This window comes from Prunus persica, chromosome G6 (genome assembly GCF_000346465.2).
Source record: "Prunus persica cultivar Lovell chromosome G6, Prunus_persica_NCBIv2, whole genome shotgun sequence".
NCBI lineage: Eukaryota > Viridiplantae > Streptophyta > Magnoliopsida > Rosales > Rosaceae > Prunus > Prunus persica.
In genome coordinates, this window is record NC_034014.1 from 857,741 (window position 1) to 925,482 (window position 67,742).

Consider the following 67,742-nt stretch of genomic DNA (forward strand, 5'->3'; position numbering starts at 1 on the left):
GGAAACTATTGCCTGGGCTCGGGCCCTGTCTTGCCAGGGCTAGGGGCTATGGTTGGACTTGCTCTTATAATTCTTTACTTATTGAATTTGCCAACTAGACAAAAAGCTCTCTTAGTAAGTATTTTCTAACCCTCCTTGACAAAATTCCATGCTTCATCATGCCAGGTTTGAGCAATATTAGAAGCAAGAGTATGAAATTTCTCCTACATGGCAAGTTCATATCCATGAGTTATTATTGCATTCCCAATTGTGCATTCGGCAAAAATGGAAATATAATTTCTTACCTATGAGTTAGTATGCCATCGGGCGGGGCCAGGCCTAAACGGGCCCTACTTCATTTTAAAAAAATCATAAACTTAATCATAAGGGCATTTTAGTCCGAATTTGAGATTAAACTCACTTAATTCCAATATTTTCACATCAAACCAAATTCATAAAACACCCAATAAAGTCACATAAATTATAAGATTTTCCACAAAAATAATAAATTCAAGTATTATTTTTGAGGTTATTACATAATTAGATTGTAATACATTTTAAGAAATAATTTTAAAAAATAATAAGTATCAAAAAAATATTTTTTTAAAAGATGGTATGAATAAATATGCAAATATTTGGTGATGTGTTCAAGAAAAGCATGATTATATTTGGTGGTACAATTATATTTCGTGATATAATTATATTTGGTGATGTGATATGTTGTTCATCTTATTTATATATATATATATATAATTGTTCAATTAATAATTGACACAAATTAATGTGCTAATCATCCAATTATAAACTAGGAATGAGTAAAGAAAAGTACATGAAATGAAACAAATTATATATGTGATCTAAATGATATAATCCTATACCTATACTCTTCTTTATACATAATTATATATGTATGCGGGCCTAACGGGCCGGGCTTTTGTGGGCGGGCCAGGCCAGGCTTTTTTGGGCTTAATTGGGCCGGGTAGAACTTTAGACACCCAAGTTCAAGCCTAGCTCGGCCCAAGGCGGGCCGGGCCATCTCAAAGTCCATAACGGGCCGAGCCGAACTTTTTTCGATGGGCCGTGCGGGCTGATTGGGCCGGGCCATCTCAAAGTCCATAATGGGCCGAGCCGGACTTTTTTCGATGGGTCGGGTGGGCCTCTATCGGCCCATGAGCCCACGGGCCAAATGATGAGGCCTAACTATGGGGGGAGGGAAGAGGGCTCAAATTACATCATGGGGATTCGATCTGGTGCCATATGGTTTGGGGAGGTGGGGGTGAGGGGGGAAGGGGAAGTCCCCTTACGGGGTGGAACCCATTTTGGCAGCCTTAAGGATATATTCTTTAGACACCCATGTTCTGAATTCTAGTCCAAACAACGTTTTCCATTCTTGATTTTCTTTAAAAAGAAACCCTACCCCTCTATTCTCACAAGTATAAAGCCCAACACGAACACTCACTAACAACAATATAGCATTGAAAATTAACTAGTTAACAGCATCAAGGGGAGCATTCAAAATATATGGAGACCTCTAAAGGCTTAGTGATCGCAAACTCTTTATCAATTAGTTATTCAAGAACTTTTGTAAGTTTACCATTGATTGAGAGCTCTCCCACTGTGTATATATATAACATACATTAAAAAGCCTGCAAAATTAAACAAAACTAAGATGTGACTGCGAGTAAGTCATAAAAAAGTTTGCAAAAGTTATATATAAAAAAATAATAATAATAATAAAAAACCCCAATTGCCAGGCTAGCTCTATAACAACACTCTTCAAAGCAAACATATAGCATGCCCATAAAATAGCGACGGAATTTAAATTTAGAGGTCAAATTATGAATGATATTTGAAGATCAAAACTATAGTTGAATGAGGTGGGATTTGTGTCATAGTGAGTAATGGTGGAGCCAAGAATCCTATGAAGGAAGCTAACCTAATAGCTAGGGTCAGAGACTCAACTAATTGCTAATTCGATTGGAAGCCACAAGAAAACTTAAGAATGTATTTTCATGTGCTGTTGTGGTAGAAAAACGACAAGTTTTAGAGCCAAGAAGGTTAATGGAAAGATAAAATCAAGTAAAAAACACAAAAATCAGGTAAATTCAAATTATGATGAGGAGATGAGGATGGTTAATTCTGTAATATAGAGATCAAATATGATGAGAAGCTGAGAACGGTCAGTTGACGATCGCCAGCAGCATGCCATGAATTCCTCAAATCTTGGACCAAAAAATAAAAATATAACTCCTCAAATCAAACAAGAAGGGGAAAGGAAGGAAGGAGGAGAAAGTCTTACTAAACCTCTTGATTGATATATCAACAAGTTTCTTCTTGTTGTATGCATCATATATGTCATGTATATCGTGCACGCATTCAATACTTTGTCATTTGTGCCACGCGAATTGCATTGAGCACATGAAATTTTTCGCAATATTTTTTTTTTTAGGACCTTTTCTATTGAAAGGGGTGATAGCATATTAAACTCACGCACACAACACGGATGCTAGAACTCGAACCCATGACCTTGCTTGAGAGAGTAAATACTCCAAACCATTACACTAGTGAGTCCTTTGCTCCATACTTCTTTTTAAGGTCGAAGCAATTTTCAATAATTCAATAACTGTCAATCATTTGAATTATTGAGAATGTAATATTCTAAATTACTCTAATATATGAAAAAAGGGATTAAATTCGGGTGTTAAGGATACAACTTTAACTGAGTGTAAAATAGGTAGCATATTCGCTCTAACAAACTTGACTAAGCTCATATATGCAAATATCTTCCAACTTTTAAGTAGAGAAGTTAGGATTAAATAGCTTCATTGGCAAAGGGAAATTAAGGTTTAATCTGCCAATAATTTACTTTTTTCCTTCTTTTTCTAGACATTTGGTGAGTTCACCAATTTGACGATTGTCCATTTTGTCCTACCACACGGTCCACGCCAAAAACGAAACCCTCCTTTCTCATTTGGTTTTCTCTGTTTTCCCGCATCATCATACAGTTGGACTCGGCGCCTCTGCCTCTCTCTCTCTCTTGCCCTCTCTACCAAACCCTAACCCCCAAATGTCAACCTCTGCAATCAAACCGTAATTATCTCCAATCGAACCTCAACCCGACCCAATTCACCTCCGATTTCCTCTAATTCCACTCTTCCCCGACCGATTTATTCAAATTTCAGCCATGCCCAAGACTCTCAAAGCTTCGCGGGATTAATATAATGATCGAATCGTTGAAGCACCGTACGAATTCATTTTATGGGTTTGAGCAATGCCGGAGCTTCGCAGAGGAGTCCGCCGAGGCCGCGCTAGGGTAGCTCACAAGCCGTCGGACCTACCGCCGCCCTCGCGGAGGACCCGTGCCACGGTCGCCCGAGAAGCCGCTGAGGCCGTGGTGAGGCCGAGGACAAGGTTGGCAGTGAGAAAATTGAAAGAAGAGGAGAAGCAGGAGCAGGAGCCGGAGCCGGAGCCGGAGCAGGAAGACCGTGTGATTGTGATATCGGAGAAGGACTCCGATTCCGAGGGCAAAAAGGGAAAAGAAATAGTCGAAGAAGATAAAAAAGCTGTGATGGCTGACGATAGTGGTGGCTTGAGTGCTAATAAGGCTGCTGGGCAAGAAGAAGAGGGCAGTACTGCTCCTTTTCCCGAAAAGGTACGGGTAGTTTCTCACTATTTTGATGCTTTTGGTGGCGTTATATTGCGTATTGTTATTTTATTTCAGCTGGGAACTTGGGGTGGTGTTGCTGCTGATGAAATGTGTTTACTTTTTTTCACTGTTCTTTAATTGTTCAGGTAGTAGGCTATATTTAATTATGTTGGAAGTATTTCTTGTGTTTCCATGTAAGAATGATATCCTAATCAGTAAGTTTCCTTTAAGGGATCCAGTAAAGTGGTCATTTTTTATTTTATAGATGTTTTCTATGTTGGGTGCATGCATTTCTGTGTTTATATATTCCCAATTTTTATCTTGTTCTTCAACTAAGCGGGTCACTTTAACTGAAAGAATGCACTGGAGTGGATTAACTTAACGATGGCAGTCTTTAAATGAATGCTTTGGGTTGGTGTAACTTAAATGATGAATTTTGTTGTAACAATTTTAAATTTCATAATAAAAAGAAAGAGATTCTGTTTCAACTTTGGTATGTTTATTTTAATGGTGATATATGTTCTGGAAAATTTCCAATTCTAAGGTTCAAGTAGGAGGGTCGCCACTCTATAAGGTAGAGAGGAAGCTGGGCAAAGGTGGCTTTGGCCAGGTGTTTGTTGGTCGTCGTGTTACTGGTGGAGTTGATCGTACAAGCGGTCCTGGTGCTATTGAGGTAAGTTCATATTTTCTCATGTTGAAAGAAGGCTGTACTATTCAGAAATTATCTTGTTTTCTTTATCAGTAATTGTCCTTATGAATTTCTTTGCGATTTATGTATTTATCAGGTAGCACTTAAATTTGAGCACAGAAACAGCAAAGGCTGTACTTATGGTCCTCCATATGAGTGGCAAGTTTACAAGTGAGTCTTTTTCTTTCTATTAGATTTTTAGTTTTTCAATTGTTTTCTTCCCTGGGTGATTGCTTAGGTTCATTTGTCAGTATCTATACATGCACACTTGCTAATTCGTTTATAAATCGGTCATTTTTTGTTTTTGAACAGTACTCTTGGTGGTAGTCATGGAGTGCCTAAAGTGCACTATAAAGGAAAGCAAGGAGACTATTATGTCATGGTATGAACTGTCCTATCTCTTGTATCAGTAACGGGTTGAAATTTCTTGTTTCCTTGTGCCAAATACATTTGTTATTTCCATATATGCAGGTTATGGACATGCTAGGGCCTAGTTTATGGGATGTATGGAATACTTCAGGGCAAGCGTGAGTATTTAAGATTATTTTGCTTTTCATCCAAACATTATCCGTTTGTTTTGCTGTTATCTCGAGATCCGAAACCTGGATATGCCATTTAGCATTCAGCTGAAAAATTCCAGTTTTAAATGTGTTGCTGCTTATTCTGAGGGGTCTGAATAGAGGCACAGCCGAAGCAACCTATTTTCAGTCACGATTTTAAGGATTAAATCTTCTAAACTCATACTTAAGATGCTAGAGAGCACTGAAATAAAGTTTGAGTTATTGGATAGTTGTGGCTTTGGATTCAGTCTGTGGGTATCTGTTCACAACTGTTTTTGAAGTGGAAGAGCACGCATATGTTCTTCTATTCTTGGACTTCAATTTTCTGAAAGATTTTTACTAATCCAATGAACACAGGATGTCTGCAGAAATGGTAGCTTGTATAGCTGTCGAGTCTTTATCAATTCTAGAGAAGATGCACTCAAGAGGGTATGTCAACGCAGCCTCAGATAATTTTATTCACTTTTTGGTGTTGGTTGTCCCAATCTTGTGGATATTATATGAATACTAAAATTTCTTCAATCCTATTGCCTTTTGTTTCTTTCAAAAATAATTTTTTATTATCTTTCTAACTTATTTCAAATCATGACTTGTTGACATTAGCTATGTGCATGGAGATGTAAAGCCAGAAAACTTTTTACTTGGTCAGCCATCTACGGCTCAAGAGAAGAAATTGTTTCTTGTTGACCTTGGACTAGGTAAGTTAATTTATTTTCATCTGTAGGGCTTCTCTCCAGTTATTTCATTTACTTTCATTTCTTATGTCTTCTTCATTACCTGATTGTGCAGCGACAAAGTGGAAAGACACTAATGGGGGTCATGTTGATTATGATCAACGTCCTGATATGTTTAGGTGAAGTAATATCTGCATTTTTTGGGGTATGGTATTCAGTCTAATTCTTCTATATTTAGCCCTAAAATCTTTTCTGTTTCACCTCCAGAGGAACTGTTCGATATGCTAGTGTTCATGCTCACTTGGGAAGAACTGCTAGTAGAAGAGATGATCTTGAATCTCTTGCTTATACACTCATTTTTCTCCACCGAGGAAGGTTACCATGGCAGGGCTATCAGGTACATAAGAGGGATTAATTTTAGAGTCTGATTTACTCTCCTTTATTGGGATTTATTATGAAATTGATCTGCACTGTACTTGGTCCTGTTTCAGGGTGATAACAAATCTTTCCTAGTTTGCAAAAAAAAGATGGCAACATCTCCTGAAATGCTGTGCTGCTTCTGCCCCCCACCTCTTAGGCAATTTCTTGAGGTTGTGGTGAACATGAAATTTGATGAAGAGCCTAACTATTCGAAGCTAATATCATTGTTTGAGAGTTTGATAGGATCAAATCCTGCTGTAAGGCCAATCAAAATTGATGGCGCTCAGAAGGTATTTTAGTGATATTGTAATATATAAAGCTTTCTTTTGTATGTTCATTGGGCTTATAAATTAATTTATTGCAAACTGTTTTAGATTATTAGCCAGGTTGGCCAGAAACGGGGTAGATTGAATATTGAGGAAGATGATGATGGCCAGCCAAGGAAGAAAGTTAGGCTAGGAGTACCTGCCACACAATGGATTTCAGTTTACAATGCTCGGATGCCGATGAAACAGAGGTAGAAATTCATTTTGCAACATTGTACTTTTTTTTCCATCAATATATAGTGCAGTTTCATTCTTTCCTTGCATATCAAAGGGAAAAGTGATTTGAATAAGAATCCCTGACTGTAATTTCCTAATGGCTTGATCATCTTTTATTACTAGGTATCATTACAATGTCGCTGATGCAAGGTTGGCACAACATGTGGAGAGAGGGATTCAAGACGGTCTGCTTATAAGTTGTGTGTCATCTTGTTCTAATCTCTGGGCACTTATTATGGATGCCGGAACCGGTTTTACAAACCAAGTTTATGAGCTTTCACCATTCTTCTTGCACAAGGTGGATCCCTGTGCTTGTCTATATTCATATAAGATGTTTACTTCTCAAAAAATTGATAGACTGTTTGTTCTGAATGCACAGGAATGGATAATGGAACAATGGGAGAAGAACTATTACATTAGTTCTATTGCTGGCGCTAATAATGGAAGTTCCCTTGTGGTGATGTCAAAAGGTACACTGCTGTAGTGATTAGTTGTGGCATTAATATACTAACTTTAATGGTGTTAATGAATAAAGTTGCATGACCTATGCGGACCTTTTTTTTGTCATGCGAGATTGCATTTTCATATCAGTAAGGTATGCTTTAGCAATATGCTCCAAAGTTTCATGCCATATATGATGCTGAGGAAAAAAATTGGCTTGGAAAGAATGAATGAATCTATTCTTTGTAATGTGTTCTTTTAATGCTATGTTGGTGTAACTTTAATCTGGCCATGCAGTAATCTTTCTTTTCTTTTTCTGGATTGCTGTATGGTGTTTGGGTTGGTTCTTCTTAGTTGTTGAGGTCTAGGTTCGCTCTTCCTAAAGTTCCCAGAAAGATCCACTGGCTGTGGGACATACATGCTGTGGTTATTATCAAGATAACCACGATTCTTTTTGCTTACCTCTTAGGGTTCTCCACATTGGTGACTGATGTGTTTGTGTTGGACATTAATGTTTTGAGTCTTTTGACCAAAGGTTGTTGTTTGTTATATATTGATAAGGATTGCATAGGTTTTTTTTATGAAGTGGATCTTGTCATTTTGTAAACAGAGTAAGATACAGTGGACTTTTGTACCCAAAAAAAGGGAAAAAAGATTTGGATATTACTAGACAGAATGTGTGTGCAAATCCACATCAGTTCAGTTCGTTTACAATCAGTAGATTATGAACTGTGGCCGTAATTCTGCAGGAACTCAGTATACGCAACAGTCATACAAAGTAAGTGATTCTTTCCCCTTCAAGTGGATAAATAAGAAGTGGAGAGAAGGATTTCATGTGACCTCAATGGCAACTGCTGGGAGCCGGTGGGGTGTTGTTATGTCTCGCAATGCTGGCTTCAGTGATCAGGTAAGCTGTGCCTATCTTATTATTCTCTTCAGGAATGTTAGTGTGTTAATTTGATATTTCCATGCTAGCAGGTTGCAGAGAAATAGCTGCCTTCTCTTCATCGGCAGTTCAATTTCTCATATGATCATGCTCTTTCTCAACTTTATTCTCATTGCATGATAATATGATATTGTGGATTTTACAAATCACTATAGGCCCCTTCGCAATGTGTTTCTACTTTTGTGTGAAACCACTGCTCTTTCTCCGAGGGGCACAAATAACTTTTGTTGTTGTCTTGAAACTCTTTTCAAAAGCTTCATTTAAAACTTGAGTCAGTAGTATTTGAATCTACGTTGGACGGGGAATAAGAAGAGGGAAAATTGAATCTTTTCAAGGTGTCAACTGATCTAGTGAGGGCCATTTTAATAAAACTGATATTTTAGGATATGACTAAAGGCAAGCTAACCAGACATATTTACTGTTATTCCGGGTTGAATTTGACTAGAAATAGTGACAAATGGGTTGTGTTAGGCCATTTTATGGTGCATCCAACCAGATATTATGGCAACGAGATCTGCCAACTTTTTATATATTTAAAACGTGATCAGTAGCATTTCATGATAGCCAAGGCATGTTGATTTTGCAGTCATTTTATGGTCCACCCTCTCATTTTCCATTGGCTTTTCACAGGTTGTGGAGCTGGATTTTCTCTATCCAAGTGAAGGCATCCACAGACGTTGGGATAATGGTTTCCGGATAACGTCAACAGCTGCAACTTGGGATCAAGCAGCCCTCATCTTGAGTGTCCCCAAGCGCAAACCTGGTGATGAAACCCAGGAGACTTTGCGTACATCTCAATTTCCTAGCACACATGTGAAGGTATGAAGTTTTTCTTTAAAGTGAATGACCTTGACACTCTTTTAACCTTTTTTTTTTGGAAGACACAATAATATAAGACTATTGATATCCTCACTCTAAATTCTGGTATACTTTTGCACAGGAAAAATGGGCAAAGAATCTGTATCTTGCTTGTTTGTGCTATGGGCGAACCGTATCTTGATTCCTGTGTTATCGGCAGGAATTTGTAAGTCGATATTTTTAGATTTGGTTATTTTGTTTTTCTCCCTCTCTGGGTTGATAATGATTTGTAAGAAAATATGTTGAACGAGAGGAGTTAGCTGCAGCAGCACAGATTATGTTGTACGATAAATGTTTTATGAGCCGTATAGTTGGCTTTTATTTTGAGATCCCGCCAGTAATTTAAAGTTAAATTATGCAGTGCTCTGTTCCTCATTTGTTTTCTCTCACGTTTGCACAATGCAAAAATGCCCATTGCTAATGCCCCTCTTATCATCGTCATCCGATTCCTTCCCTTGAAGTTTTAATTAGATTTGTTTAGAAATTGGACAAGTTTTCGAGTCCATGATATGAAAATGTAACAAAAATCAGAATAAAAAAGTGCTTGAGCGAATTTTTTTTGGTCGAATCATTTGACTCGAATGTACTTAGCGATAAAGTGAATCAAAGCCAATCCATTTTGATTTGCTAATCACTGTTTTGATTGCCTCAAACTAGTACTGTAACTGAATCTAACCAATCCCGTTTTGTGACCTGCTTGCTAATGGTAACTTCTCATCGTAAAAGATTATATATTGTCTTGCATATATCGAAGGAGGGAAAGTGTATACCGTTAAAATAGTTGGGAAAACTTTTATTGTTGAAGATGAAGAAATTGAGGGCGAGATTAAGTTAAATTCGAATGAGTTAGGGATTTTAATTTTTTATATTAAATAATCAGTATCATCGTGTGGCATGAAACATGATAGTAAATGGTAACAACTAATGAAAATGACAAGTATAAAAAAATTTAAAAACATGTAATTTAGTTCGAATTAAGCGATTTTCAAACTGGCCAAAGCAGAGCTAAACCATCGATGACGGTATGTACCGTATATATTTGATATAACCAACCCCTATACATTTGATATAAAAATTATAATTTAGAATTTGTAAGCGCATCTTTCATTTTATAAATTTTTATGGTGCATATTTTATAGTAAACAATCTTGTTAAACCTTAAAGATAAAGAGAAATAATATCTAGGGAGGCACCAAAATAGAAATAATATGTGAGTTCCTTTTTTTATTTTTTGGGTTGGAAAAAATAACATGTGAGTTCGTATGTGTAGAGCAAAGAAGATGATAAATAAGAGTGCCCCGCTAAGACACATGGACAGACAGACAGAGAGATAGAGAGGATGTCATCTTCTTCTTCTTCTTCTCATCTCTCAGCCATACCACAACGCCTGTCAAAATCCTCACTATGCCACTGTGAGCTCTCTCTCTCTCTCTCTCTCTCTCTCTCTCTCTAAAAGTTAGTACCCATTAACGAACTTAATGAGACCTGCCAATTTCTCGTCATTTCCATGCACAGTCCTTAATTTCAAGTAGCTGTATTTTGCCTTATCTCATTCTTCATCACATGTGTGCATGAGGTCTCGGTTTCTTGTTGCCCACTATATATGCATATATATTTTGTATAGCTCTCAACCAGCACTAAACTCATGGTTTGTGGATAAGAAGTTTACGGGCAAGTTTGCTTTTGGCCCTCCGTTCACCAAATTGTTAACTACTTGGTTTTGCTTTGTCTATATTGCTATGTTTTTATTTTTGGTTTACTTTTGGGGTACCCAAGTTTCATTAGGGGAAAAAAATTAAAAGATAAGGGAGACCAATTTACCTAATGTTCGTCCAGATTTCATGAATAATGGGTCTTTTCTGGTCTGCTTTTATGGTTTTGTTTTGTTCTCAATTCAAATTTGGGGGCTTTGCTTTTCTTTTGGGCACAAAGATTTCAGAGACTAATATTATTTGTAGAATTGAATCAAGGTAATATCATGAAATCTTAAGCCTTAACATCTACTCAGACCATTAACTGCTTGATGATAATATGTACCATTGGATCAGAAAAAGAAAGATGATGAATTTCAACATTCAAATGTGCCCTTTCAGTTGTAGCCAGTGAACATTTTGCTTTTAGCTCTATCTGTCATGCAGCACATGACTGTTGCAAAAACCAGATTCATGTCTTTGATCAATGATTGGTGGAAGGGCGATGGTTCTAACTATCATTTGTATGTAAACAATTTGGCAGTCAACACAAAGTCGGTTGGGTTTCATGTAAGATCCAATCTTGAGAATGACAGCTGCAGTCCGGGGGATTCAGACCACTCTTCTAAACCATCAAAGGTATTGATTTATTTGATTCTGAAGGTATGCCTGATTGCAAGAAAATGTGGCATTAGATAGAGAAAGGAGATAAGTGGTGGCCATTGTTTATGGCTTTCATGTCATTCGCGCATATCATTAGGATGAATTTTGTTTGATGATTCTCAACTCAAAGTGCTGCTGAACTTCGTTCATGCTCTTAATGATACCACTTGCTTTTGCCTTCTATTTATGGTAAAAAATGGGCTATTTTGTTCACAAGAGATGATTCTCCATGTGAAATTGATGGCTTTAGTTTTTTGTTCAAGACAAGATAAAGCCTTTTGCATTAGTTCTTCTGATGCAAAGGGGCCTCAACTTTGTTTGAGGCATTTCTTTTGATGTATTCTCAGTGTCAGTAACAGAGAATTTTTTAGTGGATACAAAATACGTCTTTTATGTGTATGTTCTGTTTTCTTAGAACTTTTTGTTTTCCAAGAATTCAACTTTTGTAGATTGGTGTGATACATTGGAACTTCTGAAATAACTTATTTGTTTAATCATATTTTTTTATAAGGTATGGTAAAATTCAATAGCAATGGCTTTTTACTTTCAACAAGATATAGTTATAAAGGTTCAGTGACCACAGGAATCTCAGGCCTCAATCTCTCGACGACAGTGTCTCACATGCCTATGTTCAACCGTTGCATTGATAAGCAATTCTGCAATCTCTACTTCCGTTCCAAAGGCATTTGCACTGGATGGAAAAGAGAGACCAGCTGGTTGCCGGAATTGTGGGGGAAGTGGCGCTGTGCTTTGTAAGTATAATTTCTGTAGTTATAAACCAGAAGTGGAAATGATGATGACATTTTGTTCAGTACTGGCATGATTGTGATACTATCTTGGTAAAAACTGAAATCCTCTGGGGTATTCTATTTCTGCCCCCAAAATTCATTTGTGCATATAAATTGTGCATTAACTATATCGGTCTAAAGGTTCAGCTAGAAAACCAACTTTAATTGTTCAAGTTTGTTTTTTGAAATTATCATATTGATTTTCTTTGTTGATATGCAAGTTCCTATATTCTTTTTGGTAACTGCGAGTTCCTATTTTCTTTGGTCGTTTTCTTTGTAAAAAGAGTAGTTGGTCTGATTGATATGTAGTTAAAGTCAAAGATTCGGAATTCTTTTGCTCATGCCTTGAGGTTGATGCTTTGGCTTGTGAGAGGGGGAACAGATGTGCTTCTTCCTTTCATGTGTTAGCTGTTTTATGTTAGGAAGTTTTAGATGTTGATATGTTGCTTGGAGCGTAATGATATTTTGTTCTTATTCTTGAAGCTATTGATCTCCTATACATATATACGGATGTAAGAAAGGATAGTGTGCCTTAGAAAAAACAAAATAGAAACGTATGTTAGTTGGGTTTCATTTTCCATAAATTTAGATTTTATGTTACTATGGTCTTCCCTTCGTCCATGAGATGTTAATTTGCTTTTCATTTAGGTGATATGTGTGGTGGTACAGGAAAATGGAAAGCTCTCAATAGAAAACGGGCTAAAGATGTGTATGAGTTTACAGAATGTCCAAACTGTTACGGTATGTAGTTCTCATCCATACTCATATTTCTGTTTCATCAAATGGTTAGTACCATAGGAACATGTTTGCTTGAGGGAGAAAATTCCATTTGGCTTCTATGACATTTGCACTCTGTCACAACTTATTCTCAGAAAATGAGTTGAGTAGAAAATTAAGAGCCATTGCAAATTATAGTTTACAGTTGTAAATGAAGAGCATTGCTTCTTCATCCCATACCAACATTGTATCCTGTTTTATTACAACTGGCACACAACTTTTTTCTTGCATCTCTTTTTTTATTGTTTTTTTTTTCTTCATACTGGTATGGATATGTATTTTATTTGATGAGTAATTTCCCATTGTTGTCGACAGGTCGGGGGAAACTCGTATGTCCGGTTTGTTTAGGGACTGGTGTACCAAACAACAAAGGTCTGCTTCGAAGGCCTGATGCAAAGCAGTTACTTGATAAGATGTACAATGGTCGGCTATTGCCAAACTCATAACAAGGTCGTCCTACATCAACGTGAGCTGCCCACAAAAGAGTTGATTTTTGGCCGTGTGCCATTCATTTTAATCATACAATACAGTGTATCATTTTAGAAGGGTTAAGAAGCCAAAGATGTATAATGTAGACTATATAGATAGCCGTCCTTCCACTACGATTGTGTTGTCATAACAGGGCTCCTCTCTGCACATTATATTAGCTTAATGGATGTGAATTTTGTTGCACTTTAATATATTCTCTACGTCTTAACAGAGCATGCATTTAGGAACTTTTATTCTGCAAAATTGAAGAAGTTCGATATATGGAAGAGGCAGCAACAGAACAAGATTTTTGCCCTTATCTTTTAACGAAGATGCCGCAAAACAAATCATGGACATATGAAGCATTGTATAACATCCACCACTGGAGAAGAAAGAAATCTGACTTGCATTTGTTTGTGTATATGAATGTGACAGGCAATTAGATGCATTCAAAGTGATCAAGAGAGGGCATTTGGAATGTGTCCAAGTCATGGAAAAAGAACAGAGAGAAAAACAGAGCCATTCACTTGATTTGCTTTCCTAATATGTAAGAGCCAAAATTTAAAGGGCACGCAGTCTCAGTTCCTTCTATGTTCTTACTTGTATGAAAAGTAAATAGATTATTGCAGATTTTGAAACCTTTCATCCTCCCAACCAATATACTCGTTCACTTTGAAGTGCCCTTTGCAGAAGACAGTTAAAAGATTTTCCACAAGGCCGTTTACTGAGATACTGTCAAATCAGGGCTGTGTGTTTGGAAGCTTGACGAGTACAGAATGTTCTGGTTTGTGCTCGCATTCAAAGTCAAGATGAACAAATGCTCGCTCAATTTCGGGAAGTTTTTCAATCTTTATCTGGAGGGTTTCTCCAATTGCATGTGCTTCTTTTAAGGGCATCTCCTCTGGGAGTTCAATGTCAACCTGTTCAATAACATAATAGTTTTCAAGCTATTTTCTTGTTATAGAATGCAGTATGCATAACAACGCGTGACAAGTTTTCCATCATGATAATTTAAGATCGAAATTGTGTTTAATATGACTAACCTCCACAAAATAAAGAACACCAAATGTGTAAGCACGAACTGTGTCAATACGCTTCACTTCAGGGTGCATTATGACAAGATATGTCAGTTTTTGTAGGAATTCAGGAGGGGCCGATTGTCCCACAAGGGAAACTGCATGTTTCGGTTCACATGTTAAATAGTTGAAGTACAAACTTTATCAAATGCGTACTGTCAAGCATCATTAAGAACATATTTTCAACTCATCCAATAAGATACAATAATCTGCACACTCAAGAAAACAAGAAGATTTTCCAATTCACAACTGGTCTCCTTGTTGATATAAACTAGCAACCCTGCAAAGCTAGCATGACCATTGGTTATGCAGAAGCAACTTGAATAGTAAGGAAAAAGGAAGAATAGAGAGAACTCCCCCATCTTAATAAGTCATGCAAGATTTTTGGAAGATTAAATGGCAGTGATGAAAAGCTGGAAAAATACCTGCATTTTCCATAACAGTTCCGGACCAATTTACAATCGTGTATACAGCAAGGAGAATAGCACCAGCAGGATCAAGCCACCAGTAGAACCTATTAGCAAGAACAGCAGCAACTAATCCTACTACATTCGTCACCACATCAAAATAGTGATCCTGGTAATCAACATTCAATGAAGTAAGGTAACTTGGAAAAGTAGAAGACCTTAAATCCATTCAGAGAAAACTAACAAAAAAAAAGAAGCTAAGTAAACCTTCGCATAGGCACGAACGATCTTGTTTCCTGAGCTCCTGCAATAAAACCAGAGTGCAAGTTTTACCACAGTAGCAAATATCATAATTACATACAGCCACACCAATTGACTTGAGGACATCTTTTCAGTGGGATCATCTGTAACTAGTTGTTCGACAGCCTGGATCAACACTTGAAACCCTGTGAGGAATTGCATGGGTATAAAAGTTAAGCTGGTCTGAAGTTTAAGTATGCAACATAGTCTGGCTTAATTATATCTGGAAGTTAACCCCGGGAATTATAGAAGAAATGAAAAAGAACAAGAAAAAGGAAGGGCATAAGTTTCCTGCAAGCCTAATTGCATACCTTTATCATTCCGGTGTGACTCTAAAGTTCGTTCTTTTGAGTATACACATCATGTACACTGTTATAACTATGAAGAAATTTTCTAGGACTCATATTATTCACCTCAAAATTAATATATTTTCCTGCATAGTAAAGTGTGATTGATCACATGAAGGGAATGTTTCTTTGCATTACACTCTGACAGTAAGACATATAACACATAAACCTCTATTGCTCCAGTTCTTGTAGAAAAGTGTCAATTAGATGTTAAAGAATTCAATGACTTGATCCTTGTTTATGTTGTTTAGGTTGTAAACTAACATCAATTCAGGATTATCTTAAAATGTTTTTGAAAGAGGAACATATGATCAAATTCTCAAAATATTTCAGGTCTGTGTTAGATTGGACATTACTCATGATCTTTGATACTGCCAATTGATTTGGACCAAAATCTGAAATAAGGCAGAAATTTGGTCTCCTTCACCTTAAATTTACTTGAACAAACAAAGTGTGTGTGTGTGTGTGTGAGAGAGAGAGAGAGAGCAACAGATACTAAGGGCAAGAAACTAAAGTTAGAATGACACACCAAGTGTAGCCATGATAGCAGCAAAGATGATTATGCCAACAGGCTGAACCCTCAATTTTCCAATAGGATATTTATAGATATTGATGTTTTTCATGGCCAGGTGAGTAAACCAAAGTATGCCACCAGCCAAGAGATCTAGTAAAGAATCTAGTGTTGATGCAGCAATGGCTATGGACCCACTCTTTATAGTAGCATAGATCTACACATTCCAAAATCATTATCTTATCAGTGCAAATGCCAACAAGAAATCACAGCTAAACTGTTATGTTTCTTATATATATGATACTCACAACTGCGTCCATTCAAACCCAAAAAGTCTTCTTTTTTTTTTTTTAAAAAAAAAAAAAAAAACTAGAATTTGGCTAATTGCAGTGACAAATTAAGTACCTTAAGTCCCAAGAGAAGTATATTAGCATAGTTGGAAATCTTCATTGCTCTTTCATGTTGTGCTCGTTCCTCGAGATCGTCCTCGTCGATACAGTCTGCTTGCACTATAGAGTCAACCTCCTCAAAGGATTGAAGTGTTGCAAATTGGGTTTCATAATATTCCTTCTCCCCTACAATTTAAAGCACTAACAGGATCAATTCAATTGTTCTTAACAAACCAAATAAACACACTTCAAGAACTACTTGTGCTCTGTTTGTTTGGTTGCAGAGAAAACGAAGGAAAACAAATTAAACATAATAATCTTGAATTCAAAAGAACAAAAAAGAAAAGTGAAAAACACTTGTTGCCCAAGCATTAAAACTTTTACAGAACCACAAACATTTTCCTACATTTTCTGAGTTACCAAACAGAGTTTTGGGGAGAGAGATACCTCGGTTTAAGCCTGTGGTTCGAGAGTAGTCGATGCCTTCAGGCGACTCGGGATCGATGCCAGCTCGAACATTGTCAGGGAGCCTGGAAACGAAGTCGTTTCTGAGTGAGTTATATGAGTTCCTTCGACTCAGTCGCCGACTGCGTCCACCGCTCGCCAACAGCGGCGATTTCACACCACCACCCGTATCCAATTTTCCCTCCATTAGGACCCCCACGACCCGTGTTACTTAACCCGCTCCAAAAAAATCTCTGTCTTTCTCTGTCTTTCTTTCTCTCTCGCTCTGAAGAAGAAGAAGAAGAAGAAGAAGAAGTAGCAGATCTTAAAAGAAACAGGAGGTGAGAGCTAACTGTAAATTGAATTTCGCACCAAATATAACCAATTATCTTTATATTTTTCAAAAAATAGAAGAAAAAAAAACAAGACAGCGACACGTAATAATTATGTTCTTTAATATTACAATTTTGAAAAGAAAATGGTTCAATAATCATCAATGCAATGCGGACAAAGATTAGCTCGTTCGTTTGGTCCCACGTCCCCAACTGCAACTCCCACGGTGGCATGCCGCATGTGAGAAAACTTTTCGGTACTTGGTGATGTGGTGTTAGCGTTACCAAGGGGGAAATAGAAAGTGATATTTTTTTTAATCTATATATATAAAGCAAAAGACAGAGAATGGTGAAACATTCAAAATACCAGAAAATGCCCTTGGTTAATGCAAACATTAAGAATTGAAATTATTAATTAAATGAGGATAATATGGTAAATTCATAATTTTTCGTATTAAAAAAATTAAAATTAAAAGAAAATTCATATAATAGATCCTATTTTTATGGAACACAAATATCCATTATCTTTTTTAATTCTAAAATAAATTTAAATTTTTTTTAAAAAAAACCTCTCGCATGCGCGGAAGCGCGTGCAGAGAGGCTAGTAATAATTATAAATGTTATTTTATTATTATTTGACTTTATATTTTGGTTTTAAAAAAGTTAATTATGCTTATAATAATAGACATGTGTCAAGTTTTGGATTAAAGTGGTGAGCAAAAATGCTCCTTGCTTTAAAGGGTATTTTAGGAATAATGGTAGGTGGAAAGATTGCAGGGGTGGAGTTAGAATTGTAAAGTTGGGGGGCCGAAGTAGAAAGTACAAGTATATAAAGCACCTAAGTATTTAATAGTTACATGTTTAGAGTTAAATATTTCTAATTTAGTCATGTCTAATTTGTTTTAGAGGGAATTTTAACTTAAATTATAAGTTAGAAGAGAGATCAAAATTTGTGGGGGCCATGGTCACTCTAGGCCTAGGAATAAAGAAATAGTTCAGTGAATGGAAATAGTAACACTGTTATAGAATAGACATTATATTCACTTATATTATAACAAATGATTGATTAAGAATTGAACAAGAGCGCAACACTTCGATACTTGAAATTGCTATGTTTGTGGACTCTCTGGTTGCATTGGCAGCAAGAGAAAGAATCTCAAGACGATGAAGCGGAGAAGCAATAGGAGCAGAGCTTTAAGAACTTTTATGTATATTTCAGGTACATTAATTGGCCAATACACATGGAACATATAGAAATATTCTCCAATACACATAAGATATAAAAATAAAATATTTTCACATGTCTCATGTATATTAAATGATATATCAATCAGTATACTCGGAACATACAAAAATTTATCCTAAACTAAAAAAGCATTTGTCGCAAAGAAGAACGATGCACTCACGCAATACGTGCATTCAAACTGACAGAACATATTGCGTGTTTCTTTTCCATTTTTTTGGAAGGGTATGTCTCCTGCTGTTTAAGAGGCAACAAGTGATGAGTTTAATATTACATGTTCTAGTGTCTTTTGGAGTAGTTAATTAATTTAATGAATTATAAATAAGATGAAGAAAAAGTATTAATTCATATTGTAGTTCAATTATAGGCTAATAATGTCAATAGCTCAAGGACCAAACGACAAACATAAATCATAGAACAAAAGGTCAAATGATGCTGCCAACTGCCCATTTTCTGACCGTAGATGCATGTAGGCACACTGCGTGACTCACATGTATGGACAATTAGAAAAGCTTGTATGTGGGCCCACAAGCGACTGACTTTCGCAATCGTGATATATAATATCAGATGAATGCCCAACTGCTCTAAAACTAAAATGATTAGTTTCATTTTCATAATCAGATTACTCACTCACTCACTGTCTCTTCACATTGAAATGAAGTTTTCCTTTCTGAATTTAATATATTATTAGAACAAGGCCTCATGCGCATGTAGTGGCTACTAAAACAACACAAAACGTAAGCAGAGTAGGTTGTGAATATTATTCTAGGTGTAGCAGACTCTCTGCTTATAGCTAGGTTGGATTATAATATACATCGTGGCAGGGAATACTACTTGGTTTATATACGTGTTCTTCACATCTTGTATCATTGTTTTGTCGGTTTATTTACTTATTTTGGATTTTTGGTTAGCAAGTTCAAGTCCAGATATGACCTAAATCTAAAGCATTTTATTATTCAATGATATTACTTGCTTCCTTACCGATAAGGAAATACTCAAAGCGAAAATAGATTGGTCATATAGTGCCAGGCATTATAGGGCATTCAGATGCATGTAGATTCCAAATCAAACTCGGTCATAAACGGGAGCCATCTAATAATATTAGATATGGGTTTGGTGGGTTCCATGATCCTTGCCTCAACTATCAAACAAGAAGACAATGACTCTCTTGCATGTTCATCCCTTTGGAAGACTACTCAATTTCAGTGCATTTTTTTACGTATCATTTTAAAATGGTCCAAATGCAAACTACACCACACCAGACAGTGAGTGATGGTTGTCACGTGGAGAAAGTTGGATCACCAACGTAAACTGTATCTGCAAAGCAAACGATATGCATATCTTCTGTTTTTGGCTGCCTACCAAAGTAAGAATAAGACTGATCTAGTCATTTTTGGCTCCCTTGCCATAGCTATTTGATCTTTGAGAAAATTTGAAATAATTGCACAAACAGAGACTGCAAGTCTGCAACAATTAAGCATCGTGTGGCTTGCCTTTTTCAATTGATGCTTCTTCATTTTACCATTCAACAACAGTCATTATATTTTGGCCCTTTTGCCATCCAAGTAAAAACAGTGAAAAAGCATTAACTTCATACCAAAACAGCTCTAAACTGAGACTCAACTTTTCACACTTACAATTTACAGAGAGAAGAATAATAAATAAGAAATTCTAAGATAGGCCCATCAAATGAGCATGAGACAGTTAGCTCATATGCTTTCACTCGAAATACGGCATGTTCATCCCTTTGCAAGCCGTCTTTTACTTTAGTGGTAAGTGCAGTAGAAAACAAAGCCTTCGAGCTGTTCTTGATATAGTTGCTGGAGAAAGATCATTTCCAATTTGGAACATCCACCCCACTTATAGTCAGAGAAAGCATCAACCATTTCATCTGTGGCTCAAATAGGATGCCTAGCTTTGTCATTCTAATAAAAGGTTGATGTTGTTTACTCGACATTTCTCACCTGCAGCATTATCAGCCATAAATTGTTACAACACTTTCACCTGTTTTGATAAGAACTGCCACATATCCTTTACCAGCTTCAATTGTTAATATGATGAATCAACAAGCAACAGATTCCTTTCGGTCACTTTGTTTCCTCTTCTTCTCACTTCGGTGGTGTGGCTTATTTGAAGCTTGGTCAGCCTTGGAGACAATTTTAGAGACTGTAAAACCGGCAACTTCAAAAATGTATGATCTATTAGGAAGCAATGCATTGCGTAGAACAACGTCGATACCATCATACGTCCAAACACTCAAAACTGCCTCTCCTTTAAGTCCAATAGCAAACCAACCAAGACCTGCAGCAGCGATATCCACCGAACTTGAATCCCAACTGTTTCCACTGATGTGAAATTCCTTTCTCACCCACTTCCCAAGCTCCTTGACTCTAGTCTCTCCGATTGGTGGCTGAAACAGTTCATTTTGGCATCAGAATTACATATGCATACAACAATATCATGCATTTTCCTAAAATTTAAACGATAAGCATATCTTTGATTTTAGTCTCATGCCTACAGGACGGAAGCATCATAACTAGGCCCAATATTTTAAGCAGTTAGGAATTCTCGACAAATTTGAGTTAAGGCAGATGCCTATGCATACCTCTTAATCTTGAGTAAACTTTTCATCAGAAGAAAAAAAATCAAAAAAGTAATAGGGAATTTGGAAAAGTTCAAAACATAAAAAATCACTAAACAACCTGGTATTGTACTAATAGAGAGTTGGACCTTAAGAAGCCACAAGTATTATATATGGAGAGCTTATCAGTATTTGCGAGTTGAAAAAAATCTCCCATGGTAACTTGTTAAAAATGAACAAGACTAATGATTATTAGACTAGAAAACCAAGGATTTGGAGAACCATCACTCCTCAACTAGTGCTAATACCTGTAATTGACGACCAAAATGTTCCTCTACCATTGTGCATGCATTTTCTGTTTTTCCCATGTGTAATGGAAGATAAGGAGATGCCCATGCTGTAACATAAACAGTATCAACTGACGATTCTTCTATATCCAGCCTCATAAGCCCAGCGATATGAACTGAATAACCATCCTGAACCAAAGGACAATAAATGAGCTATGAAAAATGAAACGAATATTTATAATTTACATGGAACCTAAATTAGCAACAAAAGAGATCCTGGAATGGATGATGGTATATGCATCTGAACAGATTCCAAAAATTAACAAAAGACAACTACTTTATTTTTTATGAGAAGCAAAAGATAATACTTTATTCAAAATTAAATGAACTTCCAATTCCATAAAGTAATCAGCTTTCTAGTGAGATACAAACTCAGTAAATATGCTTCTGAACATCAACAGAAAATCCCTTCATTCTTTGATCACTGGATTTTCCATGCAAAATGACATTGGAACTTGTATCATATTGTTCAAATGGTTCCAAATGTTGTGAACTTGAGATGATTCATGTGCACAAAGTACAAACTAAACTTGGGATTGTATAGTGTTAAGAACCAAGATCACACTTAGACAACTGAAGCAATGGGTGCTTATTAACTACAAAACTACCAAAATTAGTGCTTTCTAATTCTATCTGTAAAATATGATTTGCGTTTTATTACCTTATTCACATTAGGAGAAACAGAACTATAAGTTAACAGAGAGACATACAACACAATCCAATTCAAAGTTCAAAAACTTAAATAACCAAATACACAAGAAATAACTGCACTAAAATTGCCCACAACTTTAGACCATTTATTCAGTTATACAAAAAATCAACAAGACTTTCCCACTTCACCTTTGTAGGTGTTGATCGAGCAATCTATTAAAGAAAATCAACAAATCACTAAGTACGGATAAAAATAGTCCACGCAGCAATACAGCCCCGTAAGGGGTAGTTATGGTCAAGTATGCTTACCTTGATCCTGTATGTCCTTGGTTTCAATTCCTTGCTAATGTTTACAAGACTCTGTTCTTCCCTTGTCAACCTGGTTGTAATCTGATGAGGATTCAAAAGCCCCGGCGTATCAAACAACTTGGTATGACCAGGAAGTACACCTTCCACTCTAACAATTCCCAATGTTGTTCCGGGCACAGGCGCTTCTGTCAGATGCGTAATCTTCCCTTCAACATGCTTCCCAATTGCATTTATCAACGTACTCTTCCCTGCATTCTGTGCGCCTATTGCCCACACATTCCCTCTTGGTCCTGCCAAGCTAACAACATCATCAACAAGATTTTTCAACCCCCAATCCCTAACAGCACTCACCAAATGCACACTCGTTAACTTATTGGCTCCGCCCTCCCTTGCTCTTGTCCTAACCCAATGCTCTAACCTTGTTGGCGACAATGAACTTGGCAAAAGATCAATCTTTGTTACCACAAGCACCACTCTGGGCACATTCCCTGACTTACCCTGTTTCCAAGCTGCTGAATGCTCCTCGATTGTATCCGAAACCAACTTGGCAACCTTTTTGGGAAACGATCCATCAAAGTCTGCAGCGTCCACCACCATTAGCACCACTGATCGGGTCCCAGAGGCTAATGCCAACTTCCTCCCAACCGTATGATCAAAATCAAAATCGGGAAGCAAGTTCTCCACCGTTGGATCCTTCACTTTACCGTAATGCCTCAGAGAGTGGCACCGTGCACATACCACCGGTTTCTCCTGCTTTAGTTCGACCAAATTGGATTCAGAGCTCAACTTTTCGGGGTCGATAATGAGACCCCTTTTGAGGGAATCGTTAAATTCTGGCTCGTGCGCAACATGCTCGAGATGGGCACCCAATCGATAAGTCCTTGGATCCTTTTTCGAGGGTTTGAGGAAGAAGCCAGGGTTTTTAGGGTCGGAGTCCTGCATGTGAACGCCACAGCCAGGGCAGACGAGGTGAGCTTGGGTGGTGGCTTCATCGTAATTCCCTTCACGGTTCAAGGGCAACGATTTAGATGAGGAGAAGGGTTTGAAGAAGATGGTTGAGAATGGTAAAGGTTGAAAATTTGTGGGGTTTTGGAAATGGGGTTTTGGGATTGAAGTGAAATGAGAATATGGGGTTTGGGTTGTGAAAGAATGGGAAATCAGAGAGAGAGAAAGGAGGGGTTTTAGCTTTGAGAGAGAGTGGTTTCGAGCTAACAATAGCATTTCTTCGTTTTTGGGATTCAAAGGCAGAGAGATGGTTGAGGGTTTAGGGTTCCGGGTTTTAGCAGGGGAGGTAAACCCCGTATTTTGTGTACCGGTGGTTGGATTTTGGGCTTTGGGCTTTGGTCTATCAAGAGTAAGCCCGACCGTTTGGAAATCAAGAATAGAAAACTATTACAACCTTAATCCAATTCCAACGTGAGGTTTTCTTGTACTACTTTTTTATTTATTTCCTCTGTAGGTAGAGGACAATACGTTTTTCAATTTTTATTGGGGCTTTTGGTTTGCCAAGGACACTCTCTAGGTCATCAAATTGTCTTATATATACATCAACGATTGACGTTTATCGAATTGTCTTATATTTATCAACAGTTGATAAATGTTCATCAAAGTGTGACATATCAAAACAACATTATTTTGTAATGACCCATGGGACTAGTGATATGGAAATATACTTTAGACCAGGACTCAAGTAAGCTTCTTTCCAAAAGTTATCAAGATTGAATAGTGTGTGGAAATTCAAATATACCTTGAACCATGACTCAGTTAAAACTTGCACGCAGTCCCTGCCTTTTTTGTTACTTACAGAAGATCCATAGTCAAAACACTGTCCTAGATAAACTAATCAACCAAAGCATCTTAATTTTATCAAGCAACATAAATCCAGCCTTCTTACATAGTTAAGCCCTCAATTCCTTCCAACCTTTTATTTTTCACAGCAAAGGGTTACAAATATCTTTGAACAAGTTTCTAGTTTTATATCTCAGTGTTCTTTCCATATACGACCAGCGACTTTCAGCTTCAGTTCCTGCCTATTACCACCGGAGAAGAAGAGTGCTAAGTTCCTCGGAATGATTAGTCCATCTTGACTGTCACGAACTTTTCTGTGGCTATCTCGGATGCTCCTAGGAATTCCTTGCCATATAAGCTTTCTGCCACTGCCGCTAACTTCGAGACTATAAGTGAATTGCTTTGCCTCATCATCATCACCCATGAACCGAAGGAAGGCCATGTAAACAGGTGCAGTTCCAATGTGGAAAGCCTCAAAATGCAAGCAAAACTGGCGCCCAAAACAGTTAAAAATCTGCACTACATTCAAATATCACAAATGGGTATGAATACATTGGTAGAGGTTGAACTGAATCAAATAAGAGAAGCTAAGCAACCGCAAAAAACACATTTGAATTTTTCTTAATAGTGAAACATGTCTTAAAAACTTCAAGGAACATACTTTTACAAAATAACAGGCTGACGTTCATATAGACTGAATTGAAATACTATCGTCTTAGTGGATAACACCTCCCATTGAAAAGATAGAATGCATAACCAATTACTCAGGAAAAGGAAACAAGTAGGATGTACAGTTTGCTGGTCAGGGGGAAAGGGAAACAAGTCTGAGTATAGCTCAGACAAGCATTCCAAAAAGGTATTTATAAGACTGCAAAGTTTGTACCCCTTTTTCTACTTTCTTCTCAGCAATTAAAGAAATCATAGCCAAAGATTAAACACGAATGTCAGCAATTTTTCCTTTCAGGATTAAGAAAGAGGAGAACTACAAATTAAGCTATCTCAGTAGGGTTTTATTGATGCAGACAGTGATTGGACTCATGGATTTCCCACAAAAGAGTGGCCTTCACACTAAACAGTAGAAATTTGAAAAAAAATGTCATCCTGAAATCAATGAAGGTACTTTTACTGGTAACACAAAAAATATTGTATTAAGTTTTTACTTGGTACTTAAAAGATGCAATATTTCTGACAAGATTGTTTATAGAAACGCAATTTGTGCGTGTTATATACATAAAAAAAGTGAGTTAGTGCGAAAAACTTACGGTCAACATCCATGTAGCATTGTCAACTTCTTGGGGATTGGATTTAACATATCTATGGTTGAAAGTACATCCGTCATGCATGTCAACCTTGTGATCATTTTTAAGATGCATCATAAGGAGTTGGATATCTCCTGTGACAGAACAATCAGCTCCAGCATAAGGGCAGTTGTATGGACGATATTTACAGATTTTCTCATGCTTTAGCTTGCTGTAGTATGGGAATATATCTTGGCAACCATAAATTTGGTATCTACAAGGAAGATCCAGCGACTCTGCTACTTTCTCCAGTGCCAAGCACCTTATATTTCCAAGTTCATTGCGACACGTGGGGCAACAGTTGTGCACTCTAACCTTACAGCTCGAGCAGAGAGTGTGGCCATTTGGACACTACAATATAAGCTTCAATAAGTTCTCACTTTGATAAAACCATATCCTAGGACATGCATATTAGTACCTATGTGCATGTAATGCAACCTGAAGATCAAATAATGCTAATGCATATAATGGGAAAATGCAATTGATGCCCTCCCGGTAGCAAGCAGAGGCATGGATTTTGTTAGGAGTTTATGAGACAGAGAGCTAACATACTTGGAGTATATAATTATATATAAGATAGGATGGTGTACATTTTAATCATCATGTTAGATGATATGTGACGGTATTTCTCAATTAATGCTTCACATTCGACATGTAGACAGTTTTAAAGAAATCCAGTTCTGGAGCACATGCTTTTGAGATATTCAAATTTGTGAATATTTTCTGAGTTGTATATATTTTATGCAATATAAATGAGTTTCAAATTTTGAGTAACTTTATATTAGATAATGTAATTTTGTACAACTACCAGATACTTCAAAGCCTATTAGCATCAATTGCAGGAAAAAAAAATTGGTTCTATGATTTTTCTTAATTTGAAGTTTTGATAATTTAATATTAATAAAAAGGAGAATGAGATCCTCCATGACCATTAAATTTTGAACAAATACTAGAACATACCTGGTGAATTGGAGGACACATTAAATTCATGCAAACAGGACACTCGAGTAGGTCATGCACATTGTGGTTTGATGGCATTCCAGGAATTCCAAGCAAACCAGGGGCAGCTTTTCTGAAAGGGGAAGTCCTTACATCACCAGTGGAAGTTGCAACATCAGAATCTGCAAATGCCATACGAGACTCAGCCACATCCTCACAGAAGCGACCTCCAGGAGACATGTTTCTTCCTCAAATGTCAATGCCGGTACTCTCAAATTGGGATCAATATCATAGTCTATTCCCCAATTGTGTAACTTTTCTCAAGTGTCAATTTAATTACCCTGTCACCCACCATTAGAAGTTTAGTGGTATGCAGAACTTCTCTTTTAACCAAATGTATGTAGTTGATTTTATGGAAAGCAAGGTATTTATCAGAAAAAGGCAGAAAATAAAGATGCCATTCTACATTTTCAAGAAAGCCATCTAATTGCATTGAAGTCAACTTTAGACAAGTGAAAAACTTTCTCTCTTGTGCATTTGGATGAGAGAGTTTGAGGTGGGATTTCGGGTGAGAAAGGGCTAGGGTATGATCTTGGGAAAAATTCGGAATGGATTTGTGAATTGTCAGACATACTTTAAAATGGGATTTTAGAGCCCAAAATTCCATCTAAAAACACCACCTAAAGTGGCAAACGAAACAAGGAGATACTGTGCTTAGTGACTATTTTCTTGTTTAGTTGAACACCTCTTGATTTCTTACCACTCCGCCCCTAAACCTTCACAGAGTCTCTTAACTTCTCTAGGAGAGGGTGATAGAAAATGCAGGTGGTTCCACAGTTAGCATGGTTAACAAGATCTTTGTCGAATGGAAGCTGTGAGCAATAATTCCATTGCCTACAATGGTAATTCCTGTTCACAACAAAACCTATCAGAACTGTTAACATAAGTGATTGAAGAAAAAGTAGTTTCACTTGTGTAATGAGTCTCAAAAGAAGACAAAAAAAAAAGACTAATTTGAGTGTGTGAAGAAAACTGGAAGAACAATTCTCTTGGGCCTCTCGGAAATTATGAAAATTTGTGTAAAAGTAAAAGTAGTTGCCTTATTTTCTCACTGTGAAGCTTACAAAAGCATGAAACAATCTTGTCCTTCACATGATTTATCAGAAGTTAGCATATTCAGATTAAACAACTTCCAAATGATTATACCCAAGAAATTCCAAATAAGAAAAATGACAAAAACAATGAGTTGCCGTGCTATGGGAATCTTTAACAACTACAATGCACAGTGAAGATCCCTGCAAAAAGAGAGGAATTAAAAAGGGGGGAAAGAAGACAAGCTGGCGATGAATATTTCCAAGTAAGATGTAACAAAAGTGGAAAACTCAGAAGCAAGGACAATCTAGCATATGCAAAATTACATCTCAAGAGATGCTTTCACTTTTCATGACAAACTCCAGCACACATTTCACATTTCAAAGCAATTTCAGAAAATGGAAGCTGAATAGTACAAATTAACTGCATACTCCAAACAAGCATAATTCCAGACCAGTAAAAGTAAGCAAAACCCAATTCAAGCATCCCACCAAAATTGCAGTCTGAATCAAACTACCCAAAATAAACAACACACAAACAAATTAACAGAGAAGAAATAGAAAATCTTACCAAGAACTGTAAATACCCCAAATGAGATTTTGGGCCAAAACCAATGGCACAAAAAAGAGAATTGCCAAATTCCCAGATGAGATTCTGAGCTCAAGTGCTTGAATATTCAACTTTAATCCACCCCAGCTTCCAATAATTGAACCAATTTTTTTTCCTCCAAAAAAAAAAAGGAAAAAAAAGAAAGATAAACACAAGAAGGAGGATGTTGAGGTGGAGAAGAATCCGTGAAAGCTGGCCCGGATTATATGCGTGTCTTAGATTGATTTGGGCATGACAAAGTTTCCAACTTCCAAGAGTCAAAAGTCTCAAAGATAATAGATTTTTGGATTTTGGCTTGCTTGCATTTGTGAGCGTGTGTCTCTGTTGCCTCTTAACACCTAAGCACACTTGGGACAATATTTTATACTTTTTCATTGCAATTAATGGGTCTGTGTCTTTTAGCACCTCCTCCTTTCTTTGCCATTGCCCCCATTTGCCCCATTGGTATTGGCAAGCTGACATTTCCCGCACGCAACGTTTTGAATATTTCAAACCAAAACCAACCTCCTGGCCATCGGACCGTTTAAAGTTGAAAAAGTGACCTCAAACAGAGTGGGGGTGGGAGAGGTGGTCAGGTGAAGTCAAGTCCATGCTACTTTGGCTGCAGTTGCATTGCTCGTTGGCTATTGGTTCTGGTTCTGGAAAGTCAAAGTGACCCAAGTCACTGGATCCAAACGTGGCAAAGGCGATGGCTCCTCTGAAAGAGACAGTCAGTTGGTGCGAGTTTGAGTTTATGTGATTATTTATGGGTCGCCTGAAAAGGCCATGTGGTCATGAATGCACGAATCCAAGGAAGATTTTGGCTCCCTGTTTTCGTTATGTCTCTTCAACTTAAGGCAACCAAAGTAGAGATTTATGAGCAAATTTCACTTGTTAGCTGTTAGATAAAGGAAGAGATTCTTGTGTCCGGCGTTACAGGTTCATTTAGATGAATTAATTCTACATTCGTTTTTATTAGAGTCTGACACAATGTACTGATCGTAACTAAAAAATGATTAAGCGATGGCATCCACCACTCCATGTTAATAACATAATCAATTATGAAGAAATTCCTCCTTATTATAAGGTAATCTGTATCTTTGGGGAAAGGTAATTGAACAATGTTGTTACACCGGCAAACGATAGACAACAACATTTGAACAAGTCAAGGTACTTGAACCACTTTATATACCTGTTTCTTTGTGCAGATAGGAAGATATATTAATATAATAATATAGTATGTCTCACATTGGGGGCTCCTAACCCACTCTTAGAGGACCAGATGGCAGTTTTGATTGGAAGCCTAGATTGCTAGATATCATTGTAGCCTTTTGTGGATAAATTATTTACAAATGATAAGTACATAGAACATAAATTCTTGAAGAGAAATCAATGTTTAATGACCCGTCATTAGAAGACATTTAACTTAATAATTGAGAGAGAGAGAGAGAGAGAGAGAGAGAGAGAGAGAGAGGTCGGAGTTGGACTTCTGGTTTCAACGGCAAAATATTTGTCTATCAATGACAAAAAAGTTTTAATCTTGCCTTTCTCTTTCCTTGAACAGAGAAAAATTATGGACAGACAGATACCATTGCTCTTCTTGAATTCAACATGTCATTCCTTCCTTTGAAAGTCTTTTTTTTTTTGGTTGCTTCATAATAAAACCTTTTTATTTTTCTGGGATGAGGTTTTAAACAAGAAAGCTTATAGATACAAGATAACTCACTTAAACATGTAACACAAGATTCAGACTGAAAATCAAGCAAAATTAACACTCTAAAAAAAAGAGACCTTACCAATATGTTTCTGTGATGAACTCAGTGTATTAATGGAACAATAAAAACAGAATCTAATTTTGATTAGAGGGGAAGAAGAGTTTTAATTGGAGTTTGTGTAGACTAATTGATGTTCTAATTTTGACTGATATGATATGCCAAAGGCGGGCTTCTCAGTCAGAGTCACCTTGCGCGTAGTCAAACAAGCCATATATGATCCTGTAAATTTTCCCAGGAGTTTTCTGTTTGTTTCCCATCAAAGTCAGAACCATCTCTAATTAATTTATAGAAATAAGTATTACTTCAGAGATCATGACCCTTTTTGGGGTTGTTTCTGAGGCTTTCGTTCATTATCTCATTGCCTTTCCTGCAGTCAATATCTTCTGCATGATTTTGGAAAAAAGAATGAGCCCTGAGATGTTCTTTTTGTTCACAGTGATCTACTTTGTGCTTGCTGAGGCTCTTCTTTATTGTCTCATTTCCTCTCCAACCAATACCATCTCCAAAAACAACTTGTCCAAATGGCCTTTTATGCTATTCTTAGCGCTCACATGAGTTCCGGATTTGATTATTAATGTTCCTCCAGCTTTAAAAGTTGGATTAGAACATCGTATGCAGGGGAATTTCTGCAGCATATGCAAGAAATAGGTCCTGATGTGTCCTTTATGCATATGGCGGTCTGCTTTGTGCTTTCTCAGGTTTTGGTTATTATGTGATGTCCTCTCCATCCAGTATCATCTCCAGGAATAGATTGCCCAAAAGGCCTTTTATGCTACTCTTAAACTTATTCTGGATCCCAGCTCTGGTAAACTATGTACGATGAAATATGAATGGCTTTTGTAGCCCAAAAAAGCTACATAATCATGTACACTGTGATTAATGTTGTTTAAGATTATTTGGTTTAATACCTGTTAATTAAAGATCTCAACTAGCTTAGCTAGTTGTTAATGTTTTGGTGTTGTTTCTAAGGAAGTGGGATTAGCTAGGGTGACCCAAGCATTAGGCAAGGGAGGCAATTTTCATAAAACACGCCAACGTTATCTTTGTTATGGACTTTTGGCTTGTATTGCTGAGCTTTCAATCATTGTCTCTGATCTGGATCTGGTGTCTATGTCCTGTGATGTTACAACAATTTTTACTATTGAAGTGAATTGTTTGTATTTTCTAAAACATAGAAGGGGATGAAGAACTACTTTAATTACTTTAATTTTTTTTATGAAGAAGGTTAAGAAAATATCCCAATCAAGATTTGACTTTGAAATTACAGTTCACTTTTGTCCTCCTTTTCAAGCATTCATCAATTTATTCTTTGCAGGGTCTCTTATCATTCAAATTTCTCCACTTCCCTTTGGAAACCTTAGTTAATTTTCTGCACTGATGGATTTCCATGAAAACCTATGTACATGTCATATAGACTCGTAGTGTTGATATGTTATAGGGAGTGCTCTACAAATTGATGACTGCTCTCCCAATTGAAGTATGCACTGCTTAACATATAACAATACTTAATTAAACAACAAAAAGAAGACATATTTTACAGAGTTACATGTGCCAAATATTACAGCTTATACGTAAAGAATGAAGTGTTTATCATCATCAATAGTATAAAAGAGAATTATATATAGGACATGAATCATCTATATTTAGCAGGATTAGGGCTGCAGGATGGTGATGCCGGATCATCAGCAGCACCAGTTGGTAAGTCAGAGATGGCATCCAGAAGACGGTTAATGCTAGCAGAACGAACCGGCCTAAAGCTGTTGAATGACCTCAATTTGTTCTTGGAGAAGAGATTGGATGAACTTGAAAGGATGAGATAAACCAAAGCTTGAACTACCACAAACATAGCCACCTTCATCAATGTGTTATCCACCAACACCAAGGAAGTCTCCTCCACCATTTTGTTGTTGTTGTTGTTGTTGTTAATTTCCTTTTTCTAAGAGAAGTGGTTGCAGCAAGAGTTGTGTATTTGCCTAAGCTAGAGTTGGGGAAACCCTTGTTATATATATAGGAGGAGAAAAGGAAGAGCAGCCTAGTGGTTATTACTTTGACCACACATGCTTAATTAAATATGTAATTATAATTAATTAGTCTGTGGCGTAGACTTGACTGCACAGGACTTCAAATTAAGGGTTCTGCTTTTTTCTGGATGAAGAGTTTCTTTCTGTTTTATCATAATTATTTCCACTAGGTTTTGGAAGTTAATGCAAATGATGCAGTTGGTGGCTTAGCTACTTTTAGTTAATGGTAATGTGTTGATCACCAAAAGTTTAGAATAGTTGTCATCACAACCATGAGAAGAATGTGACCACCCAAAATTCAAAATGTTGAACTGTGCTTGGCTGACCTGGGCCTGACTCTACATGATCTTTAACGTCTGTACATACTTTTAGTTTTAGATAAGAGAGAGAGAGAGAGAGAGAGAGAGAGAGAGAGAGAGGAAGAAAGAGAGAAAAAGAATATTTATGTGTTTGCTTTGGAAAGAATCTATGGTGGGAAAAATCCAACGAGACTCTTGTGGCCTATACCGAAAGAAATACATTAATCCCGTGTAAGAGATATGAATACAAACAATTCAAGAAAGACATTCAATTGAAAAGCAAAAGATTACAAATAATCCAATGTTTAATTGTGTGTAAAAGAAGGTTAATTAATTTATAATCATGGTGAATGTTTAGATTTTTGCGAGTGATTAGAAGATAACCAACCTTAGCATTTGCGCTAATGGGCTGCAAGAGAGCACATGAAAGTTTGTTATACTTTTTTTGTGAAAAGCACATTTCCACGCAAAGGAGTTATGCAGCTTGGTTTGGATACAACGAAAAAATTTACTTTACATCGTACAGGAAAGGTTAAAGATGTTAAAAATATAAAGAGTTTGTAACTCAATTTGTGACGCAGCACAAGCAACAAAGGTTTCAAGCGAAACCGTGAGTAACAATAAAACTGGATTCCACCAGAAAATTAAGAGAAGCTCTCTTGGAATAATATGATTAAAAGTTGAGTTCCAGATACATTAGACAAACCTGTCTAAATACACATTTCTCAACAACCCTCAACCCTTCAACTACTAGGGGAGTTATTACATAAAACTGAAAAAACAGGATTAATTTGGAGTCTTAATAACGTAACTCCTAAACTGTCCAAAACAGAATTTATTGGAAAATTAACTACCAAACTTTAACTGCAGTTTTGGAAGGCCAAACGACCTCAGAATGCCAAAATCCACCTTATGTCACGGCAAAGCCGTGAGTTATACTCGTGGCTTCGTTCCATTTCCGAAAAGGTATTTTGCGTCCTAATCGGAGCTTGGACGACAAAACTGCATATTCCCGCTACGTCCTTTTTCTAGCTCAACCGCGATAAAATCTGCCATCTGTTCTACATCAATTTGTTAAGAACAGTCACCAACCCATCCGAGATTCAATCTTCAAAATCTCCATCCCGATATAACTTGTATAAGAAAAAAAAGGGTAAAAAACAACAGTAACACTACATTATTCAAGCAATTACAAGGATACAATCATACAATACTAGCATGATAGATAGAGTGCAGGCATCAATTTCAGTAAAAAATCGTATGTCTGAAGCGAAACCAACACCTGGCAACGTGGTGTAGGCTTAGTCATATTAGTCATCGATGTCTTATGAGAGCAAGGCAGGTGTCATCTATGTGTCCACATTCAGGACACATGTCAATCACCTAGCCCACTTCAAGTCGTATTTATAGCAAGCACTGCTACTCTCTCCCAGCATCACAAACTTGAAGAGTAACCTTTTACGGTTTACAACTCAAAAACATTCAGAAGTTCCTGCATATCAATCACTCTGTTGAAAGAGAAATGGCATCTCATAGGCAGAGCTACAGGGCTGGTGAAGCCAAGGGCCAAACTCAGGTAACTCTTTCACAATGCATGCATTGACATGTTAGTTTAGCTACATTTCTTTTTATACAAGTTATATATTGAAGAAGGGGCATTTGAACTCAGAACTACCGGTGCACGGGACAACTATTGTGGACCACTTAAGCTTCCAGCATTCGTTTAGCTACATTTCAACAAGTATTTATATATGCTAGTTTTTTGTTTTCTCAGGAAAAGACAAGCCAGATGATGGGCTCACTAGACGAGAAAGCCCAGGCAGTGAAGGACAAGACCTACGAGACGGCCCAGGCAGCCAAAGAGAGAACAAGGGGTGCAGCGCAATCAACCAAAGACAAGATCCAAGGGAAGGAAGAAGTTGCCAAGGATAAAGCAGATGTTGCAAAGGGTAAGGTCTGGCAGAGCAAGGAGGTGACCAAGCAGAAGGCCTCGGAAGAGGCCGGAAAAGCCCAAGATACGGCGGAGGCCGGGAAGGACAAGTCTGGGGGGTTCCTCCAGCAGACTGGAGAGAGTGTGAAGAACATGGCACAGAGTGCTGCTGATGCTGTCAAAAGTACCTTTGGCATGGCCAAGGATGAAGATGAAGACACTCCTTATTATAGGAAGGACAGGGACTAGTTTGAAGTGATATATATTGTTACTTTCTGCACTTTCAGCTGTTGTATTTTAAGTTGCTTATGTTGTCGTTGCCGGGCAAAGTTTTAGAAGTCCTGTGCTTTCCCTCTCTGTGAGATAGATGGGAATGTGCCTTTGGTTTTTAAGTGTCATAGGAGTGGAATTGTAATTTTCAGTCATATATGAAATGCAATCCGCTGAACTACATTTCATGGGTCTTTCTTTGCAGTGTAGCCGCCGGCTCTACGTTCGAAAAATTCTATTTACAAAGTCTCGCCGCGCGGCTATACTTTAGGAAATTTCTATTTATAGGGTACAGCCGCACGGCTATACTTGTAAATTCTATTTATAGTATACTGTTAAGAAATAGTATAGCCGCGCGGCTATACTATTTTTAAAAAACGAATATAGCCGTGCGGCTAAACCCGGTTTTACCTATTTATTGACGGCTATACGTGTTTCGACAGGCGGGTTCTCTCCTCCAATCGCCTGTGTCAATTGTGGGTTCTCTACCACCTTATCAAGCCTAAAGCAACCAAACACACACCTTCAAACAAAACGACAAAACTTGAATTGCTAAACCAGATGCCCAACTTTTAAATAAATTTGAAAACAAAAAATCAACCCAGAAATCAGTATCTCTTGGACTTAGTTGGGTTATCAACCAACGACTTGAGCACCTAGTGAGGTGCGTGTGTTGAGGTTACTGGACTCGAGTGACTGGAGTTGCAGAACAGAGTGAGAAACTTGCTGCCAGGAAAGTTTCCCTGTTTCTCCGGTTGCAGGTGATTAGTGCCACGTGTCAAAAATAGTATAGCCGCTAGGCTATACCATTTTTTTGAAAACATAAAACCCGAGTATCGCCGCGTGGCTACACGATTTATAAAAAACAATTAGAAAAAGAGTATAGCCGGGCGGCTATACTAAAAAGAGTATCGCCGCGCGGCTATACTGCTTATTTTAGTAACACAAGTGACCCGCCTAGCGCCCCCAGGCTCCAGCCATTGGAAGCTCCAGCCATTGGAAGCCCACGTGTCAAAAATAGTATAGCCGCGCGGCTATACTATTTATTTACCATTTATTTAAAAAAAAAAGATCACCGCCTAGCGCCTCGTAGCTACGAAAAGCTAAAAAATCGTATAGCCGAGCGGCTATACTATTTTGTAAAACATTAAAAACCCGAGTATGGCCGCGCGGCTATACTATTGTTAAAATAAAAAAAAACTTTTTATTTTTATAAAGAATATAACCGTACGTTTTCCATATATTTGAATATTTAAATGGTATATCCGCACAGCTCTATCCTTTAAATATATATGAGTATTTAAAGAGTATATTCGATGAAGTACCTGGACAGGTTCGCTTGGCTCTTTGTTATCATCTTGTCGAAATCTTGGTTGGCTTGTGTCAAAAGGGGGGGGGAAATTATAATTTTTATCGTTTAGTTGTTTTGTTGAAGCTCATTCGTGCTGGTTAGGTATTTTTCATGTGAATACAGTGAATTTGATGTAAATATTGTCTGATTTGTGACATTCAAATACTCAGAGTCCCTTCTAATACATTATCAACCGAAAACCTCGGAAACTTCTAGTGATGGTGGAGAAAGTAAAACTGATCACACGTGACTCACCATTCTCTCTCCCTCCTCTCCATATGCCTAATAAATTTCTTCATCTCCATCACAAGTTTCCAAGGTTTTTCGACTTGAAGGATAGACAAGCATGCAACAAAATTTCTTTCATATTGAATGCTCATGTGATTGGTACAATTACTAATAAATTAGGAACATTATCAGCCCCATCTGAATACAATCAGAAGGAATCTCAAATTTTGCATCAATCACTTATGTTCTCAATTCCTTCAAAATCACTAACACCATCAAGTGCTGCATCTGATTCCTCTTCATCTTCATCGTCTTGATCGGTGTCCATGGCATCCTCAGATTCCTCTTCATCACTCTCATCATTGTCCTCATAAACAACAGGAATTGTGGTGCCTGTCTCATCCACATCATCAAGTACCTGTTCAAAAAGCTTGCATTAACTAAGTTTTCGAGAGTATCTCACTTGCAATGAATTTCACTAACACAAGCACCCTTACCCCTGTATAAAGTAAGTCTAAGACACTTGATAGTTGAAGAGATGACTGAAAAGTGGAAACTCTGGACTCAATGAGCTGCATATATAATGATAAATTCCATTAGAAAAAACAAAAACTAGAAGGCTTTCCTATGACATGATATTAAGCATTTCATTATTCACTTGCAACTTTCTCTAAGAAAAGAAGAAAGAGGAAATGAAAGAAAAACGAAAATGAACTAGTGATATACGTTGAGCATGAGCATGCCACTTCCTAAGGTTTAATTTTACATTTCAACCAAGTAATTTCGATTTCGAAACAAAGTCCAGTTGGCTCTTTCTTAAACAATAACTTTTCTTTGGGAGGGGATATATCTATATTAAAAGTTGCTGACCTGATACAAGGAGTTCAAAGCACTTAAAGAAGATTCTTGGGACACTATACCACTTGCATGTTGAAGAAGTAGACTTCTCAACCATGGAAGTGCACATGCCAAAATTGCACCCCTGGAGTAAAAAAATACAGCATAAAAATGAATCAATTAGGTAAACCAAAAAATAATCCAGCATATACAGTGTACTACTAGCTACCTTACCTCGACTGAATAATAGAAATGAGAGATTGTAAGAGCTTCAAAACACCAGATGGATTCAATAGTGAGATAGACTTTGCAATGACCTAAAACAATAGATTATATCATCCACATTAACACTTATCTTAAAACATCAGTTTTAAATAATTAATATGAACTATGGGAGCTAATACCTTCTCATCTTGGGTGTATAAGCAATCTAATAGAAGGGCACGGTCTTCGGCATGTAGTGCTTGTTTAAGTAAAATATGAACAGAGTCTGCACTTGGAGGCTTTGCATTGAGAGAAGAGTCTTCTTTATCTTGGCTCTTTGGTCCATCATTATCTAATAAATTTAAACTTTCAAGTTTTTCTCCCATGGTTAGTTCATTCAAATCATCCTCAACAAGGACTCCGTCTGCAGCCTCTCCATTACCTACATGGGTAAAGGATACACATATCAACAAACCAAATGCTCAAGATTTGTATATTGTGCATGAACAGTTGTCCTCCTAATCTACAATTAGGAAGTTAGAATAAAATATCTAATAGTCATGATTCACGTTATACTTCATCATAATAACATTAATTTTGATAGTACACACGCAGTAGTGCACTTTATCTAATCCTTTCCTTTTCCCCCCTCTTGAATGGGGAGGGGTTTGGAATAGAACCAGTATTATTCAAAAATGTCAAACGGTGCTCCTAGTTTCGTGTCAAGTATAAGAACCCTTACCAAGTTCAACGATGTCTTTAACAGTTGGAAGATCTGGATCCGGTGCTGCTGCACGCTTCTTACTTCCCTTTTTACTCTTCATTGGCGGAGTTGCTGTCAGTGAAAAGGCATATGAAGTTTCTGTTAGAATTTCTACAGCAGGACAATTCAAGAAGTGCTTTCATAGTAATGATTATCAAATAAAAGAATATCAACCTTTTTTTTTAATAGAAACGAAATTTATTGAAAGAAAAAGAAGAGGAACACACAGGTGGATAAGAAATCCACAAGCCAAACGAGCAACAACAGAAAAACAGACTAAAAAAACAAAGACACCAGCCAAACTACACAAAGACTGCTACACCAGAAAGACCCAAAGAAACCAAGTCGCAAACAAACACTTCACATCACAGCAGCAGCGATATGATATGCTCCATCGATACGGTCCCGAAACGTCAAGGCGTAATTTTGACGGCAACCAAAAGAGAAGAAGAAGAACAAGAAGAAGGAGGAGGAAGAAGGAAGAATGAAAAAGAAAAGAACTTACTTGCGCTTGCAGCTGCTGCTAATCTTCAGTTGCAGACAGTTGCTATGCGAAGAAGAGGCGGCTAACTAGTGAAGAAGATGATGTTAGGTGCCCTAATTACAATACGCACCGTTTTAGTTGCATGTTAGGTGGCCTATGTTAAAAAAATTGTTCTATACCTTTTTAAGTCTAATGCATTCATTTGGGCCCAGCTCAAGAACTGAAAGAAATCATATATGGCCTAGAAAAACACAAGGAACCAGGAAAAAAGCCCCAAAATCTGAAGTGACACACCAACACCCACTCCCTCATCCTCATAAAAAATCCTCTTCTTGCGCTCCATCCAAATGTTTCAAAATAGAGACTGTACCAAGCAACCCCATAAGGTTGAAGCACGCTTCCCCCTGCCCCAAATGACACAATGGGAACAGAGAAGATCATAGCAACCTTTTGGAATAACCCAAACAGTCTTAACCTCCGTCTCCGTCAACAAGGTCTACCATAGACTTAGCGAAAAGAGGCACTGTATAAAAAGGTGATCCACGCAAATATGTGATGGTATAATACTGAGTAAAGTAACAAGAAATATGAACAAATAATTTGAGTTTAACTCGACCAATCTATATAATAATAAGCTGAAAATGATTTCGAAGAGGTAAAGGCAACCCAACACAACACAGAGCAACAAACCCATCTAAAAACAAGCTGCAAAACAAAATTGAAAGCCTCAAAGCAAAATCCATCTCTCGAAAGCACCATAACCAAATAGGATGAAGACTTGTGTAGTCATAATGTAAAAAGAAAAAGAAAAAGAAAAAAACAAAGCTTGAACTTTAAAAGAGTTTAAGAATGAGTTACCTTACCTTGAGAGATTTTTTTGGAAGCTTGGGCAACAATCTTCAATGGAGTTTAAAGGGGAGTGACGAGAAGGGACGAGAGATTGAGAGGCGGCGGCTGTAAGGACTGAGGAGTATAAGAGGCGAAGAAAGAGAGGGAGGGAACGAAAGAAGAGGACGACTTGTAGGCCTTGTAAGTGGCAACTGGTTTGTTAGCTTCTTGGGCCTTTGGGCCTTGCTTTTCTTCTTCGAAAAGTAACCTCTCCTTCCTTCGGTTCGGCCTAGATCAACCAGAAAATAAATCTCCTAAATTTACACCATCTTACTTATTATTATTATTTTTTTAGTACGACCGATATTGAGAGGGAATCAAATCTAGAAACTTGATTGCACGTGCAAGGACAAATATTGAGGTACAAACCACTTGCCCATCATTAATTGTTAAATTGCTTAAACATAAGGTAATTTAAGATTGTCAATTACAATCAATCACAATCAATTTCCTATTGACAGCCAAAATATGGTAATTAACAATTAACAATTACCAAAAAAAAAAAAAAAAAAAAAGAAGAGGAAAGTTCTTTAGGTATCCAGCTGGTTGAATGAAATAGTGTGAAATCTTTTCCGAATTGCCAACTTCACATCACAATATTATGTGTGAACACATAATAATTGATCGGGAAACATAATAATTGACTGAAAATGTTAGAGATATTATACAAGTACATAATATTTCAATAAGGAAAATAAGACAAGAATAATAATAAAATTTAAAGGACTGAAAATCTAAAGAAATGGGAGATGATCAAGGAATAATGGAGGCAACTTTCATATAAATTGGTTATAATTTTTCGATACAAGCAATGTTAAAAAAGTGAAAATTCAAACACAAATTCTCGGATGCGGGAATAAACTTATTTGCTTTTAAAATATATAAACCCTAAACTTTATGTTACAATGATCACATTCACTTTAAGCAAACATCAACGAGCCATGCTACCTTCTTCTTATTCAACACCATCACTTCCTCCCCATCCTCCTCCTTCTCCTTATCCTAAGAGTAACTCCACCCCTTAGGGCAAAGTCTAAGGCAAGGGCAAGCAAGGGCTGACATATTCACGTGAATAGTGTCAGCCTTGCCATTTGTGGTTCCACCCACAAGGGCAAAGTCTAAGGCAAGTCTAGGGCAATTACTATTCATTGTACTTTATTTCCTATTCTTTTATACTTTAAATCATTAATTTTGATAATTTTTTGTAATTAAATTTTCGGATAAGATTTTCGGATGTGAATCTCGGTTGCCATGTGTCTTATTCCAGATAAAATTTTCGGATATTCATTAATAAAAATTATAATCTCAGATTTCCGATAAAATTTTCACCCTCTAAAATTGTGCCACGTGTCCCATGTCAGATAAGATTTTCATATATTTTTAAAAAATTATAATCTCATATTTCAGATAAGATTTTCACCCTCTAAAATTGTGCCACGTGTCCCATGTCTGATAAGATTTTCAGATATTTTTTTACAAATAGTGATCTCAGATTTCAGATAAGATTTTCACCCTCTAAAATTGTGCCACGTGTCATCTCTATCTTCTGAATCCCTCTATATAACTACACCATCAACACCACTCCTCTCACACCATCTCTGATATATTCCTTCATTTCTCAGATTTTACAAAACACATTATACTCTCAATGTCAAACTTCAGGAGGGTGTTGGAGAGGCAACAGAAAGAATGGGAAGAAATCCGGCGTAGACGTGAGGAAGAAGACCGGGACGCCGATGAAGAAGAGGAAGAAATGCTTGAAGTAGCGGCGGTGTGTATGATGAATCAATCAAGCCAACACCATCGTCGTCGTGCCCCGAATGTGGACAGACACAGAGAGTCTCGGGGTAAGAATCTCTTGGAGGATTACTTTATCCCAAATTCGTTATATCCTGCTCATAAGTTTTGAGAGAGATATAGAATGCAGCCACATTTGTTCCAAAAAATCATGCATGATATTTGTAATTACGACACATACTTCATTCAAAAGCATGATGCTGTTGGAGTTTTGGGTCTTATTCCGGAGCAAAAACTTACAGCTGCTTTGCGGATGCTTGCTTATGGGGCATCTGCAGAGCAGGTGCACTACAAGGAAAATCCCTTTTAGCGACGAAACAAGATGGTCGCTATAACACCAAATTTCGTCGCCAAAGAAAAATAGCGACGAATATTTTTGGTTGCCAAGGTCGTCGTGGAAAGCTCGTGGCTAAAAGATACAATGCGACGAAATAGGATTTCGTCGCTAAAAGATTTTGGCGAACAAATGTGTCGTCGCTAAACAGCTCTAAGTTGGTCGCCTATAGAGAGGAAGTTGCCACCAAAATACCAAAAATTCCCGCGAACATGGAATTATTTGGCGACGAAATAAATATTTGGTCGCCTGAATATTTCAGCGACGAATTTTTTGGTCGTGAAAGATGTAGTTTATTTGTAGCATATTTTAGTTGGTTTGGTTATTTTCATAATGAGCGACGAAACTGATTGGTTGCCAAAACTATAGGTATTGGTATTATCAGATGGAGCGACGAAAACTAATTCGTCGCCAAGATGTGTATTTATTTATTTATTCTATATAATTATTTATATTTCAATCTTTGTAACAGAATATGAATTAGTCCATAAAGATTTTGAAAAACAGTAAATAGATGAAATTAATAGAAATAGGATAATTACTATTCAAAAAGATACTAGTTGTTTAAGCACACATCAGTGTATTCTAGATACAAAAGTCCCCAAGGTATGTATGCTAGATATAAAAACCATCAAGTAGCTAGATACAGAAGCCCCATAGAACCCCCAAGGAAGGCTAGATACAAAAACCATCAAGTATGTAGATGTACACACAACCTAATGACTATTTCCAATATCATCAAGATCTTCATAAACATTACGTGAGCCACCACTATTACCTTGATCATCATGACAAGGATAATCACCAACATGCTGGGACGGAACTAAATGTGAGGGTAGAGGACCATCATGGGTTCGCATCCACTCAATGACATCCAAAAGTTTACCCACTGTGCCCTGAAGCTCACTTACTGTGCCTTTCAACTCACCAACTGTGCTTTGAAGTTCCTCAACCTTTTGCTCTGTAGCACAAGAAGAGGCAAATCCACCACTATGCGAACTCTCCACTCGGAGACTAGAACCCAAGCCTCGAATCCTCTTGCCCTTTGCAACCCCAAGTTCTACAGTCATGATCTCTAACTGTTGTGGGATAGGGAGTGACTTGATCTAGTGGAGTTCCTGAACTCTCTGCCACTTGTTGCTTGGCTTTCTCATACTCTTCATTCATCTTCTTCTACAAAAAGAAGCAAAATATAGATATGTCAATATATATAAATGCATAAAAAGAATGAAGTAAATGGGATGCCAGTATGATCAATTGTGTTCATAAACTAGCAATGCCAATTATCCTAATCAAACAGTCACAATTAAAAAAAAAAAAAAATTCAACTTGAAGCAAATAATAAAAGGAAAAGGCACATAAAAAATGGAATAGATCTCTTCGGATATGCAGATTGCAGAAAGTTTGAAAATACTCACAGATCTTATAAGATCTTTTTGAGCATCTCCTGAAAGCAACAACAATACATACAAGAAAATTCCAAAAACAGGGATTATAAATATTTGCCCAGCAACATGGGCCCCTTATAATTGGGTCTATTTTAACTTCTAAGAGCACAACGGGTTATTAGAACTGAATATGTTTAATAGGTGTTTGGAATTGGGCCTCCAAAGAGGAAGAGAAGTACAACTGCAGCAGCTCTGTTTCAAAACGATCTTAGCATGCACTTTTTTTGGTTGTCAATATATAAGATCATGGAAAATTTATAAAACTCAAGACACATATCTTCATTGTGTTTCTAATTAATTAGTTATATTTGCAATGGATAAAGCCTTTATATGATGCTAAAACCAAAGTACACAATTAGCATCTAAAATAATGGGCCGTCAAAAACTTGCATGACCAGTTGGCTGATCTTTTGGATTGCAGATTATGCAAGTCAATAGTTAATTGTTAGCAGGTTTATGTATTCCTTACCCCTTTAATTTCAGCAGCCTCATTGATCCACATGCTCTTACCCTTAAGCATATGCATGTTGTTCCAATTGCTAATGTATGTAGGATTTTCACCCTTCTATATTTTCCCAACAAAAAGAAAATTAGAAATACTTGAAATTATTACAATATAATAAATAAATAAAGATTTAAAGTGACCAAAAATTATAAACCTCTCTAGCAGCTTCCATATGTTTTAGGAAAGGACGTGACCCCCCGGTATGATCGAACTCTTTCTTTTTTGTGTTCTCAGCATTGGTCTTGCAGCGTTTCTGTTTTGATTAAATACATGAATTGTTTTTTTTTTCTTTTTTCTATTTGATACTTAGAATAAGTTCCCAACCAAAAAAAATGAAAACAGCAGATGTTATGATACATTAAATACCTGATATTGCTCATTTGTGTACAACGTATCAACCAAATAATGCCACTCTTCTAGAGTCCTTCGAGTACCAAAGATCTTTTTAGGGGGAGGTGTTTCTCGTGCAAGAGCAGGGTCAGAAGCATATTGCTTATAGTGTCTGTGGAGCTTTGCTTTCCATTCTTTATAAGTTGAGTGCATATGGTCATTAATAAATTTCCATATATCCGGATCCATTAAGTCCACATCAAACATGAACTAATATCAATTAATCATAAACAAAACAAGTATTAGTTATAATTTTGCAATGCAAATAGAAACATTGAAGGACAAATTTTTCAGTTTCCCCTAGAATACAATGAAGAATTGAAATAAAAAGAGAGCTAAATGAACAAAATTAAATTATAATCAACGAAGAATTAGATAAGATTACCTGCAATCCCAGTGCCATATCTTTCTTCATCTCCAGGCTCACTTTTTTCATCCCTAAAACATTCAATGGAGCTTTATTGCGAGTGATTAACCCAATCTCAGAGATGAACAGTTTCTAAGCCTCAATAGTCGCCACCATTTTCTGGGATGGATCCATCCGTATTGGAATCAAACTCTTCCTTTTTTTCACAACATCACAAGTGCCAGCCCCCACAGTTCGGCCACGAGTGTTCTTCCTCTGTGGAGAAGTTTGAGTATGCGTTCCCTCATCTAGAGACCCAAAAAAAAACAAAACAAAAAACAGTAACTAGAGTGCACCAAATAAAGGTATAAAAATTAAAGGCACAAAATATGGTATCAGTTACCCTGTTGGTGGGAACCCCCTCCTGAGGTTGATGAAGTACCTTGTTGTGGCTGAGTTGATTGTTGTTGTGGCAGCTGACATGGTTGCTCAAGTGGTTGTGGTGGTAGTAGAGTTGAAGTTTTCTTCCTATTGTTATTGTTGCTTAAGGTAGCAGCCCTCGTAAGTGTCATTCTACACTTACAGACACATAAACAAAGAGAGAATACAACAATATACTACCAGATCATTCCTTGAAAAAATAAATATAAATTATTGAACATCATACTTCAGCTGTAATGACATTGATTCTCATCACAAACATGCTTGAGATAAATGAATTATTCATCTAAAAATAATTGAACATAATACTTTATCAATAGGAAAGAAAAATAACACGCACATGCATTTCATTTACATGGGGAGGACACATGCAAACCTTATCCGAAGATATTTCTTCAATATACAGACCTTACCCCTTAAAACAGATTAAGGAAAACATACAGTAACTTGAAGATAATTAAGAAACATATAGTGCCTAAACAAAAGACAGCCTAACACTTCAATCCAAATCACTATAATCATCACTGTGAACACTGCCTTCATCATCACTCGAATGTATTTCTTCAATATCATCATCATCAATAAAATCTTCATCCTCCATATCAGTTGGGACATGTTCAAAATTAATATCTTCGACAACAATTTCAGGTTCAACATACTCTCTACGAAGTGATGGACTGAGTAGAACATTATCTTCTGGTGCATGTCTGACACTAATATGTGCAGTTTGGTCCACACCATCGTTGTAGAGTGTTTCTGCCTCGTGAGCCACCTCATTCTCAAGAACATCCCACACATGTCTATGTGGAATTTTTTGAATTACCTTCCAACCATGACCCAAGGATGGGTCATCAAGGAAAAAGATTTTCTGTGCTTGTTTTGCTAGCACATAAGGATCATCTTTGTACCATAAATTCATTGAGTTCACTGACGTGAGATGGTAATCATGAACAAGCCTCACACTTAAAAAGGATAACATGATAGCCATATGTGAATCCTATTTTAACAACACTAACTAATCTACCATAAAAATTACTTTCCTGATCAGCATGAGTTCCTGGTACCATGACCCCACTATTTTGAGTTGTGCTGATCAGCATGAGTTCCCTGGTACCATGACCCCACTATTTGAGTTGTGCGAGTTTCTTCTATATCTTTGACATGCCACCGAATTTCGTTCACAACACATCATGTATACATACAAACTCTTTCATCAGGACCATATGATAATGCATACACTTCTTTAGTCACCAATGTTGATTCCTCACTATACAAAGCTTTGACATGGTGCTTGAACCATTGGGGAAACGACTGCCTATGTCTATGTTCTATGTTAAATAAGCTTTCACGCTCTAATATTTGACGATGCTCACTGAAAAAATAAATAGAAAGTTAAATCAAAGCAATAAGAAAACAGAGTGATAAAAATAGAATTAATTACATTTACATACTTTCTAAATGGTTCAATTTCCTCGCAATTGTCCAAGATATACCAATAAATTGGTTCCATTTCTCCTTCAGACAATTGAAGAAATTTATAGCCATTAAAGGGCCGTGCATTTTGAGAAAATACTGAGAGCTTAGCATTGGCTTCGCCACCATCATCATTTCGTTCAGGACGAGAGAAAACAGTCTCCACATTACGAAAATACATTGAACAAAAAGTTAATGCTTCATTTGCAATGTATCCCTCAACAATTGAACCTTCTGGTCTAGCTCTATTACGTACATCGCCCTTTAACTTTCCTAGCATCCTGTTAATCATTGTATATTAATATCTTTAAATACAAATGAAAGAGAATCTAATCAAAATAAATATAAAAAGATGATGACTGAGTATTACCTCTCTATCGGGTACATCCAACGATATCCTACAGGTCCCCCAAGCTTGGCCTCACGTGGTAAATGAAAGGCCAAATGAACCATGACATCAAAAAAGGCGGGTGGAAATATTTTCTCAAGTTTGCATAAAATGACCACAATGTCAACCTCCAATCTGTCCAAATCTGCAATATTCAACGTCTTTGCACAAATTTGTTGGAAGAAACATGCCAATTCTACAAGTGGCATGCACACTTCTTTTATCAAGTACGGCCGAATTCCAATAGGTAAAATTCGTTGTAACAAAACATGACAATCATGAGTCTTCAAACCTGAGATCTTCTCATCTTTGACATTTCGTGATATATTAGCAGCATAACCATCCGGAAATTTTATAGATTTCAAAAATTCACAAAATGCTCGACGATCAGCCGGTTCTAATGTATATTCTGCAGCATACTTCTTTATCTTGCCATTTTCATCTTTATCTAAATGCAGATTTCTTCGTATATTCATGTCTTTCAAATCCAAACGAGCATTGGGTGTGTCTTTTGTTTTTCCTTCTATACTCAACAACGTTCCAACAATGTTGTCACATATATTCTTCTCAATATGCATTACGTCCAAGTTATGTCTTATTTTCAACTTGGACCAATACTCCAATTCGAAAAAAATACTCTTATTTGTCCAATTTAACTCTATAGGTGTCCGCTTTCTCTTTCTGTCCAAATTATCAGGATGTTTACCAAGTTTACGATGCACAAGGTGATTAAACTGAAGTAATATGTCATCACCAGAGAATTCTCTTGGGGGATCCCTCATCTCAATAGTTCCATCAAAATTTTCAGAATCCTTACGCCAAGGGTGATTCTTTTTCAAGTAGCGACGGTGCCCCATATAACAAATTTTATTTCTCAGCTTGGTAGATGTTGTATCCTCAAGACATACGGGACATGCCTTGTAACCTTTTGTACTCCAACCGGATAAATTCCCATAAGCGGGAAAGTCATTGATTGTCCATATTACAGGTGCCCTCATGTTAAACCTTGTATCAGTAAACTTATCATAAGTTTCAATACCTTGTTCCCACAACTCTTTTAGCTCATCAATTAAAGGACGCAAATACACATCCAACTCCTTGCCTGGTGCCTTAATTTGGGCCTGGAATAAGCAAAGTCATTATTGAATACTGTTGTTTCATACACATCCAAGGAGGTAGATTGTAAGGAACCACCATCACTGGCCACATACTATAAGATGTGCTCATATTCCCGAATGGGTTAAACCCATCTGTTGCAAGGCCTAACCTTATATTTCGTGGCTCTTCGGCAAACTCAGGGTACATCTTATCAAACTCTTTCCAAGCAATAGAATCTGCTGGATGCCTCATAACACCTTCATCATCAACTCGTTTATTCTTATGCCACCTCATGTGACCTGATGTATGTTCAGACATAAACAACCTCTGTAATCTCGGCTTTAGAGGAATATATCGCAACACTTTTTGGGGCACCATTGTTTTCTTTTTACTAGTACTAGGTTTATACCTAGGCTCATCACACACTGGACATTTATCTTTACTTTTATGCTCTTTGTAAAACAAAGCACAGTCGTAAATACATGCATCAATTTTTTCATGCCCCAAACCCAAATCTTTCAACATCTTATTAGCGGCATAGAATGATGGAGGAATGCTATGAGGCTGTGGACAAATAGCACTGAGTATTTGTAACATTTGATCAAATGACTTGTTGCTCCAATGATGAAGTACCTTCGTATGCATGAATTGTACCATTGCTGTCAAAACTGATGCATTGCTACTGGGAAACAATTGTCTTTGAGATTCAGCAATCAACTTCTCATACTTATCCATCTCAACCCTATGTATATCGGTATCATCCCCCACATCTTCATTGTCCCCCAATGTATCATCTACAACTCCCAAGTCTGGTGTGAATGCTTCATTCAAAATATTATGCGTATAATCATCAAGACGAGGTGCCTCTTGAGCAGTTGCAAGAGGTGAAGCTTGTCTTGTTATCTCAAATTGTTCCCTATGGTATATCCATGTGTGATACACCACTGACATCCCATACTGCCATAAATGTGCTTGGACAACCGGAAGAGAATGGCAATTCATATTCTGGCACTTCATACATGGACATGGAGTCTCATTCTTCTCATCCACATGTTGGCTTGCAACTTCCATAAATGACTGAATTCCAGCACGATATTGATTACTCAACCTGTTTTTATTGTGTATCCAATCCCTGTTCATCTCTAACACACCTTGTCTCTGTCTTCTTATACATCCTATAATGGGCCTTATCCAATTCAATCGGTGATGACTTGAAGCAGTTCCAAAATTTCATAACATGATTAGATCGAACACATTTATAGATATAAGCAAATAACTCTTTCACAGAATGACAAGCTAATAACTCTTTCACATGAAAATTATAAAAAGAGAGATTCCATATTAATTATGCTTTTCAAGGGTAAGTATCATGGTGACAAAATTTTTTTACAATTCTTTCAACATTATTTTGCATAATTTAGTTGAACCCATGAAAACAGTAAAAAAAAAATGAAGGCAGGCACAAGATTTGTAGCTATTCATACCTCTACAGCAAATATAGCCTCTTAAGCAAGTATTCCAAACAACCTATTGAAAAAATATATATATATATTCAGTTAGACACAGTAAACCCATGACACAAGTCAAAAAAAAGAAAAAAAAGGCAGATGCCAGATTTTTAGCTATCCATACCTCTTAGGCAAGTAATTCAAACACCCTACTGCAAAAAAGAAAAAGAAAAAGAAAATCTGTTAGACAATGTTTCTTTGGAGGGCTTGAGTCCAAATTAGTCTTCAAACTCAAAATAGTATATGCCTTCACCTCTAAGTTTAACCACTCATCATTAAACAAAGAAAAACATTATTTTTCTGAGTTAACTCAAAACAGTAACATAATAAGACATCACAGGAAGCACCAAATATCCAAGATAAAAGTCTCAACAAAAAACCAAATGGTTCAAAATAATATTGTAATCAACACATCCACTTTATACAGTTATAACATGTACAATGAATAAAGTCAGACTTAAGGTCACATGTCTCTCATGTAGTATATGAATTATCTGAAATTAGTAATTAGGCTCTTCATCTCAATTCCATAACAAATTATAACTCATTACAGTTCTTAATTATTATGCCTTATAAATGATTATAAAAACCATTTCAAATTAACTAAAATTTACCCTTGAAGCTAATTGAATGACCTTCCATAATATTCAAGCTACCAGTGATCATCACATAAAGCCAAAATGGTTTGTTAAAAAAGAAAAAAAAAACGTAGCTGGAAGAGCTTGAAAAGGATTTCCAAAACAATCAAACCAACATTGAAGGATGATACTCCATCAGTTAAACTCTATTGTCCAATTAAGTGGTACTACACTCAGACACCAATACTAAGGGAAAGAAAAATAATTCCTAAACTGACCAGTTAATCTATGGGACGATGACCCTGCAGCTATAGCTTATATAAAAAATATAGAGACAACTTTGCAGCTAGCTTATACCTAAACTATAAGAGAACTCAATAAGCTACATTGGCAAAAAAATCAATAACAATAACAAAAATAAAAAAACATAAGCTCACAGACAAAGGCAAACGAACCTTGAAACAAATACACCCACAGACCAACTTCCAACTTCTAACTTTTTACTTCAATTATATAAATGAATTGTTATATTCTTTCTTCTAATAGATAGTAAAGAAATTCAGAATTAATCCAGAAGTATCAAGCAAACATTCAAAACTTGGAAAACAATCAATCAGACTCAAAGCATTAAAACATAAAAAAAAAATAATAATAATTATTGGGTACGTGTGCAAGTGAAACATCTCAAATTTGAACAGAACCCACATCAAATGCAAAACAGGGCATTCATATCAGACACAGAACCCTACTCAAATTTGACATAGAACCCACAATAATTAACTACTTGAAAAAGAAAAGTCATTTTATTCAGAAAACTTGGACTGTTGAATGTTCAAGCATTTAAGATATCAGAAAGGAAAAATCAAGCACTGAAATTCAGTTTCGATTTAAATTCCTGGGTATCTATTTCCGATTTTCCTTGATTATTTTCTCAGCAACCAAATGGAATCCACAACTGAAAATCAGCGCTCAAAAGAAAATGAAGGTAAGAGAGACAAGGTAGACTCACCATAAGCTTTCCGTTGAAACACATAGTGAGGAGGACTTCGGAGATGGAGTTTTCAGATGGCCGTCGATTCTTGACCGTGGCAAGGAAAGGCGTGCGAGATGGAGTATCGCTTGCTGACGTTGGTGGAGGATTGCTCTGCTGACGTCGGTGGAGGATTCCTTTGCCGATGTAAAAGCAGCGAAGAGTGGGTCTGAGAGGAAATAACCAGTCGGGAACTTTTTAGTTCATATTTTTGTATTTAAACTCTCCAGATTAGCCCCAAAAACTATTTGGTCGCCCATATGCTAATATACATAAAACTACGTCGTTTTATGGCTTACATTTTTAAAGCACAATGATCTGCGACGAAAACCAAATAGTCACTGGCCCCACGAAATTTTTACGCGCCAATTCTAACTTAGCGACAACACATTAAAACTCAGCGACCCAATATTTTCGTCGCCAAAACTTTTGAAGTTTCGCGCACACTCAATTCCGCAAATCGCGACCAAATATATGTTTGGTCGCCAAGTCCTTGCCTAACCACCAAAAACTTTCGTCGCCCTTAGTTGATAAATTAGTCGCTATTTAGTTGACTCAAGTCATCACGGATGTCTAAAAATCACGAATCTTTTGGCGACCAACTGGAAAAATTTTGTCGCCGATTCTCTTTTTGGCGACGCAAATATGGTGCGTCGCTAAAAATTTCATCGCAAAAGAGGTTTTTCCTTGTAGTGGTGGATGAGATTGCAAGGATGGGAAAATCTACTATCCTAGAGTGCCTGGTGAGATTCTGTGATGCAGTGAAAAATTTGTACACGAGGGAGTACCTTCGCAAACCCACTCCGAGGGACCTGCAAAGGCTTCTACAAAAAGGCGAGGCTCGAGGTTTCCCAGGAATGATCGGAAGCATCGATTGCATGCATTGGCAGTGGAAGAATTGTCCTACTGCATGGCAAGGAGAGTATGGGAATCAGAAGGGCCAAAAAAGTATCATTTTGGAGGCCGTAGCTTCATTCGACACTTGGGTTTGGCATGCCTTTTTTGGGGTTTCCGGATCTCAGAATGACCTCAATGTCCTTGGTCAATCCCCGGTGTTCGACGAGGTATTGCGATGTCATTCCCCTCAGGTCACATACCAAATCAACAATACCGTATACTCTGGTGCGTACTACCTTGCCGACGGAATTTATCCTAGGTGGACGACATTCGTGAAAACAATTCCGAATCCCCAATCCGAGAAGGAAAGAAGTTTTGCTTCCTTTCAAGAAGGTTACAGGAAAGACGTGGAAAGGTGTTTCGGTATCTTGCAAGCTCGTTGGGCAATTATCAGGGGTGCTGCTCGGATGCTAGACGAGGAGGTGCTGAGGAGTATTATAATGACTTGCATCATCCTCCACAACATGATTGTGGAGGATGAGTATGACTACGATGCTCCAGAGGTGTTTGAACCCGATCCTATAAACAAGGCGTTGACAAGAATATATGAAAGGCCGATGGGACCAAATGGACTACCAATGAAGCCCGAACCGTTAGTTCAGGATGGTCGATTCAACAACCCCATGATTGATCGTTATCAAGAAATGCAATCTTCATATGTTCACGAAAGACGTCAAGTTGACTTGATCGAGCACTTGTGGCAGATGGAAGGCAATCACAATGGATGAAGGCTAGATTCGTGCTTTGTTTGGAATTATGCTTTGTTTTTAATTATGCTTTGTTTTTGTGTGTTGTGTTTTGTGGAATTATTGCGAGGTCTTTTTTATTATTATGCTTTTATGTATGGTTTGTTTTGTGTGTTGTTTGCAATAAATGAAGGTTTGTTTTTAATTAATCTTTGTGAGGAATGCTCAAATGTTTTTAATAATACAACATTAGAGAATGCTTTTTTGATTGAATAAAAAAGAAACAATACAACAAATTAAAGGATAATACAACAATTTAAAAAAAATACAACAATTATAAAAAAATACAACAATACAATCTAATGGTTTTCATCATTTAGCCAATCCGTATTGCTAGGTCCGTCGTCATGGAAAAGTTTTCTTCTCATCACATCCCTTCGTTTATGCTTCCAATAGGCCTTTGTTTCAGGAGACATATGGCTCGTATCCATAGCCATGATTTTCATCTCTCTTTCATTGTCGTCTTTTTCTTTTGCATGTTGCTTTTCAATTGCAAAGGCTTCCAATCGTGCCTTGTCCGCTTCATCTCTCCTCAAGTCTCTCTCCAATCTTAGAGAGTTGTTCTTAGCTATTTGCTCGAATATTTAAACACAATCAATGTTCGAAGTGGCCCCTCTCTTGGCCTTTGCCGCCTTTCTCCCAATAGGTCTCGGCGGACGTGGGAGTGGTGACTCCGTTTCCATTGGGAAGTCTAATGGCGAATCGGTTGATGGCGATTCGTGGAGCGGCGTCTCATGCAACACAACCGGGGGTGCGGTAGGAATAATTTTGAATCTGGAACAATCCTTGACAATTTTCCAACATTGGAAATGCACAAAACTTTTTTTCCCTTGCCCCGTGGCACCGAACCACATTTGTGCTTGTATGATCTATTCAAAATAAATAATTGGAAGTGCATTAAAAAAATATACAATGCAATAAATTATAAACTATTTTGAAATGCAAGAATAAAATTGATTATGTAAATAAATATAGACAAATTGAAAATGCAAAAACAAAAATAAAGATTATGCATGAAATTATAAACTATTTTGAAATGCAAGAATAAAATTGATTATGTAAATAAATAAAGCCAATTAGGAAATACAAAAATAAAATAAACATTGTGCAACAAAAAAGAAAAAGAATATGCAATAAAAAAAAGTTATCCCAAATTGATTAAAATGGCAATTAAAAATATTTTACCTCATCAGAAAGATTCGCACCGCTCCGAATGTTCTCCTTTGCTTTTGTCAAGGCATTTCTCCATTTCCCTAACTCTTTGTTTAGAATTTTCCATCTACTAGACAAAGCCATTTCGGTCCGAATGGAACCTGATCTTTGACAAAATTCTCCATGAATTTTGCTCCACATATGATGGAACTTCATCTCATTGCCTGTGATAGAGTCATGACTAACGTTCACCCAAGACTCGCACAACGCAATATCTTCCTGGGTTGACCACGAGCCTCCGATTTCAACAGAAGATGCCATTTGTTTATTTTCTACAAATGGAAAGTAGTACAAAAATGTGAGTGGATAGTAAAAAATATTGGAAGGAGAAGAGTTTGTATGGAATTGGTGTGGAAAGTGGAAAATATGAGTAGAGAGTAAAAAATATTGGAAGGAGATGAGTTTGTATGGAGATTTGGTGTGGAAAATGAATTATGTGAGTGGAGAGTAGAAAATATTGTATGGAGAAGAAATTGTATGAAGATTTGGTGTTGAAAGTAGATAAAATGGTTAGGTATTTATAGGGAAAAAATACATACATTTTTGGTTTTTTTTAAAAAAAATTTCAGAATTTTTTCGAATTTTTTAGGATTTTTTTAAAAAACCGTAGGATTTCTGAAAAAAATCCAATCGGAGCCACCCGGTGTCGACACGTGGCAGGTAACCGTTGGTGCTGACGTCACGACGACGTCAGCGCACTTCAGTCAAATTTTTTTACCGTTGGCGCGTGTATTACACGCGCTAACGGTAACAAAATTTGAATTTACTGCGCTGACGTCAGCTGAACTCGGGCTCGAGCCCAGTCGATTTTCTCCCTTGGGCTTGCCCGGGCTCGTGGGACCCGCAGCTTGCCCGGGCTGCATTGCTCGCGCTGGAGCTGGACTTGGGCTGATTTTTGCCTTTTGCCTGGGCCAACCCCTGGCGCTGTACATGCTCTAATGCTCTTGGTATTCTACTAGTTTTGTTGGGAATTTTTAAATGAGATTATAAATTCTAGTAGTTATTTTGTTGGGCTTGCAAGTTTAATCCCAATCGGCATCCTAGCTGTCTTCATGATAGTGGTTTCCTTGTTCCTTGCCATTGTTGACCCATTTCGAAGAAAAGCCTTGGAGATGCTTCTGCCGCCACCCACAATTTACAGAAGCCGTGAATTCATAACCAGAAGAAGAAGTTGCCGGCAGCAATGTGTTATTTGCATGGAGGACTTTGTCGACGGTGACTGCTGCCGGGTTCTGCCTACTTGCAAGCACACCTTTCATTTGATGTGCATTGATCCTTGGCTCACTTCTCAGCTAACTTGTCCCCTTTGTCGTAACCCTATCTCCACTGTATATGACTTGTGTTAATTAACTAGTTTATATGTTTTATTGATGTAACACACATTTCTCTCTCTTTTTTTTTGTTTTTTTGTCATTATGTAATACACATGTTTTTGATCGAAAAGTGGAAATTTCATTGGACAAATGCTAGAGTACAAGTAGTTATAAGATCTTCAGTGGAAGAAATTCGGTCAAAGAAAAAAAAGTACCCCAACATCCGAAACAATCTAAAACAATAAATCTACCCACTCTCCATGTCAATTACCAATTGTAAAGCCAATCATTCAGGAGCCAATTAACCTTCCCACCAAAATTGATGGTAAGAACTTTGTAACCTATTATTGATTGATTAACTTCCTCTCAAAGTAAGTGAGATACAAACATTTCTACATAATTCGTTGCATTTTAATGGTCTATATCCTGCCCTAAGCTATGTTGTTTTAATTAATGGTTAGTCCAAAGAAAAATGAGGAGCTAATCTCTCCGAATCGCTTGTTCTTTTTTTATATATATATATAAAAAAAGGGTTAATCAAAGCAAAGTGAAATGTTAAAAAAATTTAGTCACTCAAGTATACATATTCCCACCGACAAAAAAAGAACATGAATTGAAATTGAATTAAACATTAATTTTCCTAAAAAAAAGATATGTGATGGTAATTAAAGATCACAATTGATCTCCTAATTGTAATCCAGCTGGGTGAATGAAATATGACAGGTTCAAGAATATTGAGAAATTGCAACGTAATAATATATTGAAGGGCAGTGTAATTTTTGGGCATGTATAAAAGGAGTTAACTAAAGCCAATTGAGATTCAAAGTATCTGGGTGTGTTCTTCATTGATATTCATATTAAAGCACAGGACATAAGCCAATTGCCAATTATTTATTTGTGTAATCTATATATATAAAGCAAAAGGCAGAGAATGGTGAAACATTCAAAATACCAGAAAATGCCCTTGGTTAATGCAAATATTAAGAATTAAAATTATTAATTAAATGAGGATAATATGGTAAATTCATAATTTTTTGTATTAAAAAAATTAAAATTAAAAGAAAATTCAGATAATGGGTCCTATTTTTATGGAACACAAATATTAATAAGGGTAAATCAGGAAAAATCTTATTGAAGTATTGTTTCTCTCTCATAATAATGTTATCAAATAAATAAAAAATAAAGAATTAACTATAGTTAAACTCATGGACATGTGTCAACTTTTAAAAGGAGTGGTGAGAATACACCTGGGGTTAAGATACTTTAATTTTAATTTTATGATCAATATCCGAAATTGCTAACTTTACCTCACAAAAAAAGGATACTTTAATTTTAAGATAAAAAAATAATAGTACAATTACATGAAAGAAAATCAAGAGAAATGATCAAGGCATGAATGGAAGCAATTACCAAACTTTCCCATAAATGGAACCCTACTTCTCCTTCTGCTAATTGCTTCACTTGTTCGTCTTCTTGTTGCCTCCAAGCCCACAATTTACAGAAAAAACAGTAGCCAGCAGAAGCGGTGTGATATTTGCTTTGAAGATTTGGTGACTGGTGACTGCTGCCGCGTTGTGCCTTCATGCAACCACACCTTCCATTTGACCTGCACTAATCTTTGGCTCACTTGTCAGCTTTCATGCCCCGTTTGTCGGGAGAATTATGAATGCAGTTTATATGGCTTGTGCGCTTAATTATCTTCGCATTCAAGAATTTTTCAATATAATGTGACATGTAGCGCTATTGATTAATTATTTTCATTCACTTGGTAGTCGAGAAATTCTTCGGTGTAACATTTACACTCAAGAATATTTCAATGAAATGCGGTTGGGTATTGATTTAATATGTTGAACATCTTTCTCTCTCTATATATATGTGTGTGTCTAATATGCATGCACCTTTCCTTTTCCTAAGCTACCAATTTCTCTACCCTCAACGACAACACATGTACATTTGGGCCTAAATGGCAATGTTTCAGGTTGCCACTTGTTCATCAAGTGCATGCCCTTTCCCTCACATTCCCTCATCTTCTTCCTTGAACTCTTACAATTCTTGCCCACATTTCATTTTCTCTTGCATTCTTGTGGTGGTTCTTAATTCTTACAATCAGATCATAACACCAAGCATTTGGTTGGTCCAAACGCCTCTCATTGATCTGGTGAGCCTTGTAATTTGTTCAGACTCTTTCAATTTAATCTTTGAAATCACATTCTCACTTGTTTAACTCTTGTTAGCAATAACATTAATTCATTTAATCTTGTTTCCCAAGTTGCTGGTTTTGGCTTCTTTCCATATACTATTGTCTATTGAATTTCGCCGAATGTGTTACACATATTGCCTGATTTGCAGTGTATTGTTTGGTCATCATGCAGTGTCAGTATATAAATAGTGGTGTTGGGGTAACTCTCCGCCATTGTTTCACTCGATAATTTGAGCATGCTCGTGATTTGAGAAATGGATTTAATTGTGTTTATTATCCCTAACTGTTTTATCTTAGTCGAGATGATCCTAAGATAGCCCGGTCACGTGACAAATACCACTACAAAACAGAGTTGGAAAGACCTTAGTCTTTGTTGAGGAGAAACTTGTTTGAACTTGAATTGATTGTATTGTACATAAATAAGGTATTTGTCTACGCATGTATGACAATATAAGGTGGGCCCCACACATCCAATCCTCTGAAATTCTAATCCAACGGCTCAGATTTCATCACAGATACAATACCACATGTGACATTATCCGGTTCACCAACCATTTGGCCCAGCAAGCTCAGAATCCTGGACCCGCAGGATAAGAATTAAGTATTAAAACGCGCACTCAAATCAATGTTCCTCAAAACTCCACCTCTCCACTTCATCATCTTCAACGAGTCAACCGATACCAGCGCCAAGAGAAACCAAATAAAAGAGATCACACCCAGAAAAAACGAAGCCAAAAGATTTGACATCTTCTTCTCGGAGCCCAAAATGAGTTCTTCGTCCTCGTTAAAGACGGTGAGGCAGCTGCAGGTGGCGTCTCCGGTCCCAGCAGACATAGACATTGCCAATTCTGTCGAGCCTTTCCACATCTCTGAGATTGCCAAGGACCTCAATCTCAGTCCCAAGCACTATGATCTTTATGGAAAATACAAGGCCAAGGTGCCCATTTCATTCATTTGCTTAATTGATATGTAATTACCTTTTGATTTGTTTTCTCTTACTTGGTCATTGGGTGGGCATATAATTTGTGCGTATTGGGTTGGGTGTATTTATAGGTTCTTTTGTCTGTGATTGATGAGCTGAAAGGATCTGATGATGGGTATTATGTTGTGGTTGGAGGAATTACACCTACCCCTCTCGGAGAAGGCAAGTCTACCACTACTGTTGGACTCTGTCAAGCTTTGGGTGCTTTTCAGGATAAGAAGGTGAAATTTTTTCCCTTTTTGGTTTTTGATAGAAAATTTGTTTTATATTTTGGATTTGTTAAGATACAACAATCTAATGCTCTGTCCATATTTTCATTTCTAGGAATTGGCTTATCAAAAGAAGAACAAAAAAAATTGGAATCAGCAATTCTTAAACTGATTACTTGCTGTTTGTTATTGATTATACTTGGGGCTGCTTTTGTTTTTCTTATCAAGAAACTGAGTTTAAATGTTAATGCTGAGTTTGGAGTGTTTAATTGGTGAGCAAAAACGCCACTGCGTATTAGACTGTCAAGCATTAATAACAAGATGCATACGCAAGTTTATCTGCTGATTTTTGATTTTTCTCTGCATACTAATCCTGTTTACTCTGCATCTGAAGAGATAGAGTGTGTTTTATGACGAAAGAGAATCCTGTAGATAAGATAAGAAATCAGTTCATTTATTCCATCTTGTCTTATTCAAAATGTAAAGCAAAGTATTTCAAGCATGCCTTGTATTTATCTCCTTTGTTTTTAAGTTTTCTTGTAATATTGCAGTTTGTATGAAAGACTTAAAAACAAAGCAGGTCCTGCCAAAGGTAGAGACTTTTCCAGCTTTCCTTAGTACTGCTTCTCAATGCTAATGGAATTTTATATTTTTGTTATGACAATTTCTTGGATAGAAAACTTTTAAAATTGGCAGTTATATATCAGAAGTAGATAGTATGGTCCTGATCACCTATTCTCCCCTTTTATTTTATGATATTAGGTTGTTACTTGCCTTCGTCAACCATCACAAGGACCAACTTTTGGAATTAAAGGGGGTGCAGCAGGTGGTGGTTACAGTCAAGTGATCCCAATGGATGAGTTTAATCTTCACCTAACAGGAGATATTCATGCAATTACAGCTGCAAACAATCTTCTGGCTGCTGCCATTGATACTCGGATTTTCCATGAGGCAACCCAATCAGATAAGGCGCTAATGAACCGGTTATGCCCACCAAACAAAGAAGGGAAACGGAGCTTTAATGACATCATGTTTAGACGTCTGACGAAGCTTGGCATCTCCAAGACCAGTCCTGAGGATCTTACCCCAGAAGAAGTTAAGAAATTTGCTAGGCTTGATATTGACCCAGATTCTATCACATGGAGAAGAGTAATGGACATAAATGACCGGTTCTTGAGGAAGATTACAATCGGCCAAGGCCCTGATGAGAAAGGGATGGTGAGAGAAACAGCATTTGATATTTCAGTTGCCAGTGAAATAATGGCAGTTTTGGCCCTTACAACATCTCTAGCAGATATGAGGGAGAGGCTTGGGAAAATGGTGATTGGAAACAGCAAGGCTGGTGACCCTGTAACTGCTGATGATCTTGGCGTAGGAGGTGCATTAACTGTTTTGATGAAGGATGCTATTAACCCTACATTAATGCAGACTCTTGAGGGGACCCCGGTTCTTGTTCATGCTGGTCCTTTTGCAAACATCGCGCATGGGAATTCCTCTATTGTGGCTGATAAGATTGCACTGAAACTGGTGGGACCAGGTGGGTTTGTAGTCACAGAAGCTGGTTTTGGTGCTGATATTGGTACTGAGAAGTTCATGAATATAAAATGCCGGTATAGTGGTTTAACACCACAGTGTGCAATTATAGTTGCAACCATAAGGGCATTGAAAATGCATGGTGGTGGGCCGGATGTTGTTGCTGGGAAGCCTCTTAACAATGCCTATGTAACTGAGAATGTGGCTTTGGTTGAGGCAGGCTGTATAAATTTGGCCAAGCATATTTCGAACACTAAAGCCTATGGTGTGAATGTTGTTGTTGCTGTGAACAAGTTCTCGACTGACAGTGAAGCAGAACTAAATGCAGTTAGAAATTCAGCATTGGCTGCTGGGGCATATGATGCAGTTATTTGTACTCACCATGCCCATGGTGGAAAAGGAGCGGTTAGTCATATATCCCTTTAACTAATTAGTTTTTGTTGACTAAAAGAGATCAATTTCTTTCTCTTGAAGCATATAGAAATTATGTGAGAGAGTACAAAAATTATAAGATCTACACTAAGCATTTTGTGAGCTCTAGAATTACCTTATTGCATGATGCAGAAGCTTTTTCTTCTTGCTTGCAGTGGACACCCCACTACAATTTGCAATCCCAGTTTTACTCCCAGGATAAACCAAGTTTAGACTTTCACTTCTTCTTTCTTTTACGTGCTGTTGGAGCCTAATAGTACTCTTGACAGCGTATGATGAATCATAGTTCTTCAAAGATATTCCATCGTGTGCTTAGGCTTCAATGTCTTTTTTCTTTTTCTTTTTCTTGAATTGTGATTTTAACTGTATTCAACTATGCTTGTGTTGTTGCTTTCTCTCACTTCCTTTCGAATCATTACATTTCTGACAATAGGCACATCTTAGAATGAAAAATACCTTCAACTATAGCAAAGAAATAAATATCAAGAAAATTAGAAAATCTACCAATGTCTGCATCCGTTGAAGGCCGGAGCTTCCATTGGTCCAGGAAACTGCATGTATAACTTGCTCCTTGTATTTCTCTAGACTGCCATAAATGGTCTGCATAGTTGATGAAGTTTATTGTGATGTTCAGGTAGATCTAGGGATTGCAGTCCAAAGAGCCTGTGAGAATGTTACACAACCATTGAAGTTTCTGTATCCTTTGGATTTTAGTATTAAAGAGAAGATAGAGGCAATAGCCAGGTCATATGGTGCAAGCGGTGTTGAATACTCAGAGCAGGTAAGCTCATCTGTTGTGAGATCCTTGAAGTTCAATATCTGGAGTTAATTTAATTTTGATTCATTGATAGACAAATTACCAACGAATGCAACTATTTGTCTTGTTTTTCTCATTTTAAAAAAAACTACGTATTGTGCTGCAAACAGAACTTGATTCTTCTAGAGAGGGTAGACATACTTTCTCATTTCTCCTTTCATTTTATTCTTGGCATCACTGAAGAAAAACTCTTGTAATAGAAGTGTACTGGACGTGCTTATTGATATGAGTTTTCTTCATTTGTGTGAGTAGGCTGAAAAACAGATTGAGATGTACAGCAAGCAGGGGTTTTCTGGTCTGCCAATATGCATGGCAAAAACCCAGTATTCATTCTCACATAATGCTTCTGAGAAAGGAGCCCCCACCGGATTTGTCTTACCAATAAGGGATGTAAGGGCTAGCATTGGAGCCGGATTTATATATCCTTTGGTGGGAACAATGAGTACAATGCCGGGTCTTCCGACTCGTCCTTGCTTCTATGACATTGATCTTGACACCACCACCGGAAGGGTCATTGGTCTTTCTTGAATGTCATTCTGCATTCGGCTCTCGCTATGCTCACAGAGGCAACCTTACCAATACAGTTCTTCAAACTTCTGAAATTGTGTTTTTTCGCATCTTGAGCCAGTTTTCTGTATTACTAGATAGCGATTTCACAAATAAAGAAATCTCTGAAGTTGATAACTAGCTTATTGTGTTTTTTAACCCGATGAATAATTTATTCTATTATAAGAGTTGTTTCTGTACACATTTGGTGTTTACATCAGAGCATCCACAATGATGCTCTCTATTTCTTAGCTAAAATTTAGCTTAAAATATAAGAAGCTATTTTAGGAGCTTTCTAAAAATTTCAACTCCAACTATACTCCCTAATTTGGAGAGTCATAAATGTTATAACTCTTTTTTGATTGGTCCATCTCTATTAAAAATATAAGAAGCTATTATAGGGAGCCATTAGGAATCCTTTCTTTCTCCTCAGATTTAGGAGATCCTAGAAAACTCCCTATTTTAGGAGGTGGATAGAGAGCATGGTTGGAGTTGCATTTTTACAATTCCTCCTTAAAATTTGTCTAAGGAGGTGGTTTAGGAAGTCCATTGTGGATGCTCTGTTTAGCAAATTAAATCATGCATGTGTTTATATCAGAAAATAGGCAAGAGGATTATGATGAATAATAATTATAAAATTATTTTTTGATTTTATTAGATGCATCTGATAATCCAAATTATAAAGTTAAAAATAGCACCAATTACACGTCATAATTGATTGCATCTTGTAGTTAATTAATGTAGTCCAAAAATGTGGTGGATTTAGCATCTTCCCAATAAATAAAAAGGGCAAAAACAGAAGACAAAAAGAAACAGTTGATCTTCCAACGAGCAACTGAAAAAACAGAAAATAAAAAACAAGCAAACAAAACAGAATCTCACTTGCCAGATTATCTCCAAAAATAGCAAATGTCTTGAACTAGGTTAACTAATTAACCACAACTTAACAGAAAAGTGGCATGAATTCTCACGACAATTGAAATCAACCAAACCCAAAACTCCGTTGTGTCTTCTCTACCATCTCTTTCTCCCTTTTTCAGGCAAGTCAGGGTTGTCATAAAGCAGACTCACATCAGACACTTCTTCCCTGTCCTCAGTTAGTTTTTATTGTTGAGTTACAGAAGCAACAAAAACACCAAGTTATATAACAATGGCGGATTCTCCTCAATCCAATCCAACAAGGCACCAATTACACACAAGGTTAATAGCCGAGTCGATGACAATTGTCTCTCCTCGGCCCTCAGTTGCGCATATCACAGATTCCACGGCGGCCATGAGCAATACAAGCCCACCTTCAACAAGGCACTCATCGCCCACAAAAATAGACCCCAGCAACTTTTCTCTGCTTTCGATCTTGGTCAGCAAAAGAAAATCCATGGCATTTACTTATGCATTCACATTCGCCTTCATTGCCTGCACTTTCTTCTTGGTTTTCAACCCTCTTCCTCTGCGCTTCAAGAGCATCCTGCATGCCTCCTTCTACTCTTCTCCTCAGAACCCAAATGCCCATTTGGAGCTTTCCCGGAAAGTTGACCCTTTTGCCCAGAAACCTGATTCTTCACCACATTTGGATGAGATTGCAAGTTTGAAGGTTGGTGAGGTGAAAAATGAAAGCTTGAAGGGAAATAATAATGAGGATGCTCAATCATCCAACCCAATTCTTTCCTTGTTCTCAGAATCCGCCAATCAGACTTCCAGCAACACCGAAATCGAATTTTCCGGGAAAGTGGAGGGCTCCAAGGAAAGAAAGGACACAAAGAAGTCTAAAGATTCTAAAGTGCGTTCTCATTCTTCTTCTAAAGACTCCAATGGAAAACATGGTTCGAAAAAAAAAATTGATGGCAAAAAGGCCTCGTCTAAGAAGCAAGGCAAACAAACTGAATTGAAGTCTGAGTTGATGAATGCTTGTGACATATTTGATGGAAGTTGGGTGAGAGATAATTGGTACCCACTTTATGCTCCGGGGTCTTGCCCTCTTATAGATGAGCCTTTCAATTGTTTTCTTAACGGTAGGCCTGATAATGGTTACGAGAGGTATAGATGGCAACCCAAACGTTGCAATATCCCAAGGTAATTTGCAGAACTGTTTTCACTTCTAGTTTAATTGTGCTTTGTTTCTGCTATATTTTATTTGCTTTGACTACTAATTTGAGGTAATTTCCGAGAATGGTTTTGGTTCTAATTGGTTAATATGTTGCAAGTGAACTTCGAAAAGCTTGTCGGTTCTGTTTTAGTGATGTTGGTTTTGGTCTTGTGCAGGTTGAATGGTAAGAAGATGTTGAGACTATTGACAGGAAAGCGTCTAGTTTTTGTTGGTGATTCTCTCAATAGGAATATGTGGGAGTCTTTGCTTTGTATTCTTAGAAATTCAGTGGATAATAAGAGCAAAGTTTATGAAGTCTCTGGTAGGGAAGAATTTCGTACAGAGGGTTCTTACTCTTTTATATTCGAGGTATGTTGTTCATCATCTATCATCTCTCATTTGGAATTTGTAGCCTGATGAATTCTTCCTTCCTTTGTTTTGGTGTTGCTAGTCTAAAGTAGTTTCTATGTATTTGTTCTTGAATGGATCAATAGGATTATAATTGTTCAGTGGAGTTCTTTCAATCGCGATTTCTAGTTCAAGAATGGGAGATGCCAGAACCAAGTGGATCGAAAAAGGAAACACTTCGCATTGATTTGATTGAGAGATCCTCTGATAACTACAAAAATGCAGATGTTCTCATCTTTAACACAGGTCACTGGTGGACTCATGAGAAAACTTCCAGTGGGTAAGACTCATGCTCCCTTTCACACCATGTCATTGATGTTAGGAAACTGGGCTGGAAAGTTACATTATTTAATTATCTTGCAGGAAGGGTTACTATCAAGAGGGTAGCCATGTATATGGTGAATTGAATGTCGACGACGCATTTGAGAAAGCTTTAACGACATGGGCAAGATGGGTGGACACCAATGTAAATCCTAACAAAACTGCTGTTTTCTTCCGGGGCTATTCACCTTCTCACTTTAGGTACATTAAACACAAGAAGTACTTTGACTTTCAGAACCGCATGGTTGGTTAACAAATGTATTGCATCTTCATAATCTTTTTACTCTTTCACAGAGGTGGAGAATGGAATTCTGGAGGGCATTGTCACGGTGAGACAAAGCCAACTACAAAAATGGAATCTACAGAATATGGAGGTGAATATCCATCGAACATGAAAATCTTGGACTCAGTAGTCAAGAAAATGAAGACGCCAATCTTCTATCTGAACATTACAACAATGACTGATTTCCGGAAGGATGCTCATCCGTCTATTTACAGAAAGCCAAATTTAACCGAGGAGGAGAGAAAACCACCTATGATCCAGGATTGCAGTCACTGGTGCCTCCCTGGTGTTCCTGATACATGGAACGAGCTTATATATGCTCAACTCCTTAGACGTAACCAGAAGCAATATAAACAGAAGAAACAACAAAATCAGAGGACACCATTTTAGATGTGGAGAAAATAAAATTAAGTAGTATACGTTTTTTTTTTTTTGGAAAGATCATCACATGGAGAAAATCCAACAAGTATTCTTGATCTTATAGATAGTAAAGAAGGATAAGAACAAAAGTTGTAGTTGGGCAAGGGGTGGGATAATGTGCTCTAGTGCAAAGTTGCACATGTGGGAAAGAGGTGAAGGCTGGAGATGGATAGGGTAAGAGGAAGGAATGGCGAGGGAAACATGATTTGATGCTTCGGTTGCCACTGAAATAATGACAGTATTGGCCCTTACGGACGTCTCTGGCGGAGATGGACAAATGGTGATTGGAAACAGAAAGTGTTGATGATCCTGGTGCAAGAGGTGCATTAATGATGCTAATTAATGAAGGATGCTATCAACCCTCTAAGGCAGACTCTTGAAGGGACTCAAGTTCTTGTTCATGCTGCTGGTTCTTTTGCAAACATTGTGCACTGAAACTGGTTGGTTCAGGTGGGTTGGTGGTCCAGAAGCCGGTTTTGATACTGAGAAGTTCATGAATATAAAATGCCGGTACAGTGGTTCAACACCACATTGTGCAGTTGTAGTTGCAACTATAAGGGGCTTGAAAATGCAGGGTGGTGGGCTGGAAATTGTTCCTGGGAAGCCGCGTAGTAATGCCTGCATAACTGAGAATGTGGCTCTGGTTGAGGCCGGTTATGTGAATTTTGGCCAGGCATATATATCAAACACAAAAGTCTATGGTGCTGGGGCATATGATGCAGTTATTTGTATCCATCATGCCGATGATGGAAGAGCAGCGGTTAGTCACTTCCTCCCATTAGTCTTATAACTGACAAAAGGAATTGCGCATCAATCTCTCCTGACTAGGCGTTGCTTCTTGACATTGATATTGACACCACTACCGGAAAGGTTATCGGTCTTTCTTGAGAATGTATTTGGCTCTTCATATGCTCACTGAGGCCAATCTTTTCCAAATTTTATCAAACGAAAGCGTGCCATCTCTTCCCCTTACCATTACAGTTCATCAAACTTGTTATTGTGCTCTTTGATTGTTATGTCAGTCTCTGTATTTTTATGTCATTTTTCTGTTACAATAACGATTTCACAAATAAAAGAAGAAATGTACAAATCATTTTTATGTCGCCCTTTGTAGCTATAGCTTTTAGTTTACAAATGCTTCCGACAATATTATCGACACTCTCCACTCTGCTTGCCATAATTAAAGGAAACGAGATATGAGAATGCCATTGATTGTAAAACACGTTTTAATTTGAGCATAAATCTCATCAACATACACGCGTGATTGAATGAGTTTTGGTTTTTGTATATACCTTGACTTGTAAAAGTAACTCATACGTTAAGTACATACATACTTCCTTTTAGGAGGGATGCTCATCCATCCGTTTACAGAAAGCAGAATTTAACAGAGGAGGAGAGAAAATCTCCTTTGAGATACCAGGATTGCAGTTACTGATGCCTCCCTGGTGTTCCTCACACTATATGCTCATCTCATTAGACATAAGTTAGGCCAGTCTAACCGAAAACTTGGGAAATTTTTTAGAATCCACTGAGGTGACTCCAACCTCACATCTGCGTGTCCATTGACCGCTACTTGTATGCAAACTATATTGTATTGTGTATGCATCTTCTATCCCCACCAGTGACTTTTCACTCACCTCCATCCTTGTAAATATTCTATAAAATAATAAAAACAAAGTAGACTCGCCAAATTTTCAAGTGAAACTTTTCGATTGGAAAAATTGGCCTAAAAGTTAACCCACCTTACTTTTGAATCCTGAGTGCGTGCCTGAGTCACATAAACAAAAGCATCTCTATAGAAAAGTGGAAGAAGAAGAAAAAAAAAGCATAATTGTAAATCATGTCATAGTTTTATTCAAGAACTTTCATAGAAAGTGATGAGCTCGTAGTCATATGAGCTCGAACATGAAGTCATAGACATGATCATCATATCAGGCATTAAGCTTGATTAGATTTTCATAGCCTTAATACTCAGCTATCAAAGTAGCAGATGATCCATATGTATCTTCATTAACCTTACTGCAGTTCAATCGAATCTCTCCATCAGTTCCGGTCAGGAGGCTTATATTCCCCATTTTATTCATAGATATCACAAAGCTCTCAAAGAAGGCGCTTTGATTAGCGCTGTAGCTGTTAATAATGTCAACGGTATCAGCCCCGCTGGTCGAAAACAGCTCTTGATCGCTTTGGAGAAGGCCATAATGAACTTGAAGATTAGAGAAATAATCGGCATCGAAACCATCAGGAGTTGAAGGGTCGAGATCGGCTAGCACACTCCCATTCCCGGACTGCGGGCATAACGCACTCAGTGTTTCTAAGTAGGTTGAGTTTAAGGTTGGATCAGGACTGCCTGTGCTGTTGAAGGCATACAATCGGTCGGAGAAAAATTGACATTGAGCACGCCCAAATGTGTGAGCACCTGTTATGTTATGCATGTCAAATGTTGTCACTAAAGAGCAACATAGACACACACACACGTACGTATATTAATATGTCCATTTTTTTTTTCTTTCCTTCCTTACTTACCGGATAGTGCAACCAGATCAGTGGTGTCGAGGCCAACAGCTGCGAAGCTGGCCTTGAGTTCGTCAAGGGTGAAAGAGGGAGCTGGAAGGGCTTCGTTGGCAGCCGTGCGATTCGCTGTTGTGCTATCCCTTCTTCCTAATAGAACTGTCCATGAGGGGCCTCCAGACTGCAACCATAAAATTAATTTCAAGAAGAGATCGGTATATATATATATATATATATATATGTATGTATTGTTGTTGACATATATATATGTACCAAAGAAACAGATTCTTCAGCAGAAATGGCGAGAATATCAGCACAGGAAACAATGCCGGGGCAAGCAGTCTCCAAAGCAGTCTTGATGTTGTCCACAACATCAAATCCTCTGGCTGAGTTGTTATTTGGCAATGCTCCTTTCTCGCTGTCTATGGTACTACTGTTGTCCAACAAGATTGATCCATCACAACCCTGAAATTAAATAGATTATATCAGGCCATATATATGTACGTAAGAGGATTTTTGATGCATATAGATATGCGTGCATATGCATGTATAATGTAATAAAGTATATGTATATGTACGTTGACGAAGCAGTCATGGAAGAAAAGCCTGGTGAGGCTGGCAGCAATACGGAGATCTGTCTGCAAAGCCTCTTCAATGACA

General features: G+C 37.3%; 11 protein-coding genes across 17 annotated transcripts in view; 5 read left to right on the plus strand and 6 right to left on the minus strand.

The window, feature by feature from the left end:
- On the plus strand, nt 2,827-9,137 carry LOC18772900 (casein kinase 1-like protein HD16). The gene is made up of 16 exons (XM_007207992.2): nt 2,827-3,631; nt 4,170-4,298; nt 4,411-4,484; nt 4,626-4,695; nt 4,785-4,840; nt 5,231-5,302; nt 5,477-5,571; nt 5,663-5,726; nt 5,815-5,944; nt 6,039-6,257; nt 6,342-6,484; nt 6,633-6,807; nt 6,889-6,979; nt 7,700-7,857; nt 8,527-8,715; nt 8,837-9,137. Exons 1-16 carry the CDS (start codon nt 3,251-3,253, stop codon nt 8,894-8,896), a joined length of 2,106 nt encoding a protein of 701 aa, XP_007208054.1. The 5' UTR covers nt 2,827-3,250; the 3' UTR covers nt 8,897-9,137.
- Nucleotides 10,021-13,370, plus strand: LOC18772273 (protein EMBRYO SAC DEVELOPMENT ARREST 3, chloroplastic). Its single transcript, XM_007205902.2, has 5 exons — nt 10,021-10,166; nt 10,990-11,084; nt 11,692-11,860; nt 12,545-12,637; nt 12,989-13,370. Exons 1-5 carry the CDS (start codon nt 10,094-10,096, stop codon nt 13,117-13,119), a joined length of 561 nt encoding a protein of 186 aa, XP_007205964.1. The 5' UTR covers nt 10,021-10,093; the 3' UTR covers nt 13,120-13,370.
- Nucleotides 13,525-17,017, minus strand: LOC18772068 (metal tolerance protein 4). The gene is made up of 7 exons (XM_007205221.2): nt 16,619-17,017; nt 16,188-16,357; nt 15,801-15,999; nt 14,892-15,070; nt 14,643-14,793; nt 14,185-14,315; nt 13,525-14,061 (listed from the first exon to the last, which is right to left on the minus strand). The coding sequence occupies exons 1-7, from the start codon at nt 16,821-16,823 to the stop codon at nt 13,882-13,884; spliced, it is 1,215 nt and encodes a 404-aa protein (XP_007205283.1). The 5' UTR covers nt 16,824-17,017; the 3' UTR covers nt 13,525-13,881.
- On the minus strand, nt 19,654-23,440 carry LOC18772564 (GTP-binding protein BRASSINAZOLE INSENSITIVE PALE GREEN 2, chloroplastic). The gene is made up of 3 exons (XM_020567025.1): nt 22,079-23,440; nt 21,080-21,247; nt 19,654-20,600 (listed from the first exon to the last, which is right to left on the minus strand). The coding sequence occupies exons 1-3, from the start codon at nt 23,297-23,299 to the stop codon at nt 20,253-20,255; spliced, it is 1,737 nt and encodes a 578-aa protein (XP_020422614.1). The 5' UTR covers nt 23,300-23,440; the 3' UTR covers nt 19,654-20,252.
- LOC18774084 (E3 ubiquitin-protein ligase SINAT2) lies at nt 23,807-28,294 on the minus strand. Of its 4 annotated transcripts, none has more exons than XM_020566405.1 (5): nt 27,766-28,135; nt 26,864-27,012; nt 26,125-26,444; nt 25,129-25,515; nt 23,912-24,380 (listed from the first exon to the last, which is right to left on the minus strand). In XM_020566405.1, the coding sequence occupies exons 3-5, from the start codon at nt 26,341-26,343 to the stop codon at nt 24,060-24,062; spliced, it is 927 nt and encodes a 308-aa protein (XP_020421994.1). In that variant the 5' UTR covers nt 26,344-26,444; nt 26,864-27,012; nt 27,766-28,135; the 3' UTR covers nt 23,912-24,059. The 4 variants fall into 4 exon arrangements, with proteins under 4 accessions (XP_007205606.1, XP_020421996.1, XP_020421994.1 ...); XM_020566406.1 differs by having other exon boundaries at nt 26,849-27,012; XM_007205544.2 differs by lacking the exon at nt 26,864-27,012 and having other exon boundaries at nt 23,807-24,380; nt 27,766-28,294.
- Nucleotides 33,335-34,267, plus strand: LOC18772697 (late embryogenesis abundant protein 1). Its single transcript, XM_007206394.2, has 2 exons — nt 33,335-33,454; nt 33,653-34,267. Exons 1-2 carry the CDS (start codon nt 33,401-33,403, stop codon nt 34,055-34,057), a joined length of 459 nt encoding a protein of 152 aa, XP_007206456.1. The 5' UTR covers nt 33,335-33,400; the 3' UTR covers nt 34,058-34,267.
- Nucleotides 35,759-38,958, minus strand: LOC18773172 (WD repeat-containing protein 43). Of its 3 annotated transcripts, XM_007205683.2 has the most exons (8): nt 38,809-38,958; nt 37,967-38,058; nt 37,441-37,533; nt 36,899-37,140; nt 36,729-36,811; nt 36,528-36,639; nt 36,155-36,229; nt 35,759-36,075 (listed from the first exon to the last, which is right to left on the minus strand). In XM_007205683.2, the coding sequence occupies exons 3-8, from the start codon at nt 37,520-37,522 to the stop codon at nt 35,890-35,892; spliced, it is 780 nt and encodes a 259-aa protein (XP_007205745.1). In that variant the 5' UTR covers nt 37,523-37,533; nt 37,967-38,058; nt 38,809-38,958; the 3' UTR covers nt 35,759-35,889. The 3 variants fall into 3 exon arrangements, with proteins under 3 accessions (XP_007205745.1, XP_020422920.1, XP_020422921.1); XM_020567331.1 differs by lacking the exon at nt 37,967-38,058; XM_020567332.1 differs by lacking the exon at nt 37,967-38,058 and having other exon boundaries at nt 38,804-38,949.
- On the minus strand, nt 44,594-48,193 carry LOC109950000. The gene is made up of 6 exons (XM_020567343.1): nt 47,150-48,193; nt 46,248-47,076; nt 45,938-46,100; nt 45,546-45,848; nt 45,301-45,466; nt 44,594-45,091 (listed from the first exon to the last, which is right to left on the minus strand). Exons 1-6 carry the CDS (start codon nt 48,191-48,193, stop codon nt 44,594-44,596), a joined length of 3,003 nt encoding a protein of 1,000 aa, XP_020422932.1.
- LOC18774578 (formate--tetrahydrofolate ligase) lies at nt 56,410-61,258 on the plus strand. Of its 2 annotated transcripts, XM_007207070.2 has the most exons (6): nt 56,410-56,495; nt 57,041-57,474; nt 57,591-57,740; nt 58,491-59,666; nt 60,328-60,474; nt 60,763-61,258. In XM_007207070.2, the coding sequence occupies exons 2-6, from the start codon at nt 57,163-57,165 to the stop codon at nt 61,036-61,038; spliced, it is 2,061 nt and encodes a 686-aa protein (XP_007207132.2). In that variant the 5' UTR covers nt 56,410-56,495; nt 57,041-57,162; the 3' UTR covers nt 61,039-61,258. The 2 variants fall into 2 exon arrangements, with proteins under 2 accessions (XP_007207132.2, XP_020421628.1); XM_020566039.1 differs by lacking the exons at nt 56,410-56,495; nt 57,041-57,474 and adding an exon at nt 58,280-58,320 and having other exon boundaries at nt 57,669-57,740.
- On the plus strand, nt 61,602-65,673 carry LOC18772417 (protein trichome birefringence-like 4). Its single transcript, XM_007207627.2, has 5 exons — nt 61,602-63,126; nt 63,316-63,508; nt 63,634-63,827; nt 63,911-64,069; nt 64,163-65,673. The coding sequence occupies exons 1-5, from the start codon at nt 62,207-62,209 to the stop codon at nt 64,539-64,541; spliced, it is 1,845 nt and encodes a 614-aa protein (XP_007207689.2). The 5' UTR covers nt 61,602-62,206; the 3' UTR covers nt 64,542-65,673.
- LOC18771981 (peroxidase A2) overlaps nt 66,400-67,742 on the minus strand; it is a 1,646-nt gene continuing 303 nt past the window's right edge. Inside the window, exons 1-4 of the mRNA XM_007205377.2 lie at nt 67,661-67,742; nt 67,356-67,547; nt 67,098-67,263; nt 66,400-66,990 (exon numbers count right to left, since the gene is read on the minus strand). The exon at nt 67,661-67,742 is cut by the window's right edge and continues 303 nt beyond it. Of these exons, the coding sequence (XP_007205439.1) occupies nt 66,536-66,990; nt 67,098-67,263; nt 67,356-67,547; nt 67,661-67,742 (895 nt within the window). The 3' untranslated portion in view covers nt 66,400-66,535. The remainder of the gene's footprint in view (nt 66,991-67,097; nt 67,264-67,355; nt 67,548-67,660) is intronic.

Bases quoted from the DNA above. Each gene is read 5' to 3' on its own strand.
- LOC18772900 (XM_007207992.2), top strand. From the start codon at position 3,251: ATGCCGGAGCTTCGCAGAGGAGTCCGCCGAGGCCGCGCTAGGGTAGCT. The intron at 5,303-5,476 runs GTATGTCAACGC...TGTTGACATTAG, and splicing joins GAGAAGATGCACTCAAGAGG to CTATGTGCATGGAGATGTAA. The intron at 5,945-6,038 runs GTACATAAGAGG...GTCCTGTTTCAG, and splicing joins TACCATGGCAGGGCTATCAG to GGTGATAACAAATCTTTCCT.
- LOC18772273 (XM_007205902.2), top strand. From the start codon at position 10,094: ATGTCATCTTCTTCTTCTTCTTCTCATCTCTCAGCCATACCACAACGC. The intron at 11,085-11,691 runs GTATTGATTTAT...CAGTGACCACAG, and splicing joins ACTCTTCTAAACCATCAAAG to GAATCTCAGGCCTCAATCTC. The intron at 12,638-12,988 runs GTATGTAGTTCT...TGTTGTCGACAG, and splicing joins AGAATGTCCAAACTGTTACG to GTCGGGGGAAACTCGTATGT.
- LOC18772068 (XM_007205221.2), bottom strand. From the start codon at position 16,823: ATGGAGGGAAAATTGGATACGGGTGGTGGTGTGAAATCGCCGCTGTTG. The intron at 15,071-15,800 runs GTGTGTCATTCT...AATTCCTCACAG, and splicing joins TGCTATCATGGCTACACTTG to GGTTTCAAGTGTTGATCCAG. The intron at 14,316-14,642 runs GTATTTTTCCAG...CGAAACATGCAG, and splicing joins AACTGTTATGGAAAATGCAG to TTTCCCTTGTGGGACAATCG.
- LOC18772564 (XM_020567025.1), bottom strand. From the start codon at position 23,299: ATGCTATTGTTAGCTCGAAACCACTCTCTCTCAAAGCTAAAACCCCTC. The intron at 21,248-22,078 runs GTAAGCATACTT...CCTTTGGTTCAG, and splicing joins CAAGGACATACAGGATCAAG to GATGGTTATTCAGTTCATAT. The intron at 20,601-21,079 runs GTATTAGCACTA...GAACTGTTTCAG, and splicing joins ATTTTGGTCGTCAATTACAG to CCACCAATCGGAGAGACTAG.
- LOC18774084 (XM_007205544.2), bottom strand. From the start codon at position 26,343: ATGTCTCCTGGAGGTCGCTTCTGTGAGGATGTGGCTGAGTCTCGTATG. The intron at 25,516-26,124 runs GTATGTTCTAGT...CTTATATTGTAG, and splicing joins TGTGTCCTCCAATTCACCAG to TGTCCAAATGGCCACACTCT. The intron at 24,381-25,128 runs GTAAGTTTTTCG...AATGTAGTGCAG, and splicing joins ATGCTACATGGATGTTGACC to ATTTTTAACTGTTTTGGGCG.
- LOC18772697 (XM_007206394.2), top strand. From the start codon at position 33,401: ATGGCATCTCATAGGCAGAGCTACAGGGCTGGTGAAGCCAAGGGCCAA. The intron at 33,455-33,652 runs GTAACTCTTTCA...TTGTTTTCTCAG, and splicing joins AAGCCAAGGGCCAAACTCAG to GAAAAGACAAGCCAGATGAT.
- LOC18773172 (XM_020567331.1), bottom strand. From the start codon at position 37,522: ATGAAGAGTAAAAAGGGAAGTAAGAAGCGTGCAGCAGCACCGGATCCA. The intron at 36,230-36,527 runs GTCAGCAACTTT...TTATATATGCAG, and splicing joins CTTTGAACTCCTTGTATCAG to CTCATTGAGTCCAGAGTTTC. The intron at 36,076-36,154 runs GTAAGGGTGCTT...CTTTTTGAACAG, and splicing joins TAGACTTACTTTATACAGGG to GTACTTGATGATGTGGATGA.
- LOC109950000 (XM_020567343.1), bottom strand. From the start codon at position 48,193: ATGAACAGGGATTGGATACACAATAAAAACAGGTTGAGTAATCAATAT. The intron at 47,077-47,149 runs GTGGTTCCTTAC...TGCTTATTCCAG, and splicing joins ATAGTATGTGGCCAGTGATG to GCCCAAATTAAGGCACCAGG. The intron at 45,467-45,545 runs GTATGTAAATGT...TTATTTTTTCAG, and splicing joins GAAATTGAACCATTTAGAAA to TGAGCATCGTCAAATATTAG.
- LOC18774578 (XM_007207070.2), top strand. From the start codon at position 57,163: ATGTTCCTCAAAACTCCACCTCTCCACTTCATCATCTTCAACGAGTCA. The intron at 57,475-57,590 runs GTGCCCATTTCA...GTGTATTTATAG, and splicing joins ATGGAAAATACAAGGCCAAG to GTTCTTTTGTCTGTGATTGA. The intron at 57,741-58,490 runs GTGAAATTTTTT...TTATGATATTAG, and splicing joins GTGCTTTTCAGGATAAGAAG to GTTGTTACTTGCCTTCGTCA.
- LOC18772417 (XM_007207627.2), top strand. From the start codon at position 62,207: ATGGCGGATTCTCCTCAATCCAATCCAACAAGGCACCAATTACACACA. The intron at 63,828-63,910 runs GTAAGACTCATG...ATTATCTTGCAG, and splicing joins CATGAGAAAACTTCCAGTGG to GAAGGGTTACTATCAAGAGG. The intron at 64,070-64,162 runs GTACATTAAACA...ACTCTTTCACAG, and splicing joins TATTCACCTTCTCACTTTAG to AGGTGGAGAATGGAATTCTG.